Below are 72,089 nucleotides of genomic sequence, written 5' to 3'. Positions count from 1 at the left end.
TGTGTCCATACGTGTATAGAAGGCTTTCCCTAAGGGCAATTTCTTTTATTCTAACACCTCCTGCTCTCACCTTGATGGCAATCTCCCTTAAGTTCTCCCTTTTTGGAGCCTAGTGCACTTTCACGCTATACAATTAGAGCACTGCAGTTTCATTTAAAGTACTATAGTTTCATCCTATGAAAATTTTGGGTTTGTAGTTTAGATCCATTTCAAATTCTCAGGAATAGAGAATTCTGACCAAGCACTTCTGACCAAGCTACAAACCACAGGAAGTTTCCATAGGATGTTACTGTCACAGGTAAAGTTGCAGTGTGAACCATATTAGTTAGACCCATATAATGCAGTTCAATCCAGTTTCAACTGCATTATATGGGTCTATATGGGAGAGGAGGTGTGACTCTCCAAATGTTGGACTGCCATTCACAGCCACCTTAGCCAGCAATATCAATGGTCAGGCATAGATGTAGTCTAAGGATATCTGGAGAGCCACCTATTCCTCATCCCTGATAAATCTTATATAAACCCTTAGATAAAGGTAAAGGTTTTCCCCTGACATTAAGTCTAGTCATGTCCAAATCTTGGGGTTGGTGCTCATCTCCATTTCTAAGCCGAAGAGCCGGCGTTGTCCCCAGACACCTCCAAGGTTATGTGGCTGGCATGATTGCACGGAGTGGTACCTATTGATCTACTCAAATTTACATATTTTTGAACTGCTAGATTAGTAGAAGCTGGAGCTGACAGTGGGAGCTCACTCTGCTCCCCAGATTCGAACCGCCGATTTTTCGGTCAGCAAATTTAGCAGCTCAGCGGTTTAACCCACTGGACCACCAGGAGCTCCATACAAACCCTTACCAATAGGAAAATGGGATTGTACAGTGAAATATACCCTCCAGCATTCCCAATTTGACAGTGACAGTCCTGATTAATCCTCTGTTGTTCTGTTTTCCCCAGAAGTTTTCAAATGTATTGGTTTTTACCTTTTCTGTAAACCTTTTCCTTTTATTGTTGACTTACTTCAGTTTTTTTCAAATGGAATTCAAAGAGCAAAATTAGTTCACACTCCGTGAACTCAACAGAAGGGAGAGGAGAGAAAAGGAGGGAGCAGAATCTTTCTCTGTTGGATCTGGCGAAAGCAAATTGCTGCAGCCCAAAAATTTTGGAAAGTATGGGGAAAAGGCTGCCCAGTCTTAAAAGTCAGAGTCCCCTTCCACACAGCTGAATAAAATCCCACATTATCTGCTTTGAACTGGAATATATGGCAGTGTGGACTCAGATAACCCAGTTCAAGCAGATATTGTGGGATTTTCTACCTTCATATTCTGAGTTATATGGCTGTGTGGAAGGGCCCAGAGAAAGGGCGGCATAAGATGCCTTGGGTTGGAGGATGAAATATAATTTCCCTTCTGATCCTGCTGTTTCCTCAGCTTTCACCATGAACAACATAAGGAATTAGTATTGTAAGACCTTTCAAGATAGTACAAGAGGAGCACTTAAAATGCTAAATGCTGTTTTATTCTAGATTGCTCAACCTTGTATTCAAAAACTTGAATTTAAGATCTAGCAATTTCCTCACATTCCCTTTTAGCTTTGATGAGAGGTGAGTTTAGATCATCAAAGGACTAGTTGGGTTCTTCTGTTCCTGGTCTTTCTCTATCTGACAGGAAACTGGGCAGCTGTTCTCCTGTTAGCACAGGCAGGCAAAGCAGTGCTGAATGTTCTGTACCTGCCCCTAGCATCTTAAAGACGCACGGCTTTGCCAAAGCTTGTAATTTCATTTAATTAAAGGAGTGAAACATATTCCAGCTGCCTCCAATCAAAAAAGCATGGAAGGGTGGAGGAAAACCTGAAAGGGTGTGCATGTGTGTCTGAAAGAGCGAGAAAGAAAGAGATTGTCACAAGGTCAGATTGACATTTCCCTAAGCTTCCCTAAAATGTGCCCTGCCTCTCCATCTACTGCGGGAGGAATCACAAATATTCATAAGACAAGCTGGACACTTATCCCTTCTTATATGGCAGGATGGCAAGCTGTTGGGTGCCCTTTTCTGTTCTACAGGTGGTATCACTAAGCATTTTTGCCCATTTGGGAGAGAAAGCAGAACCATGTTTCAATTAAAAAACAAACTTTTGTCAATGATATAGCTTTACTGAATTAACAATGAATATTCTTGTGCATTATTATGACATTAACCACAAGAAGGCATTAGCCCTTCAGAGATTTGACCTGCCAATAGTTCCTTATTATTGGATGAGATATGTGAAGCTGATGGAAGGGCCAAATGTTCCAGGTCTTTGACATAAACTCTCGAGGACTGCTGTCCACTTTGTGAGAGTCATGGTATGTTATCTAGTATTTTAGGTATGCTGCTGCTCAGTTGTTTAGTCGTCTCCGACTCTTCGTGACCTCATGGACCAGTCCACGCCAGAGCTCCCTGTCGGCCGTCACCACCCCCAGTTCCTTCAAGGTCAACCCAGTCACTTCAAGGATACCGTCCATCCATCCCTGGCTCAAAGATCTTACATTCCAGGTTCCTATAGTATGTTGATCTCTAGAACATCAGATTCGTCCTTCACCTCCAGCACCGTCAGCCATCAGCCTTCCTTTCGGCTTTGAGCTAACTGCGTCATCACATCTGGGGCTACTTGGACTAGTCCTCCGCTCCTCCCCAGTAGCATTTTGACCATCTTCTGACCTGGGGGTCCTATCTTCAGATGGTATACTGACATTTCTCTGGTTGTACTAATCCATATAGTTTTCATGGCAAGAATACTGGGGTGGGTTGCCATTACCTTCCCCAGGGATTATGCTTGGTCTGACCTCTTTGCCATGACCTTTCCATCTTATATACAGGCATATTGGAGCCCCGGTGGTGAAGTGTGTTAAAGCACTGAGCTGCTGAACTTGCAGACCGAAAGGTCCCAGGTTCAAATCCTGGGAACGGCGTGAGCGGCTGCTGTTAGCTCCAGCTTCTGCCAACCTAGCAGTTCGAAAACATGCCGGTGTGAGTAGATCAATAGGTACCGCTCCAGCGGGAAGGTAACAGCGCTAAATGCAGTCATGCCAGCCACATGACCTTGGAGGTGTCTACGGACAATGCCGGCCCTTCAACTTAGAAATGGAGATGAGCACCAACCCCCAGAGTCAGACATGACTGGACTTGACTTCAGGGGAAACCTTTACCTTTACTTACAGGCATATATGATCACCCATGGCACTAGGGATCTTATCATACTGATTGCCCCTCTCTCTATTTTATTCCATTTCACCACAAAATGGAAGGTGTGTGTGACTTCACATGGTGACCCACGTGGTATCCTTCCTTCCCCCATCACATAGGGGCATCGAGACAAGGCGTGTGTGCCCTGCCCCCATCATTCAGGGGAAAGGGTGGTGGCACACATTGCTGCATTGACCTTTCCCCTATGAAATGGGGGGAAAGAGCCAAAAAAGCAGGTAGGTCCGCTGTAGTTACCCAAAATGTAATTCACTTACTGCTGTTGGTGAGGAAGCATCTTGTGATGCTCCCTTGTCACTTTAGCCATGAATGGGTTGAGGCTATGTCAGCATCATGTGCTAGTGCTCAGCAAGCCCTGTGGCCAAAGAGGAGCAAGGGGCCAAAAAACATTTGTGTGATGAGGTGGATGATACTGTGTACTTGTGTGTTTTGCAAATGTTGGGTAAAAGTATCCCCTTCAGGATTTGTTGGATTGCAGCTCCCATTAGCATCTCCTTACCCAAATATCCAGCAATGTCTGGTGGCTCATACTGTGTTCTTCTCTGTTGTAAACAATGAGTTCAATGTGAAATGAAATACAGAAATATAAATAGTGAAAATTTCCTTTTGAATAGTGGCCCTTCACAAATCCATGACTGCTGATAAGACAGACATCTTTGTACTGTAGCACATGAATCTGCATTCATTTTATTTGATTATATATAATCGGGTGGGCATAAGAGGATGTTTCAGCAGTTGTGGCTTCTCATGCAAGCAATACTTGAGAGAAGCTCTGGAAAATCCCACAATATCTGCTTTGAACTGGTTTATCTGAGTCCACACTCAGATAATGTGAGATTTTCTGCCTTGATATTCTGGGATATAGGGCTGTGTGGAAGGGCCTTGGGAAAGTTGGGCGGGTAACCTTGGCTGATGCTGCAGACTGTATGTCATGGGCAACTCTCATTCCTTTGCCTAGATTAAAGTCTAGGGGAAAGGTGGTGTGACAATGCTATAATAAAACCATATTGTTTTTGTTGTCCCCCCCCCCATGCCTAACAATCAAAAGATCTGAAGATAAAAGTATGGGGAGGAGTGATGGGGCAGTCCAAAATACTGCATGTAATCTATATATATAAAAGAGTGATGGCATCACGGCAGTGGACAAAACAACAAAAGTAAACACCCCACAACCTCGAAAATTGACAGCACCACCCCTTATCCATGCCTCTAGGTTGATACAACAAAAAGAAAAGAAAAATAAAGTCCTAATTAAAGGGAGAGGAATAATTGTTTTTATCCAATTGCTGCCACTTAGAAGGCTAAGCTCTGCCCACTTGGTCTCCTAGCAACCTACTCAGCCCAGTGTTAATAAAAGAATAAAACATAAAATAAATACAAATAATACAATAAAAATAATTAAAAACACTAAAAAATTAATACAATAAAATACTATAACAAAATAACTAAAAATAATACAACAAAATAATAAAATATAATAAATAAAAAAGATAAGTTACAATAAAATTAATTAAAAAAATACAAATAACGTCAAATAAAAATTCCACAACAACTTTTAACCAATACCACCACCACTTTGCCACAGCAACACGTGGCTGGGCACAACTAGTTCCATTCTAATAGAGTTTGACAGACAATACAATTTTAGTGCTGGTTTTCTCCAAAGGAGCATGGGAATGGAGAGAGTGCTGAGAATTTTGTCAGGGGTCCCATGCCCCTTTTTTTGTAAAGTTATACTCCCAGAGCACCAGGAAGAGTGAAGAGCTCTTGTACAAATCTGATTCAATATGGTAGATTTGTCCTTACGGCAGCAGGGGAAAAGAGAATAACTCTCCTGTTTTGCTTCCCTCCTCAACTTCAGTGGCTCCAAGAATACCTTTTCCTTAAACTATTCATATACATTCATATAATAATACAAATTACAGGGTGTTAGTGAAGTTCCTCTTGCACCCTTGGCTGCCTGCCATACCCTCCAAGTGTCTCAAGTTTGCAGAAAAAGTCCCGATAAATCCTTTGTCATTTGTTCTTAAAAAGCCCTAGCTAATCTCTTTCTCTCACTTTCCCCTTTTGTCCCCCTGTTTAAGTCAATCGTTGCAAACAGTTCAAAGTGCAAAAACAGTTTGCATTTAATTTACTCACAGCAGAGGAAAGAAAAAGGGGGATTAGAGGTTTGTTCTTTCTTGCCACAAGCAAACTGCAGCATCCTCTCCCAGATTGTATGCTCTTCCTCATTAATAGCCTTTGCCACCTCTTAACCTCTCTCTGATGTTGCATGTCCACAGTGTCCAAGAGAAGTCTACAAAATGTTGGAGAGGTTACGTCTTTGGCTACTCTTCTTTTACTACTGTGAGGAAACGTGTTAATTGACTATAGGGGTAGAAGAACCTGAAAAGGAGATTTCAACAGGTTTCAAGTATATTTCATGGAGGGCCTGCTCTGCCCTCCATAACTAGACACTGTTTTCATGGTAGCTATGTAGAAGTTTGAAAGAAATATTCAATTGGCTAGGCTCTTCAACATGAAGTTCAGTACTTGCAAGGAAGCAGCGGATAAGAAATAGAAATGATTGTGTTGGAGCAGTGAGGGTGGCCTACATTTTAGACACAGGGAATTAGAGGAATCAGCAACAACCCCCTGAGAATTTTTAGCAGGTATGCTCTCCAAATGGAAAGGTGTCAGAATGGATTTTGCTATCCCTGCCCAGTTAAGCTAAGGAAAACCTGGGGAGAAGGGCCTTTTTTTTTTGCTGAGCTTTTAAAAAACGTGCTGCCTTCTACAGCACAATTCAGCATTTCTGGCTTTCTTCCAGGCATCTGAGCCATTGGGCGAGGCATCTTTGCCTGAGCAGGCCTGAACAGAGAAAGAAGGGAATCCAATGGGTGATTATGAGTTCTCAAATAAGAATAGGGCTTTGTTGCCACAACTGGGTGGTGTCAGTTTCAATAGCAGGAGCACAAGAGCAGTGCAAGGGGAGGGGGACAAGAGTGAAAGGATTCGGGAGACATCTTAGCAATACAGAAGTGATTGGAAGTCAGTATCCCTATACTTCCAAATAGCTGGGAGAATTTTCTTCTTTTTCTTCTTCTCCCATGCTCTTGTCCTACATTTGAATCCTGAAGATCTACCTGTTATGAACTCTTAAAACCATTCATAGGCAGCAGTATATTGTAGGATCAAAGTCTAGGATATAATCTGCACCCATGTCATGCAAGCGTATTTTGGTTCTTTGTGATAGGGTCTTGAGCAATTCCAAAAAGGTCTAGAATAACTTCCAGGTCAGGAATATTCTTCTCCATGGTAGCTGGTAGTGCAGCAACCCTACAACATACATCACCACTTAAGAAGGGTGTAATTCTTCACGGAGTGTTTTTTGAAAGAAAGTCTATTTTAGGTGGTCTAGTCTCCCTTATTAAAATTCTTTGCTGTTTTGACTCTGCTCTGTTCTCGCTTGGCCATACCTATCTTAATTTTCGTCTGTGAAATTTTGAAGGGTATACGGTTGTACAGTAGAGTCTCACTTATCCAACATTCGCTTATCCAGCAGAATGTTGGATAAGCGAAAATGTTGTAATATAAGGAGGGATTAAGGAAAAGCTTATTAAATGTCAAATTACGTTATGATTTTACAAATTAAACACCAAAATATCATATTTTACAGCAAATCAACAGAAAGAGCAGTTCAATACATGGTAACATTATGTAGTAATTTACTGTATTTACGAATTTAGCACCAAAACATCACAATGTATTGAAAGCATTGACTGCAAAACATTGGCTACTAACAAATTGACTACAAATAAAGATTGGATAAAATGAATTTACAGTAACAACATTGTCGGAAATTAAATCCATAAAAAGTTCAGTCCTTGCTGCCTAGGGAAACAGCTGTAAATCCAAGCGGGAGGCAGACTGCGTTGGATAATCCAGAACGTTGGATAAATGAATGTTGCATAAGTGAGACTCTACTGTACTTTGGGATAAACATCTGTTGCCACACAGAGGCCCCATCTACATTGACCATTTAATACAGTTCAAAGCTAGGTTCAAACTGCCGTGACTAGAAATAAATTCCCACAAAAGTGTGCAAATAAAAGCCCTTAATACACAACCATCCTCTGTGTTTTGTGTCATCACAATCAAGGTCTCAAATTGGTTCCATGATTTTCTATATTAATTATCTACACAGTGAAGCCATTTTCTCCAATACCAGTTTGAAACTAACTTAAGTGGTCAGTGTAGACGTGCCCCAAGGAAAAGGAGATCCAAAGTTGTCAGTGTGAGGACAGTTTCTCATAAAATCAAATTCTAAGGCTTTACACTGAATATGATATTACCTAAGAACTTGCAATCTGTGGGATGAGTATGCAGGCCTTTGAATTACATAGAATTCCATGAAATCACTTCACACAATAGGAAAAGTAAACATTGGTCTCCAAATGAAGTCTAGGAATCCTAGGATTCTTTTCCGAGATTATAATTAATGGTGGGCCAGTTTAGCTGATGTTGGAACAACATGCCTGCCTTTTCCAGTCTTTAAAGGGAATTTTGGGCACATTCTAATTATTTACCAGCTTCAACCTGTGAACAACTGAAAGCAAAAGTTCCCTCTTTAGTGTGTATAAGGTCGAAAATTACAGAACACGAAAGTATAAGTTGAGTATCCCAAATCTGGAAATCTGAAATGCAATAAAATCCAAAAATTGTCCAATGGGTGGCTGAGATAGTGACATTTTTTGCTTCCCGGTAGTTCAGTGAATGCAAAACTTTGTTTCATGCACATAATTGTTTTAAAATATTGTGTCTCAATTTGTCTTCAGGCTATATATGTAAAACATAAATGAACTTCATGTTTGGACTTGGGCCCCATGTCATTGATAACTTATTATGTACCTTATAGACAGAGCAAATATTCCCAAATTAATAAAAGTTCAAAATCTGAAAGACTTCTGATCCCAAGCATTTCGGACAAGTGATACTCAGCCTATACAGATATAATGCTTAGAAGCCAATAGTGGGGTTTAGCCAGCTCTTTGGCTATGCATACTGAAATGGTGGTGCTGGTGGCAGAGGATCTTTGTGTCCTTTGTTTGGCCTGTGGCAAGGCCCTGTGGCTTGCATTTTCCGATCTTGCTGACAGTGGGCAACAGAGCGGGATCTTTCTAGCAGTGTGAGCAGGGTGGAGGCCTCTGAGTCAGAGCAAAGCTCCTGACTCAGCTTGTCCTTGTTGCGGAGAATGCTTTGGATGGGCAGGTAAAGTGGGAGGGCTATGGCTGCCTTCTGAGTCACAGTGAGATTCCACACAACGCCCAGTGGGCAAGGCTGGCGGTTGCTTTGGAGCCCCAACAGCCACCAAACAGCGCTCTGCGTTAAACCCACAGGGTGTGGCTCAGGTCCTCCATTTGTCAGGGTGTAGCTCAGATCCACCAATTAATGGATGCCAGGTTGCTTTTGGCTTAGAAGACTTTCTCAGGTTGGTGCTGAGCCACATATGCTGAGCCATGTTTGCATTAGGTTATAGTGTGCTCCACATTTTAGGCCACTGCAACCCCCCCCCCCCCAAATCCAGGACTTGCACTGACATTGTAAACCCACTAAAATTGCCACCTCTAGTGCTTAGTTTCCCAAGCTCTCCCCAAGAGTGTGTAGATCCAACATCCTAATTCTGGGATAAGGATTAGAGTAGGGGTGGGAAATACGCACCCTGAGCCAACGTAGCACAATGTTTTGAGTGAAGTACAAGGATTTGAACCTCCACTTAGCTTTAGCTAAGTCATACTGTCTCGGCTTCAAAGGAAGCCAATGGCTAATCTTGGAATAAATGTTGGATGCAGTTTCCTGTGTTCTTCATCATTGAAACCTAGGATGCAGTTCAATAACACCTGGAAAGCAATTTCAGTTTCTTTCATGAAATAGGGTATGCAGTCTAGACCAGAACAAGCCATTATGTAGAAAGCAGAAGCAATATATTACAGGGAGCCATTGTGATACAGACTAGAGAGATTTAGGACATCATCAGATGAGTAAAATTGCCCATCCTACAACAATTCACCCTCACTTCATGCATGGAGTCTGCCGGATCCCATCACATGATGTTAATCTACTTTCAATGGGGCTCTGTGCCTGAAGGGAGGGCAAACTTGAAAGAGGCGGCACAGGCAACATGGGAGGCTTACCGTGTTGCACAGAGAAGCCGGGTGGCGACGCTTCCCCTCTGGGATGAGGTAGGGGTGATGTGGGCGATGCAGGGCATGGGGAGATGGGTTCCCCTTGCCGGATTTCCCACAATCTATGGCAAATCCCCCACTATTGTCCCAATCAGTGACCTCAATGTGATGAGATCTCTAGGCCCAAACTCTCTTTTATCATGAAGCAAACTGTGTGACTTTGTGCTCAATTGTTCTCTTGGAGCATAATTCATCTCTCAGGCTTGCTGAAAAATGAGAGGCAACGTAACATATGTTGCTTTCAGCTTTCACAGGGAAATGTAATCTCTTGTTACATTGGCTGTTCTGTAGCACAAATAGTTATGTAATTCTCATTCTTTTTGATAGAGAGCTTGGCTGATGTGTGGCAACTGGCTGAGTGGGTTTTTTTTGTTTTCACTTAAAATGGGTGCTGAAGTAATAGAAAACATAAAATAGGGTGTTAGTGGGAAATGCAAGGAAAGGAAACAAAGTAAAAGATATTCCAAAACTAATGCTGATAAGTTAGAGGTGTGAATCATGTGATCATTCAGATGTTGTCAAAATACAACTTTTCCCTATCCAGGGTGGGAAATGCTGAGAGTTGCAGTCAAGAGGGCTGCATGATTCCCAGCCCATCCTAGAATCATAGAAATGCAGAAGTGGAAAAGACCACAAGTGTCATTCATTCCAGCCCCCTTAGGGCATGGTTTTAAGACCCTTTACCATTTTGCTCATCCTCTTCTGGCCATGTTCCAACTTGTCACTATCAACTTTAAATTGTGGTGCCCAGAACTGGACACAGCAGTCCGGGTGACATCTGACCAAAGCAGAATAGAGTAGGATTATGACTTCCCTCAATCTAGACACTATAATCCTATTGATGCAGCTGGGATCTCATTGGCTTTTTAAAGCTCCTGCATCACAGCCTAAAATAGATCTAAGGCTTGGTGCAGAATCAATCTAAAAATTCAACTATTTCAGATAGCCCTGCAATCTGAGCAGAGAGGTACTAGCTGTGAGACTATACCTGGATGATAATGATAATGATAATGATAATAATAATAATAATAATAATAATAATAATAATAATAATAATAATAGTTGGGATTACAAACCTGCAAAAGTATTGGAAAATGAGCATGCAAAGATACTGTGGGACTTCCGAATCCAGACTGACAAAGTTCTGGAACACAACACACCAGACATCACAGTTATGGTAAAGAAAAAGGTTTGGATCATTGATGTCGCCATCCCAGGTGACAGTCGCATTGACGAAAAATAACAGGAAAAACTCAGCCGCTATCAGGACCTCAAGATTGAACTTCAAAGACTCTGGCAGAAACCAGTGCAGGTGGTCCCGGTGGTGATCAGCACATTGGGTGCTGTGCCAAAAGATCTCAGCCGGCATTTGGAAACTGCAAAAGGCCACCTGACTGGGATCTGCACGCATCATCCGAAAATACATCACACAGTCCTAGACACTTGGGAAGTGTTCGACTTGTGATTTTGTGATACGAAATCCAGCATGTCTATCTTGTTTGTCATAATAAAATAATAACAACAACAATAATAATAATTATCTGGAACATGGCCACACAGCCCGAAAGACATACAACAACTCTGTGATCCTGGCCATGAAAGCCTTCGACAACACAATAATAATCTTTATTTATATCCTGCCTTTCTCCCTTACAAAGGGACCCCCAATATGTCAGTGAACGCTGTACCGTGTCTATGTATGTCATTTGAATGACCTGGAATTTCTAGGCCTGTTTGTCTATGTTTCCATAGTGATGTGGAATATATACAACCCAGCTGGTTGGGAAGCTAGGCGTTTTCTACCAGGCCATGCTCAGGGACATTTTCACACAATGAGAACTCTTTGTTCTCAGACTAATGAGACGAGGGAATACCTCTTTACAAGGAGCTATACCGATACCCTGGCACTGACACACCAAAGCTGACTCCCTGTGTATCACATCCAAATAAGGAAGGAGGCTCTGTGAACACTCTTCGATTGGTGAGGACAATGGCCAAACTCCTGGCCTGTTGTGAGAGCCCTGGCAGCATCTGGGTGTGGCATGAACCTTGCTCACTAGTTCCCACTCTCCTGATCTGAGGAGACGCTCGCTTAGGCATCCGCCCAGCCCACACCCAGTAGTAAATCTCTTTGAAAGAAAACACCGTGGAAGGAATTCACATCCCGCCCCTGGTTTGTCCCGCCTGCAAAAAGTCTCATTGAACCTTGCATAGTTTTTTTTTTTTGGTCAACAAAAAATAACTATGATGCTCCCCTTCCCCTTATAAATACTATTTTGCCTACTACCCGGAGGAGTAGCCAATAGATTGGTACTCTTTTCTCTACCAACTAAATCCAATGTTAGTTTATGAGTCATAAAAGCATGGAGTTAGAAGGGATTCCCTTTGGTTTTCTAGCCCAACCCACTACTCTCTGACAGGGCAGATTTGGACGCTTGTGAAGATGTTCTCACTTCTCAGTGGCTTCGGTGGGAAATAAAACCCTGCCAATTTACATTCCCACACTTCTGGATAGCAACACCTCTTGCCAGCTTGGCTGCATGTAGAGTAATGGGTTGGCATTCAGCTGGAGGGCAAAGTCCAGGAGATAATGGGCCCAGCCACTTGCAGATAATATTCACATGTAGTATCCATGTGTATCCATAGCAAGCAATGCTTTATGACATTTATGCCTATGGGATAGTCATAAACATACAAATAGTTATTTCCATGGAATCATATTGTGGGGAGGCTGGCGATTTTTTAAAAAAAAGAACTTCACTGTAATCTCAACACCGGCCAATGTTAATGGGCAAGAATATTGCTGCATGGCAGTAAGGCATATGTACTAGAATGACTCTTGAGCCATACGAGGCAGGGAAAGTGGTGGTGTAGATAAGTGATGTCTATAGAATAACCATGGGAGCCCTCAGTGACGCAGCGGGTTAAACCACTGAGCTGCTAAACTTGCTGACCAAAAGGTTGGTGGTTCAAATCCGGGGAGCGGGGTGAGTTCTCACTGTTAGCCCCAGCTTCTGCCAACCTAGCAGTTCAAGACCCTTGCTTCAGAATGAGTCCTGTTGAACCCAGTGGGATTGAAATTCATAGTAGAAAATACATATTCAGGGCTGCTCTCTTGCAATTCCTTGGTAATATGTTGCTGGAAAAATATGCAGGGGGATAATGTGCTGTTCTTGTGTTAGCCTTCCTCCCACACATGGTGGCCCCTGCATTCCCCTTCCACATTGTCCACTTCTTTTGGAAGGCAGGTGATTTCATATTCTCTTCATCTACACATCATTGAGGAAATATATAAATCTGTCTCTCAGCCAATCTATTTTCAAGATGGCTGGAGTGGAGGAAGTAGTCTTTTTAAAAGTTGGTAATTGTTCAGAGGCTTCAAAGTCTAGAACAGGTGTAGGCCATGTGTGAACCTCTAGAATTTGTTCGACTTTAGCTCCCCCAGCAGCCCTAGCCAGTATAGATGATGATGGAAACGACAGCAAAATAGAGTCCAATATCTTGAAGACCACATTTTGCCCACCTAGATGAGTTAGGAAAACTTAAAATATATATGCCACAACTAGTTTTCTTCAAGGAAAGCCTACCTACATGAGATCTAGAGCCTTTGAACTGACATATATTTCTAACTCAAATAATACAGTCTAAGGTAACCAGCTTCAGTCCTGTTTCGGGTGTCAACCTGTCCACCATGATACCAGTGTGTTTAAAAGAAATGTCATTTCAGGATTTTGCATGCCATGAAGAGCTTCAGTTGCTGATTTCTGCACATTCAATTCATACTAAAGACACAAGAAGAGGTCATGTAGGGTTATTCCCACCCTATGATAATCTGTAACCCTATGTATAGATTGTTTGAGTTCTGCAGTCATCAGAGAGTATGCTTTCTAAATCAAGGATCCATGTTCATAGTCTCATTTTTAAAGAATACTCACAGATTGATATATGGAAAATAGGATGTGAAATGCAGAGATCTAATGATCTGTTGTATTAGGTATATCCAAGACTTCTGAAACCAATAGGCAAAAGCACCTGTATGCCTGTGGGTGTATCTTCAGGTTGTCTACACCACCAACGTACTAACCAGGGCTGACTCTGATTAGCTTCAAAGATCAAATGGGGGGGGGGGGGGGCTTTATAGGTATTTAGTAGAGGTGACCTGTTAGTCATCGTACATTGTACCAAATTCGTTACATTCATAATTACAATGCGATATCTGACTTAGGAATGAAACTTTCCCAATACTTTTTCATTTTAATTTTTTTTAATCTTGGAAGCCTCCAAAAGTCAGTTTCATTTTCAGCGCAAGGAAGCAAAGGAAAGCCAAAAAGGCTGCCCTTTCTCTTTAAATTAATGGCATCTCACCATTAGGAGAGGGAAGCAGCAGGGAGAAAGCATAGTTTGCTGGGAAAGAGACTGAGAAAGCACAGTCTTACCATTGCAAGAAGGTTGTAGGTAGACTGGCCAGGATGCAGAGGAGAACATGTGTTCCCTGCATAATTGTGGAGAAGATGGAAGTTCAGCGATTGTACTTTGTACGTTTTACACATGGAAGGTACTGACCTGGGTTCATTGCCTGGCATCTCAAAGGAAAGCTATGTGACACTCCCAGAACCCTGTTCTCAGCAGGACTCTAGGGGAAAAAATAGTCTGACTAGATGTCTAGCAACTTTATGTGTTTTCTTGTATTTGTTTCCAGAAATCTTTCACTGGGTCAAACAGCCCTTTCTTGTCCTTCGCAGGATCTGTTTCACTTCTTTTTCCTTGCAAGTTTCAATATGGTATTTGATATCCCCTCCCGCCCACCCCTTTTTGATTTAAGCCCCTGAGGTTTTCACTTCTGTTCAGTTTTGGCTACTGTCAGGTACCTAAGAGGTGTGGTTGGGGCACTGATTCAAAAGCAAGAACTGGCTTGACCTGGATTGCAATTAAAGCTCATTCCTGACACACCTCAAACTTGTCTCTTCATATTTTCACACACACACCCCTTGGAGCCTTCCTGCTTCTCTAAGTCCATTTGCTGGCAGCTCAACAAGAGCTCTTTTGTACTTCCCTTGGTTTATTTTTAAGCACAAGACCGTACTTGGAAAACCATTGTTATTTCTAATTCACTCTTAACATTTAATTTCAGTCAAAGTGGGTTTGACATCTTTGTTTTCTGGCTCTTGTACATAAAGCTTTAGTACTGTTCATATATAATCTAAAAATCTCACACATTTTTAGGAATTCCCCTTAATCCTTACAGCAAAGGAAATTGTCTTTCACATGGCTTGGGTTGCCAGCTACTTAAACTGTCCCTGCTTCTGTACCGGTAACAACTGCACTGTTTAAAAATGCTGCAGATTACAGACTGGGAAAAGTTTTATCGGCTGTTTTTGGGGAAAAAATCAAGCTGTTAAAGGCACAAGAGGAGGGCGGTCAGATAAGCACTTTATATGCTAGGGAAAAGCTAGGATAGAAGAAGGAAACAGATAAAAACATACTGGATTCAGAGCCAAGCGCTTAACCAAAGAGTCACACTGAAGGCCCTAGAGAAAACATATTAATCAAATTGGCAAAAGTGAAACCCGAAAATGTGAAGAGCGCACTGTATTTGAGACATAAAATGCATGGTTGACTTATGAAATGTAAGTACATTAATGGCCAGTAAGGGGAGCTCAAACCCATGCAACCTTTCTCAGAGAGGGAAGGAAACTCCGGTGCTTACGGGCCCTTTAAATATTAGAGCAGTGAACCTTCCTTTAATGAATGTGGGAGGACCTGTTTGCTTGTCTTTGATTCATAAGAATTAGACTGTTCTGTTTTTTTAAACAGCAGAAGGCATCTTTTCTTTACAATTACTGCAGATCACTTTTCTTTTTGTGCTTATTTTAAATGAAGTTTTATGTATTTCCAACAATTTAGTGCAAAGTACCCCACTGAATTATTCACTGTTTCGTGTGTTTTTAAAAATGGAACTACAGATGTATGAGTGTGTATCTGTCTTTGAGTTCCCTGTTCATGTATGGTGATCATAGGGTTTTCTTAACCCAGTGCTGCTCAGCCTGTGGGTCCCCAGATGTTTTGGCCTTCAACTCCCAGAAATCCTAACAGCTGGTAAACTGGCTGGGATTTCTGGGAGTTGTAGGCCAAAACACATTGGGACCCACAGGTTGAAAGCCAATGCCTTAGGCAGAGATTATGTGCTATCTCTTTCCTTTGAAATACAGTCTATACTGCTTGGGATTGAACTAGAGACAAAGAGCGGTGCTTATTTGGAAAGCAAGAATATTTCAAATATTTTTAAATGGTCTAAAAATGTTTCTCCAGCATCAAGTAATTCTGAAGATAAGGATTCTGGACTGACAAGAATCCTTGACTTGAAGGGTTTCTGAACAGAAAATGATACAGAATACCCCCTGCTACTGATATAAATCCCAAACATCAAATTGTTTTCAAAAACCATGAAGACTTTGTTACAGCAAGACGTAAATAGCTAAAATTACTCATTGCTTCTTTCAAGCATGGAATTTGCTTGATATCAATTTCCTCAGGCCTGTAGCCTATATACTTCTCTGCCTACAAAGCCAATAGTAAACATTTTTCTAGGGAGATTTAAAATTATTCATACAACTACTTTATGAAGAAGGTGAAACAAATACATTTACCATTGCAGCAACCCACTTGTAATAACAGTCACATTTTTGCATGTCTTTGCAATTCTGTTCATGTGGGAAGCCCACTGAAATAAGTCATTGTCGTTTCCCTTCCCTTCTCATTATCATAACCAACTCCTAGGTCCCATCTACACTGCCATATAACGCAGTTCAATGCAGCTGAATTGCATAATATGAGTCTACACTGACTATATAATGCATTTCCAAACTGACCATATAATGCAGTTTCCAAGAGATAGTATTTTGTTTGGAGCTAAGTAGATAAAAGTACAGTTTACACTAGATAAGAATATTTGGCCATGCAGTTCTGTGATAGAAGCTGTCTATAGCCTTAGCCAGAGTGATGTGCTGTCCATCACTTTCTTCCTTGACCCATTTAATTGGCAATACTGGAGACTGATACTTTGATCTTTAAAAATGCATGGTTTTGGCCACTGAGCTATGGCTGTTCCATTGATAAAATTATCTGCTGGTGTGCTGCCTATGCATTTTGAATTTAGTGCATAGAAATTGAAATAATTTGAGGAGGAAAAAGGGGTAAAATGAGAGGAGAATACTACTCAAGACATTAAAGAGCTGGTGACATTCAAATAGACAGCATCAGGCTAGACAGATAAACCAGCAAAAATTGTATTAGTTTATTTTCAGTTAAGAATGAGAGAAAAATGGTTTTGTCAACACACTGTTTAATGTAAACCTCCTTGGGACTTTACCAGACAAAGCTGGCAAAGTGAAATTTCAGCAGGATAATTGTGTCTTTGGCTGTGCTTATCACATGATGCCATGTCTGTCTTGCTACTTTGTATTCCATTTGTTAGTGTAGCACACCTTTGCTATCTTCCCAGTTCCAATGTGCCATCAATCATGTGGCATCAGTGGGGTTGATTCTCCTCCTCTCCTGCTGTTCCTCATTACTATTCCCAAGCAGACTGATTTCACCCCTTCCGTTACCTTCTTTTTATTGTACTGATGCAATTGAGATACTGCAGTAAATTTGGGACCATAGTCCACTTTGTATCCAAATCACAATGAAATAATAATAATAATAATAATAATAATAATAATAATAATAATAATTATTATTATTATTATTCTGCCGCTTCTGTGACTGTTCATTTGTATTTTGATTCCGTAGCCCACTTGTCGATGGATGTCCAGAATCAGCAGCATACACCGCAGTCCTTTTTATCCTGGGCAACGACCGAGCCAGTATAGACTTCGTTTTGGTTTGATTCTCCATGATGCTAATGGGTTAGGTGCTCTTAGTTCTACTCCTCAGTTGAGACCTCTCTGGCTTCGTTGGACCTACCGGTAGTTACACTACTGCCAGCACAGCTCTCAGTCATCATTGTAGCAGCTAAGCCGCCCCACCACGACAAGGTGGCACCTACGGGGGGGCTCTGATCGAAAAATCAGCTGATGACCCAAAATGCAGACTGTGCAAGGAAACTGACTAATCCATTGATCATATCCTCAGTTGCTCTAAGAAAATCGCACAGACAGACTACAAACAGAGGCACAACTATGTGGCCCAAATGATTCATTGGAACGTATGCCTCAAGTACCACCTCCCAGCAGCAAAGAACTGGTGGGATCACAAACCTGCAAAAGTATTGGAAAATGAGCATGCAAAGATACTGTGGGACTTCCGAATCCAGATTGACAAAGTTCTGGATCACAACACACCAGACATCACAGTTGTGGAAAAGAAAAAGGTTTGGATCATTGATGTCGCTATCCCAGGTGACAGTTGCATTGACGAAAAACAACAGGAAAAACTCAGCCGCTATCAGGACCTCAAGATTGAACTTCAAAGACTCTGGCAGAAACCAGTGCAAGTGGTCCTGATGGTGATCAGCACATTGGGTGCCGTGCCAAAAGATCTCAGCCGGCATTTGGAAACAATAGGCATTGACAAAATTATGATCTGCCAATTGCATAAAGCCATGCTACTGGGATCTGCACGCATCATCCGAAAATACATCACACAGTCCTAGACACTTGGGAAGTGTTCGACTTGTGACTTTGTGATACGAAATCCAGCATATCTATTCTGTTTGCTGTGTCATACAACAACAACAACAACAATATAGCACACCAAAGCTGTGCTACACTAAAGCAGAGAAATGCAACAATGAATGTTCTAAACCGAATATGTTTCAATTCCTTACACTAATTTGATTGTGGCAAGACAGCATCTTGGCGCGGTAAAGTCCTTAATCTGAAAGAGAAAGCATGGTGCAATGGTTTGAGTGTTGGCCAGGACACTGTTCTACCAGAGTTCAGATTCTCTCTTTAACCATGGAAAGCCACTGGGTGATCTTGGACAAGACACATTCTCTCAGCTCCAGAGGAAGGCAATCAAAAGTCCCCTGAATAAATTTTGCCATGAAAATATTTTGATAAGTTTGCATCAGAAATGACTTGAAGGCACAAGTGTAATCTATGCAACTGAAACACTTTTAGACCTATCCTTTGAAATGTCTGAATTGTTCAAAGATGATTCACTACATTAATCAAAATAAGTATACAAAAATGCATTAGATGTGTATGTGGAAACATGAACACAGTTTTCTTAAAAATGCAGAAATAATAGCCCTCTCTTAAAGACTGAAAAATTGTTTTTTGCTACATAGCTCTCAATCATGGGGCAGTTTGTATAGTGTTCATCTACAGAGGCTGATGGTAGCAGAGAACAAGAACTGACTATTTTTATGTACTCCAGATATAACCATGTTTCTATTATACATAGCAATGTTGTTGTCTCCTGAGTTTGTGTCTTGTGTTAATGAAACGGAATATGTCCTCCAAATTTGAGCCTTTAAAATAATGAAATCCCACACTGGCTGGAATATTGAATGACTATTAAAATGTGTGGAAAACTGTTTTTAGTTCACTTCTGGCAAAGTTGCTTTGCCTCTGTAATGTTCACTTTCCTTGCAAATTACTTAAGGTTTATAAAGTACTCAGAGCTTCCCAGATGAAAGCAGTACAATTATGAAAGCAAGCTGGAAAGTATGAGTAAAAGAAAATGCCCAGGGATATTTAACCCTAGACACATGGGCTACTGATTTCAGTGAGGTAACTCCCAGCTCTTTTTCTCAATGGTTGAAAAGTTCATCAAATGCACACTTAGTTTAATGCCTCTGCATCCATGTGGCAGTGGCTTCTTTCCATGTGGGCTGGGCCACCAGACTAATAGGAGAGGGAGTTTCAGCAAGTGTTGCTTGTCAGGCAACCAGGTAAAAATTAATACCAGCTGAAATTTCCTCTCTTACATAATCTCCAAAGGTACCAGAGATCTCTCCTGTTTTCATTTACCAATGCTGGTAGTAGATCTGACCATTTTCTCCATTTACAATGAACAGATTGAAGCCACCACCCTCTGGATGTATGCCACTTTTCCTCAACCTGTATTCCCACAGATGTTTGTTTTGCAAATGTCAACATACTCAGACAGCATGGCCAATAGCTGTGCTGGTTTGTATAATGAGACCTATAAACACACAAAAGAGTCCTCAAACTTTTAAAACAGAGGATCAGTTCATGGTTTCAGGCTGTTGGGGGGCTGGACTATAGTTTGAAAAAATGAACTAATTCCTTTGCACACTGCACATAACTTACCGGTAGTTGTAGTTTGAAAAAACATGAAAGAACAATACAATATTTACAATGAAGAACAATTTTAACCAACATAAACTTACCAATATTTCAGTGGGAAGTGTGGCATGCTTTTGTTTGATGAGATGATCAAGTTAATTAGGATTGTTGTTGTCATGTGCCTTCAAATCATTTCAGACTTCAGACATCTGTAAGTCTAAAGTTTAGGGTTTGGGTTGGGTCAATGACCTTGGAGGGCCACATTCAGCTTTTGGGCCTTAGTTTGGGAATACCTGATCTAATATATCTGGGGCAGCAGCTTGAAGAAAGATCACTTCCTTAACCTTTCATTTATTTATATGGAGATTTTGCTAGAACATTGGTTGCTGGATATCCACCGGGCTTTAGTTCAGGGACCATCCATGTATACTCAAATCTGTGGATGTTCAGGTCCCCAATGCTGGAGGGAGCCTGAGAATCCGTGAAATGGCAGGAGGCTTCTGTAGGATATGCTTGCACATTATCATAGTGCTTAACATTTAGCAAAATCAATGTTTGTTTTTTGAAAAATTTCCCTCTGAATATTTTTTCAGTTATGATTGGTTGAATTTATGAATGCAGAACACATAGATACAGAAGATCAACTGTATCTCTAGTGGGACCATGGTTCAAAATTCTGTGCCCTCCTTGAATTATATTATTTCTGATTTCAGCTTGTAAGGACTAGGATAGGTCCATATTTAAAAAGAAGGTAAGTGCAAAACTAGCACTTCTGAGAACAAGAGTGAAATCTAACCTGATCTTTGTATAGCTGACTAAATAAAATTAATCCTGCAATATCTAGTTCACTTCTCACTTTGCCTCATGGGCCAACAATCAAAATGTCGTGAAACTTTAGGTGACAAAAATAGTATTATTTACATCCAGAACTAATATGGAAAGTATTTAATGCACTTTTAAAAAATTATTATGATATTTCATAAGCTTTCTAAGTTATTGAGGCAAGGAGCCCAGTGTAATCATATTAATCTAGTAATAACAGCTTGCTTGCTGAGTTACGATTTGCATGCACAGTACTTCATCTTTCTGAGACAGGTCAATGAGTGACATTCCTTGGCTGCCCAATTTCAGTGTGACTCAACCGCTTTAAGACAGGGCGAATGATAGGCCATCTTGAATGAGCTCCCCCTAGGGATGAGGCTAGACCAGGGAACACGTGCAAGGTCTTGGCATTCGTTCTAGCCATTTTGTTTGGGAACTGCCTTGTGGCTGCCTAGCAACAATCAGATGTGGTGCCAAACTCCAGACAAAATGGCACCACCAAATATGAAAGGCATAGTTAGCCTCTTCTGTGTTTAATGTCTTCCTGAGGTTTCTATGAAAAACCTGATGATCTTGGCTGCTCTTTGGCCATTCATTCCCCAAAACAAAGTACATCAGTAGTTATTGACGAATTCATCCCTCTCTTGCATGAAATGGCTTTTTTATTGGTCATCTTATTGTTCAACTGGTTATCTGATCACAGTTTCTATAAAAGCCTTCAACAATACATTGTAAAAGGATTGTTTGGAATAGTTAAATAAAATCTTGTAATTATGCATTTCTATTTCATTGAGCATTTATTCCCCAGAGTCAAAGATTTTGAAGCAAAATGCACATGCATTTTGAACATTCTGAACAATTCTTCCATATTTATGTTTTATGTCCCCTCAGTGTTAACATTTTAATACATTATTTTCACAAGAGATAGAAGCCGTGTTTGTCAAATTTGCAGATGACACCAAATTAGGGGGATAGCTAATGTTCCCAAGAATCAGCATCCAAAGTGACATTGGGAGCTTCCACACAGCCCAAAATGAAGAATAAATCGGCATTAAACATGTTTGTTCATGCTGCATTTTGCAGCCACACATAAAGGCAAAACACGGCCTCACTTGCCAATGCGGTCTCAGCATTGCGTCCCCTCTCTGCCCAGTGGTCTTCCCCTTTAAATTTAGAAGAACCCTGCTTCCCTTCACCGGAGGTCCTGTTGCTCAGCTTTATAGGAGGAGAGGGGTGCTTCCTGCTCTAAAGCTTTTCTTTTTTAGGGGGAGACACCGGGGTGGGTGGGGGGAAGTAGGGATACACTGCCATCCCACCTCCTCAGGCAACCTGAACCCGAGGAACACGAAATGACTGTGGAGGCTGCCAGTGAGAATCATGCATAGCGATCCCTGATAGTGGCCTCCACAGTCACAGCACTAATAAAGGTCTGGATCTTCCTGGAAGACACTGACCTTTGCTGATAGTGTTTTAACCTGTGATAATCCTGCATTAATACGTTTATTCTGGGTTAACTTGCCTTAGCCTGACTCATCGTTGAGTCAAGATTAGTAAAGTTAATTTCAGCAGGAAAAAAGGGCAGGAAAATGAAATGTATAAATATAGTACATGTGATCTGGGGATCTTAGTAGACCACAAATGAAATATGAGTCAGCAGTATGTTGCAACAATAAAAAAACCCCCAATGGAATTCTGGTCTGCAAGAACAGGATTATAGTTGACTGAGAGAAGTAGTAATGCCATTGTGCTGTACTTTAGTCAGATCTCATCAAAATGCTGTATCCAGAGTATATAGGCTAGCTATAATATGTGTGTGTATGGAACACTCCACTTCCATGAACTGTACATATGACACTACGTGGTCTCATTCTGTTGGTGGCTCTGGCTACAGCAATACTATTTGATCAATTAGATTTGCCTACATGTTGACTCACAATTCAAAAATTGCCCGAAGGAGTCTACTTTAACTGGAACTAACAGGATGTAAATCTCTATTGGTCGCATGTAAAGACACATATTTAGAATTTACAGGGAAACATTTTCTCAATTATCCTAATAAGTATCAATGGCAAACAGAGCCGGCCCTAGGTATTTTTCAAGTGTAGGCGAACAGAATTTTGGCGCCCTCCCCAAACCAATCACTGAAAAATAAAAGCACTGGATAAGCGAAAATGTTGGATAATAAGGAGGGATTAAGGAAAAGCCTATTAAACATCAAATTACATTAAGATTTTACAAATTAAGCACCAAAACATCATATTTTACAACAAATCAACAGGAAAAAGCAGTTCAATACATGGTAATGTTATGTAGGAATTACTATATTTGCGAATTTAGCACCAAACATTGAACAGGGATATAGGGCAGTGTGGACGTAGATAACCGAGATAAAAAAACCTCTAAAATCAGGACAATAAATAAAGAACAACACTCTGAAAACAAGAGAAATCCAGACATTCGTTCTCGCCAGGAAGGCCTCGACAGGAAGGCGTTCAGCGGCTTCTCTGCTCTGCAAAGCCCCGAATGCCTTCCTGCTCCCCAAAGCGGCGACCTTGGCTCCTTCCTTGCGGAGGGAGGCGCGGCAATGGAGGCAGGCTGCAGGAGACAGGAGTTGCCTCGATGGCGCCCCCAACAAGATGGCACCACAGGCAACTGCCTAGTTGGCCTGGTGGTTGAACCGCCTCTGATGGCAAGACATTTGTTGACATCATATATCCTCAATGGAAAGATCTATTTCACAAACCACTTACATTTGGCAATGGAAGTAGGCATATCTTGTATCTTCATGTAATACAGCATCTTGTCATATAGATCCCAATGTCAAAGATGTTAAGCAGTGTTAGAAAGGTTATAAATCACAGTAGAATCAGTTCTAATGTCTTTCCAACTCATCAGCGATATCTATCTTGCTTTATCTGTTCACCCACACTCTGAACATAATAATCAGAAAATATGTACTTTGCATGAACTTACAAAAGCATTTTTTAAAACATCAGAGTTGGCCAAATTTCAGGTTCTGCTTTCAAGTGTGGAATATTTGAGTTCCTACTGTTCTCTATTCCAAAGTCAAAAAAACCTATTTGCTGGGCATGGGAAGATCATGTATTTTCCCAGTATTTCTGTTAGAACTAAGAAAAGGATCCTTTAAAAATCCAGATGCCAGGAATGGGAAGGATCCAGTACTTGGGATCTCCACAGGCTCATCCAAATGCCTAGCATTCATCCAAATATATAGTTTTGATACCTCTCCCCGCCCCCAACCAGGCAATGCTTAGAAATATCGAAAAACACTGTTTTGGGGGCCCCATCCCACTCTTCAATAGTAAGAACCCCCTTCTAAGATAGCTGGAAGTTATGAGGCGTTGTTTATAATTCTAAAAATTGTGAGTTATGATGATATGGATATGGATCTCCAGAGTGCTGGAGGAGGCCAAATACATCTGTGACAGATTTCCAGGTTCTGTTGCATTCTCACCTTTGTTGAACATGTTTGGATCATTGATTATGAATATACCTGGATAGATTTTTTGGAGTATCTATTTTGTATCTATTTTGTGTTGCACATACAAGTGGCACCATCCTAGAACTGTCTTCTCCACATTTTTAATAATAGGTATGGCAGACATGGATCGATGTATCCATGATGGTGAAATAAGAAGCTGACTCAGATCCTTTCTAGTTAAAAAGGTGATATTTATTTATTTAAATGCTTATCCTACCCATTTTCCCAACATGGGATCCAAGGCAGCTTATACCAAGGTTTAAACAAGGTACAGCTAAAACCAGATGATAAAATGTATGTGCTTGCCCAACAGAATATGCTATCATGTTAAATTTGTAAAGTTCTAAAATACAAAATCATTTAATAACATAATCAGGACAATACTGCAACATTCTTCTCTCCACATATTCTATCTATATCTATAGACGATCATTCGTAGCCAAGTATGATTATTTTCCGAAAGTAGTGTCTTGGGTAGTGTCCTTAGATGGCCTTGGAAACCTATTCTGGATCCTCACAATGAGGACACAGATTTCCAGGTAGAAGGAGGTCTTTGCTCGACGTGTCTTCCTCTTGGCACATTTCTCCCTTTTGCCCTCTATTTGTGCCTCTTCAAAATTCATAGAATTGTTGATAATAGCTGACCTCTGTTTAGAGTGCTTGAAGACCAGGTCTTTAGAGCTTAGCTTTAAGCCCATATTTAAATCTCTTTTGTTGTCAATCGACATTCTGTTTTCCATTCTTGAACTGAGACTAAAGTAACTGCTTTGGGAGATGGTGATTGGGCATTTAGACAATGTGGCCAGTCCAGTGAAGTTGATGGTGGAGAATTGTCTTTACTTCTTCCAAAATGCTGATGTTTGTCCGCCTGTCTTCCCAAGCGATTTGCAGGGTTTTTCGAAGGCAACACTGACACTTTAAACCAGCCACAACCATGTAACCACCACATGCTTGTTTAAATAAAACAAGTCTTTGGATTTTTTTTTACTCTACACAATTATACTAAGATTTGACCACTTTAACTGCCAAGAAAACATCCTATTGAATTCTAGGCTTTCTAATTTGCTTTGAGGAGCTAGAGCAGTCTGGTTGAAAATTCTAAGTACCCTTTCCCTGATCTTCAAATCCTAGAGTTCCGTAGAATCAAACTATGACAATTAAGGTGAAATCAAATATTATCTTCTGGTGGAAGGAAAACAGAGGAGGGCTTAGACTAGTGGTTCTCAGCCCATGGGTCCCCAGGTGTTTTGCTCTACAACTCCCAGAAATCCCAGCCAGTTTACCAGCTGTTAGGATTTCTGGGAGTTGAAGGCCAAAACATCTGGGGACCCACAAGTTGAGAACCACTGGTATGAAATTAGGATGGGTCCCCTCCCCTATGATCTAGGGCTCCTTGGGCAACTGCGCTGAGATGGCACTGACCATACCTTCAGGAGGGCAACTTCATTCTCCAGGTTCCTGATGACAGCTCAGGATGTTTTGTGCATTATGCGATTTTGGCTGTGAACCATCCCTGACTGCTAGAGTATTAAAAAGCTTACCCTATGTAGGAACTGGACCGTGAAACATACTCTTTAGGGATTAATGGCTAAAGAGGCAAAAGAAACTGAATAACCTTCTAACAAAGGGAGAAATAGAGACCTGACAGTCCACTTGGGTGGAACCTTCAGGGATCACGCCCACTCTCTTATTTGGAGATGGTATTATGACATCCAGATCTGCTTTTGCAGCATTCCTATCTTGGAACTGACCCAATGAGAGGAAGGAACTGCAAAATGAAGTCAGACAGTTCATTCTCTAGAGAAAAAGGATTAGTTGTGATTAGTTGCGATAACCTAACAGCAGTTTTCAGAATGATCAAATCCTGTGAGCAGATAAAAATGGTTTCCTGGAAATCAACCAAAATGCTAGAAGACTTCAGGCAAACATAACTTTCAAAGATGATACACATTCTGGTTCCAGTTTAAAGCATGGACTCCAGGTGCTCAGAAATCAGCTTTCACATATGACATGAATTACATTTTATTATTACGGTCAGGCCAGGATTACAATAAGAGTTTTTTTTTAAAAAAAAATTAAAACCTGGAATTCAAAATATTAAAAGCAGAAAGTCCAGGATATGCAACCATCCTAATCGACTTCATATATGGCACTTAATTAAAATCTGTGGGTATTAAAATGAGTAGGTTAAAACATTGTCTGCTAAAATCACCCGCCATTTGCCACTTTATTTTTACAACTGCAGCACAAAGTGATTTATTTTTTAATCCCCTTTGAATATAATTTCAAATAGATTTCCAACAATGACACTAACTGCCAACCAAAAATCTAAAAAATCTGAACAGCATCTGCTTCAAAGAGGATATCCATCCTTTACTACATTATTATCGTATCAGCTCCCTTACTGCTTACTAATGAACATAACATTAAGTGGATTGTTATATTAACTAGGCAATGTCTGCTCCATTAAAAGGAGGCACAACTGTGTGGTTTTGTGGTTTATTTCCACCCATCATCTTTCAATTACCACTTGGCAATAAAAGACAGTTAACCCTTGATAGCTAATTTACCAAATGTTATTAAAAATATTAACAAGTCCTTTGTCATTAGCCTTTTATCAGCCATCTCTTGTAGTCTGAATAAGCTTCTAGTGAGAACTGCAATAAAAATATCAACTGGATCAGACCAGTATGTATTCAATATCTGGATGAAATTATAACTTTTGAAAGCAGAATCACTGGCAAAATGTATCACATTAAACAAAGCATACCTTGCAATTCCACCAATGTCATATATGTGATTGAATGCCAGTACCTCTGATGCAACATGGTATAAGAGGCTAAAACCAGAGCACAGCACAGTGATGCGAGTACTGGATTATGATTCTCCAGTCACCGTGAAAACCCACAGAGTGACCTTGGACAAGTCACATTCCCTCAGCCTCAAAGGAATGCAAAAGCAAACCCTTCTGTGTTCAAATCTTGCCGAGAAAACATATTTCAGTAATCCTTGACTTTGGTCTTAGGGGTCAGTAGCATTAACCATTGTTATATATCGGGGCATTGCCTGGATTTGTGGTTGAGGTGAGATTTCAACTGGGTATTTCCTTACTCATTTTTAAAATTACATCTCAATTAAATTTGCGTATCTAAAAACTTTAAAGGCACCAGACCACTTCTGGTCTTTGAAGTTAAGCAGGGTCAGCCCTGGTTATCACTCAGATCAGAGACCCCTAAGGAATCCCAGGTGCTAGTCTTTATTTCAGAAGAAAGGATTGGCAAAACCTTTCTGAATATTCCTTGCCTAAGAAAATCTATGGAATTTATACCACAAGTCAACAGGCAACTTGAAAGCACAGGCACATACACACATGAGTCAGTGTTGGGGAACTTTTTTCATCCAAGATGTTATTTGAGACCATATAATGCAATTTCAAATTACATTATACAGCAGTATTGATGAGGCTATAATCACCAATATATAAACATATGCACACGTACATTAAAATCACCCTAAAACATGCACACATTTACACCCCACTTTTTCTCCCCTTGCTCAACTGTCAATCTTATCCCATTCTCTTGCTCATATTAATGAATATGGTTCATGATTATATATTGCTGTATAAACCTGAAAATTCCAGCTTCATTCCTGTTCACATAAGCCAGGGTGTCAAGCTCATTTTCACCGAGGCCACATCAGACCCTTGAAGATCCGTTGGATGGAGAATCCATGGACACAGAAGGTCAGCTCTAATGTTTTTACATAGTGGTCGGTGCTCTTTAGTTTTTATCCAATTTAGGTCCTCAGAAGTTATTGAACGACAACTCCCATCACTTTTGGTTATCTGTAATGCAGACTAGAGGTAATGGGAATTACAACACAACAGCACTTGTGAGTCCGAGGCTGCGGAAAGATTAAAGGACATTTTAACATCAGAATCATATCCATAAGCCTCGTACCTACATTCAAGCTCCACTATTCTGACTAAACAGAACAAACTGCATGTTAATGTATCACAACTCCCATCAGCTCTAGTTATGATGTCTAGTGATAAGTAATACAGGAGTTCCTAATTATGAGGAATACAGGGGCTGTGGTTAGCACAATGGGTTAAACCCCCAGCTACAGAAAATCTTGCCAACCAAAAGGTCAATAGTTCAAGCTGTGGGTTGGGGTGAGCTCCCACTGTCAGCCTTAGCTTCTGCTTACCTAGCAGTTCGAAAACAGCAATGTGAGTAGATAAATTGGTACCGCTTCAGCGGGGAGGTAAAAGGCACCCCTGAAAACATGTTTGCAAAAATTCAATCAGGAAGGTTTCCAAGGATAACAGCCTCCTTGACATGGAAAATGAACAACAGCTTCTCCTCATGGTCGAGTCGAGCACAGCCTCCAGATGCCAGAGATGAAAAAAGAGGGAAGCCTTGCCTCTGTTTATGTACTTACTGTCTGTCTTTATTTTGAATTGTATAACGTCACTGAATGTTGGCCATATATGCATTCTGTAATCTGCTCTGAGTCTTCTCAGGGAGATAGAGTGGAATATAAATAAAGTAGATTATTATTATTATTATTATTATTATTATTATTATTATTATTATCCAGAATCTGGAAGGCCACATAAAATATCAGGCCAGGTTCAACCCATGGGCTTTGAGTTTAACACATACGTTCCAAGGAATTTCTGTAAAGCAATGTGGGGAATTTTTATGAAGCAATGCACAACTTCTCTTTCATGCTTGTCTGTTCCCCCTGCACCTGTTTACTCATGTTTACTCATTAAACTGCAATTTAATCTGTCAACTGCATCAGGACCAGCTGCACGCTTTCCTTTCGCTTCCAGATATAGACAACAGGTGGCATTGCTGGAGAATGAAGAATTATCATCGTGTCGGCACATGTCAGATCTTATATCACTTGGCAAGTAATCCTCTTTCCTGCTCCCTTTCCCTCAGCACCACAGAGAAATACATACACATGCTAAACCACATACAATTGGTCTCCAATTAGATGAACTCATCCATTCTTTGTTAGGAATACCACAGCAAATCCATTGAAGCTCATGAATATTTACTTGCTTAATTTCTTGTTCCTTCTTCCAGGAGGATTCCCAAGGTGGCTTGCATAAAATAATAATAAAAAGCAATTACACTATACAGACCATTAAAGTCATCGTGTGTGTTTGTGTAATATATTTGTTTCATCTTGTTAAATTAATAAAGAGACCTGAAAGCAAATTAAACCACTTACCCTTCCTTTCCTCTGAGTTCATGGACTTCTCTGTCTAATTAATATCAACATTTGGATTCTCCCTTCATCCCCTTCACTTTTTTTTTTTATCACATCTGTCTTCTGACATATATTCTTGGACATCTACTTCTCCAATTTTCCTATCAGAGAAACCCTTTTTCGTATCCATCAGGCTTAGCTTCTGGATGCTAGGCCCAGGATACACATTTTGACATCTCATATTAGAGTCTTATGTAGGTTTCTCTAAACCTTTGAAAAAAGCCAGTATGATACACCTTCTGTTGCTCCTTATATATTTATTCACTCAGACTATCAACTAACAGTTTTTACACATTGGAAGGGACCAAATGTTATTTAGTAAAATCAGTGGGGATTAAGTTCACCTTTAAATCAACGCATCAACTACAGAATTTCTCAGGGCCCTTCCACACAGCCATATAATCCAGACTATTAAGATAGAAAATCCCACAATATCTGCTTTGAACTGGGTTATCTGAGTCCACACTGCCATATATTCCAATTCAAAGCAGATAATGTGGGATTGTATTCGGCTGTGTGGACAGGGCCCCAGTTAGCTTAGGTGTAGCCACTTCCTCTCAAACACCTAAGTTGGGTTCAAGGAATATAAGCTATTCTAGTTCCCTTTCATCTCATCTACTTCTGAGGGCCCTTCCACACAGCCATATAAGCCAGAATATCAAGGCAGAAAATCCCACAATATCTGTTTTGAACTGGGTTATCTGAGTCCGCACTGCCATTTATTCCAGTTCAAGCAGAAAATGTGGAATTTTATTCAGCTGTGCGGAAGGTGCCTGAAATACAGTGTTAACTAAAGACAACAACAACATTGTAACATTCTTAAGACTTGCTGAGTTTACTACAACTTGAGAGGTATGTGAGTGTGGACATAAACCTCCAGTGACCCAAACAAGGATATCAATCAGCAGAAGGTTGTGGTCATGGTTAACTCAATGAGATTTGATTTGGGCGGTCCCCACTTTGAATGTCATTTCAAGGCACTTACTCTCTGGGTGGCCTTAGGCAAACCACTCTCCTTCCACCTCACTCCCCCACCTATGTTTCATTAATATATGGCAATTGAGCCATTATATTCTATGATTCAAGCAAGCCTTTACTGTGTCTTTAAATAGCAGCCATGGGTGGAGTGTGTCTCAAAAGCGAGACTTTTATTTAGGCAAGAGAAGGCTTTGCCTACCTCCCCCAATATGTTATAACTATCCTTCCCCACCTATTATTCCTTCTAGAAAGGAAGCATTTATTGTCATCAAGGAACGTGCCTTGGGGAGGAAAAGGGAGGGACATGAGGGGAAAGGATGACATCCCAGATTGGTCTTATTCTGTAATACAGAATCTATGTCACCAGGAAAAGGTAATCCTTGGGATTGTCAAATATTCAGTATGACCTAAAAAGCAACAATGAAGTATCTAGTGGCACCCTGAATAATGATGAGATCTATATGGCCTAAGCCTGTTTGGAATGCAACCCATTTGCTCCAATGAAGTTTTCATATTTGATTTACTCTGCTTCTGGTCAATATTTCTGCCTTCAGTTCTTTAAGGGTGTTCTATCAACCCCATCCCATGCCCTTTTTGCTTTTGCACTTTTTCACATCTGAAAAATTCTTTTGGGTGTGGTATTAAGGTGTCTGTATCTACTACACATGTGTAATGGTTGTATGCATGCAAATTTGAAGGAGGATGATCTGTATCATCAAAGGCTTGTTTGCAACTGCCATTAGCATGTCTTGGTTTGAGGTACACACCTCACTTGGCTTATCTGTAGATCTTTTCAGGTCTCAAAGTGTAACAAGGTTCTGCCAGGAAGATGTGCAATTTCTCTCCACAGATTTTGATGCTCTGATACATTGCTGCTGACATAGTTTTATTTGCCAGAAACCCGGAGCCAGCAAAGGTATCTGCAAATGTCAGGAGAAGGAGAAGAAATGTCATTTTTACAGAACCTTGGCTCTTCGTTTAAGGGTTTGTTTTAGACTTCCAGATCAGTGTTAAACAGCAATCATGATATTTCAATGCATAAAAAGAGGAGTGTCTTGAAATGTTTATATCTGAGGTGTTGTTCCAAATCTTCCACATGGATTGCTATGTTAACCACATTCTGAGCACATAGGAAATGACACCCTACACCTGCTGAGCTCCAGATACTTTGGAAAACCAAAGAACACACAACACCTGAAAGTTTACATGTGTCTTAGGGGTCACGCTCTAAATATCGTTGTTTACACCTCTTTACAATCGTGTTTTCCCAAAAATAAGACGTACCCATAAAATAAGCAGTAGCAGGATTTCTAAGCATTAGCGCAATATAAGCCATACCACAAAAATAAGACATAGTGATAGGCGTGGCTATGCAGCATACTGGCATGGAGTGGTAAAGAAGGCAGCCGCCCCTTCCCTCTGCCATGGCCTTGGCTGACTTACCAGCTCACACCAACGTGCCCTCCTCTCTACCCAAGCAAGAGAAGGGCGCAAGGCACTTCCAAAGTCTCCTAAACGGAGAGAGCAGGAGCAGTGGCAAGCTCCGGAAAGGGGAAACGCTGCAAGAAGGTGAAGGAGGCAGGACCCACTCGAGCCCCCACCCTGCCCACAGTTCAATTGCAGGGCTCCTCCCCGGCGCTCTTGCTGACAGAGGAGGATGCCAGAGTGCTACTTGCTGGGCCACCTCTCTCACTGTTGCAGGGCTTCACACCGAACAGCGTTCTCTCACTTGCAGGAGCAGCAGCCCTCTCTGGATGAAGGGAGACACCTGGCCATCACACCCTCTGAGCACCCGAGTACTGGCCATAGATATAAAAACAAGACATCCCTTGAAAATAAGCCATAGTGTGTCTTCTTGAGGAAAAATAAATATAAGACAGTGTCTTTGTGAAGGCACGCTGGGGGAAATGCCTATCTTTAGGTCTGGCTACCCAAGCGGCGTTCGGTTTACCCGTTAATTATATCTCAAACCCCAAAGTAAACACCCTTGAAGCTGGTTGAAGATAACCAAAAATATGTTTATTGAACACAGGAAATAGTCCTTTTACTGTATTAGAAATAATATGAGGTAAAATCATTGAAATTATAAAGAAATAAAACTATATTGATAGAGAATGAAGACTATAAAGACTATAAAGGATAAGCACACAAGCTATGAGGAAACTATAAGGTAAGGACTATAGGGTACGTACAAGGCTATGATAAGCACTATCTATAATGGCTATGAGGTGAACTATAAGGTAAGTACAAGGCTATGATAAGCACTATCTATAATGGTAGCTTTGCTATCTTTGAGGTAAGTACCTAAATTATGACTTAAGTGGTAAGTACCAGCTATGGTGAACTATCTATAATGACCATGAGGTAAAGTACATAAGCTATGAGGTAAACTATGAGGTATAATAACTATATGGTAAGTACGTGATTTATGTTGCCTGTATGAATTTGCCAGGTCAAAGAACCCAGACCAAATTCTAAGACCTATCTCTAAGAGGTTTTTCTCTGGAATGCCAAATGGAGGGAAAAAGGCCTCTAGAGATCAGTTCCCAGGCTCATCCAAACCTAAAGGGGAGTCCCAAGCTCCACCCCCAAAATGAGAGCCAATGGAACAGTCCTCCCAAGAACAGCAAACAGGAAATAAGCAAGAGAGGGAAAGCCAAGTAGGACAGCGCACTCTTATTTTCAGGGAAACACAGTAGTAATATTATTGGAACATGAATCTTGGCCAGTGTGCTTCTGATGACGTCTACCTCTGTATTTCCAAATGACCAATCTCTGTACTTGTACTCCACAAATTAAGAAGCAGCAATGGTTGTCAGAGACAGGCATAGAAGCTGCTTTGTCATTCATGAGAGTGCAAAAGCAACTGGACAAAACTCAGGCACCTTTATAGCCAATCAATGGCTGGGGAGAAAGTGTCGTTGTATAAGGATCTATAGCATACCTCATTCCACAAGTCATTAAAAAAAATATCTCCACTGGCATATCTGGGTAAATAGGATTCTGGCTGGAGTGTGTAAGTGCTGTTGGTTAATTAAGTGCTTTATGATGGTTCTTTTCTCATCTTAAGAGATCACAAGTCAATTGATCTCAAATATTGTGGGAGGGAGAATATCAATGCTGTTTGGCTGGAAAAAAAAGATCGTGAATGATAAAGATTCATTCAGGTATCTCAGCGAACCATTAGGCAAATACATTTAATGGCTGTTATTGCTATGAAGAAGATAACAATTACTGGTTGTATTTAAAAAATGGATAGCAATTCTAGAGTCCCACAGGTGATGATCATTTGCAAGAACAGGTGCAAATTAACACATATTAAGGGCATACATTTATTGCATCGCTTGATGCATGCAGCTGTTAATGAAGGAGCATTTTAGGTGTTGCCCTTCGTTTCTGCAACTTATCTCTTTGATCACTCTTGCAATCCACCTCTTCAGGCATCTTCACTTTTACGCCACCCTGCAGTTAATTGTCAAGTGGCAACCTTCAATTGCTGCCGAACCAGTAGGATGTAGTTCTCTTTTTGAAGAAAGGAAGTTCCTCTCCTTCTAAGTAACTTTGTAGGTTTCAGTTGGTGTAGATTTATGAACTGCTCACCTACCACACAGTATCTCACCAATGCTGTTGCTTTCATTTTTCTAATGCTTGTATTACACTTGCTCGATAAAGGACTCCACAATCCATGGCTTGAAACTATTTCCCCCACAAATCCAAAAGCAAGTCTTGATTTTGCCATTTTATATATAATTTTACTACCCTATTGTGTGTAATGAGATCTGAGTGTATGAATCGGCGAGTGGTAGATACTAAGCAGGTATCAAGGACCCACAGTGTAGGGTTGGGACAGGGAATTAAAACCGAAACAAACTTCAGGATGGGTTTGTGTGATTAGTGGAGTTATCAGATTGAATCTATGATGGATCATAACAAATCTGTGGACAGGATAAGTTACCATAAACTTCTGTCAAGAAGGATGAAGGCACCTGTTCTTCTTTACCTTCCGGACCACAACTGTCAACCACAGCCACCCCCTGCCAACACTGCTATTGCCTCATCAGTGAAGGTATAAAGAGGAGACTCAGAGGAGTTTTTTTTTCTACAGTTTTCACTACCAGTAGCCCAATGTGTGCTTCAAAATTCATGAGCTAGTAGCATCAGCCGGAAAAAATGTTGGTGGTATTGCTGTACCCCTGCCTGTCTGTAGCAACCTCTCAATCAGGTGTGAAATCTATACTGGATTTTCAACACAGTAAGAGGCAAAAGTATAGATATTTCTGCAAATCTGTAAGGTACACCTCTTTAGTACTACTACAAAAATGTTTTGAAAACATTTCACAAGGATCTTCCATAGTGTCTGTTTCAGAACTAGTTCAGTTGAGATACTCTTCTTATTCTGTGATGGTGGCAAAACAACCACTTATCTATGTCTTCATCCCACATGTTACTATAATGTTTGAAGACTTGGAACCACACAGGTGGGAACAGTCACACAACCCTCTCCTACACAGTTGTTACCTGGTTGAGATCAAGGTTGACAGTCATGGGAAGAATCCATATGTACTGCCGAGCTTTTGAATGTGATGACACCAGCATGAGATGAGGCCATGGATAAGCAGCTCTCAAGCTATTGTAAGCATATGGAGTACACCTGAAATTGTTCCTATGTCTGGTTTCAGCTTGCTGTTATCAGGCAGATTATAAACTTTACAAGTCAGTTTGTCATAACTATTTCTGTAGCACTGAGCCGAAGAGTGCTTTCCCAAGCTCCAATGTTATACCATGGGATGTGGAGGGAAGATCAAGCTGCTCACACTCTTCAGCCAGAGTTTGCTTCTCCTCCTTCCTGTAAGAAGGAATATTCTGTCCTAGGGCTTGTTTCCCCTTTCAATTACAGTACAGCCCCTATATCTCTGGGTGTGTATATTCCTGGAACTCCTGTGAATATGCAAAAGCACATATAATAGCAAATTCATTGAAATGAAGACTTCTGGTCCCAAAAGTATCAAAACTGTTTTGTTGTGGATAAATAAAGCATAGATATGGTCTCATGGACACTGGAGCCATATGTACTTCCCAGCTCCCATACTCTTTTGTGCCTTTTCTTTCAGGACTTCAGGAAAATGTATTCTCATAAGCAGGTATGATGACGACGACGATGATAATGACAATGGCAAAAATCTGCACATTTGTATCAAATAACTGAAATTGTCAGCAGAGGAAAAGGGAAGTAATTTTCTTACAATCCCCTTTTTCTTATGCCTCCTTCCTCTGAGTAAAGGTAAAGGTTTCCCCTGACATTAAGTCCAGTCGTGACCGACTCTGGGGGTTAATTCGCATCTCCATTTCTAAGTTGAAAAGCTGGCGTTATCCATAGACACCTCCAAGGTCATGTGGCCAGCATGACTGCATGGAGCGTCGTTACCTTCCCGCTGGAGCGGTACCTATTGATCTACTCACATTTGCATGTTTTCGAACTGCTAGGTTGGCAGGAGCTGGGGTTAACAGCGGGCGCTCATTTTGCTCCCGGGATTTGAACCTGGGACCTTTTGGTCCACAAGTTCAGCAGCTCAGCGCTTTAACACACTGTGCCCCCAGGGCTCCCTCCTTCCTCTGAGAGGGTCTCCCAAATCCCTAAGAGCCATACCCAGGAACAAAGAGTTTTCAAAAGATTTCCAAAAACCATTTTCTGCAGTGGGATGATGCCAAGATAACTCTGTTATCTGACCAGCTAACAGATTCCAAGAATAGAAGGCACAGTGCCCAAGGATGAATGACCTACACTGCACATGGATTAGGTCAGCACTTTCTAAACCGTGTGTCACGACACGATATTGTTTCAGCTATCAGTGTGGGTGTGTCATGTGAATGTACTCATAAATGACAAAAAACTTGGAAATGTATTTTATCTTAAAAATCACAGATTAAAAAAATATAAATGCAAGATTTTCATGAGATATGATAAGTCTCTACCCATTGCATTTTTACAATTCATGTCTGTGTCTGCATCTCTTATAAGGTTTAACCTCCAGTTTGCTTGTAAAATTTATTAATTGGGTCACAAAATGATGCATATCTAAGAAGTGTGTCACCAACATGAAATGTTTGGAAAGCACTGGATTAGACCTTTCTCTCTGTTTCTTTGCAGTACTCAATGTTTACTGACAGCATCCTCTCTCTCTATATATATACAGTTATCAAGTTCAGTCCATGGGACTATTGGACTAAGGACATGTAAGTGTTATTGGGTCTGAGCAATTTCATCTGGGAAGTATTGTGCAGAAATCCAAAAAGGTAGCAGTCCTTCTCCCAAGAACTTATTCATAAATTCTGCATCCACCGATTCAAACATCCATGGTTTCAAACCTTGATTTTTTCCCTATTTTATCTGAAGGACACCGATTTACTATACGACTGTATATAATGTGAGCTGAGCATCCATGGATTTTGATATCTACATCTTGGTGCCAAAGCCCAGCAGATAGCAAGGTCCCACTGTATGTCTAAAAACAGCTTTGTAAGCACTTCCTGAGTTCTGCCATGATAAATAGTTGCAAATGTTCCTAGAAACCAAAGGTTTTTGCATCTTTATTTATACAGGAAATCTTCTGGTCAGATTGAAAGCAACATTTATTTCAATCTATATTTATTTCTATTTATTGTTAATCAAACTATCCCAAATCAATCTTTCTGAATAAAATTCATTTCTGGTTAAAGCAAGATTAAATCATAATCATATACGGTAATTAGGACTGCCCCTTCCCCACAAATAAAAAATACCAAAACTACAGCTCTTGAGCTGTATAGAAAATGTCTCTCCAGCTCACTGCAGTTGTCTACTGTGATATTATATATATAATATATATATATAGGTCAGTGTTTCCCAAACTTTTGTCATCCAGGTATTTTGAACTTCAGCTTCCATAATCTCTGATCATTGGCTAAGACATCTGAAGCCCCATCTACATTACTACATAAAATCCAAATTATCTGCTTTAAAATGGATTGTATGACAGTGTAGATTCAAATAGTTCATTTCAAAGCAGATAATCTGGATTTTATCTAGCAGTGCACTTGAGGCACGAGAGCCCTTCCAGGCAGGTGCTATATCCCAGGATCTGATCCCTGGTTTTCTGTTTTCTGCTCCGGACCAATGGGGTCAACCACAGCAGTCATTCCCTATTTTAGTAATGAATGAAAGCTTTGTCACTTGCTAGATCTAAAATCATGTAGAATTAGGCAGCATTTTAGAATTTTCTTACAACAAACATCTATACTTAGAATGTATAGATTATGATTATCCAAGAGGAATGAGTAAGTCTAGGGTAGGCAGACTTACTCAAGGTTTTCTCATGAATGCAACCCCTAGAAATCACCCACCCACAGGCTAAAGGAGAAATCAGGTTAAAGAAGATGATGACTCTGCTGTTGAAGCTATATCTTGAAATCAGTCTCCACCCATATGAGTAACTGAATGGTAGTGGCATTTGTGGTAGAAGAGATAAATATTCTAATGAAGGTCATTGTCTGAGAGCTTGGTTTCTCTGTACTGAGACTTTTTGATGTGCCCGTAAAATATACTAGGTCTATTACCAGTTGCTAGGGGAGTGGCGGTATCTCTCAAACTGCACCAAGACAAAGCCCAAAGATAAGCTATTTCTTCATGATTGCTGCTTCTAAGGACCTCCTTCTTGCCACCAATGTGAACAAGTGGCAAGGTTGGTGCATCCCAAATAGCTGAAAGATTGCTAAATAATTATCCCCATCTCTACTATTTATTAGCGGGTCCTGGCCATTATTTAGGAATGATTTTCAGAATCAGATTGTTCACATGCAAGATGTTTGTTGGGATGGGCCAGTTAGTTTCTTGGTATTAGAAGTTTTCCTCCCAACCACTGTATCTTCCAGGAACTCAGGGATTTATAAGCACCCACTAACCAGCTGCTAGTACAAAAGGAGGATGTGGATGTTGCACTGACATGGGCCTCTTTTAGAAACCTCTGCACACTTGCCTCTTTTTGGCAGCAGCAATGGGAGTTTTTTACTTCAGTCACAGAGCCCGATGGCTCCAATCACACCCTGGAGAACTACTTCTGGGGTGGCTTCATGGCTGAACTGGAACAAACATCCTACCACGGCCACAAAATTGTTGCCGGCAGTCATTCAGCTGAGCTAGGTGTTTTAACAATTGTATCCCCACAGTATTAAATATGTTGTCTGGAGAACATGAACTTTCTTGATCTGTAGATGAAACACCTAGCTCAGCTGAATGACTGCCGGTGACAATTTTGTGGCTGCTGCAGGATGTTTGTTCGAGTTCAGTCATGGACTGCAAATCTCCAGCATTCAAAAGGCAAGGCAAATTGAGATCCAGAAATTTTCACCTTCTGAATTATGTCTAGGTCTTTTGCAACATGGACTTGAGTGTCATTGATGTGAGCAGTAGAAAGAATTTCTTTGGATCTGAGATTCTCAATGAAAGTAACCATTTTCAACATGGCGAGACAAAGCATCCCTTGCTTTGGACAGATGCAGGTTCATGAGGCTTGCAGTACGTTTCCAAGAAATGAACTAAACACGAAATAATGAATATATTTTAAAAATGTGAATACCTTAAATGGGCACAAGTAAAAACATGCCAAATATGTTTTGGTCAACAGGGAAAATGCACGAGAAAAATGTGAAAAGTAAACAATGCAGTGAAATTGTGACTGAGAACTAAAACAAAATGGATTTAAAACAGAATAGTGTCAATGGAGTGGTAAATCAGTTCCAAGTTGAACATCAAAGGGCTTCTCTGAAGTTAATTTTAGCTTCAAGATATTCTCAGCGGTGTAGTTAACAGCATCAGTATGGACTAAAACCTGAAGTAGAAGGAAAAAGTCACCACTGACTTGGAGATCAACAAGTGATAGTGCAAATCAATATGAGGAATCAAGCATATTTTATAGTGCTGCATTAAATGTGTGTTTTTAATTTTTGATGGCAGACATGAACATCTCACTGCAAGAATTTAATCCTCAGTTCTCGGCATTTATTTTGTACCCAACATTCACATTCACAACATTCATTTTTTCCCCTTCTGCTAAAATAATTTTCTCTCATTGATGGAAGTTTCAAGCTCTCCAAAGCACATACTTAGTTCCTTCTGGATGTTTGGGAATGAGCCAATATGTTGTGGGTGTAGCATGAATGTTGCTTCCTTAGTACTGAGATCAATCAAGAGGTGGGATTTCACCAATTATTCTTCTGCCACTCAGAAAGCAAGGCATGGAAGATTAAGTTCATGGAAATCCATTCAGAGACACAGATTGGGCTATGATTCCATAAAAATTGTGCTCTAAAAATTGCATAACTTATTGGTAAAAGCACTTAGGTAGTATGATTCCTTACCATTAGAAACTGCAGCTTGGATTTGTTGTACTAATTACTCTTGAGAAAATTTCCTTCCCAAATTTTGGAAGTGTTGGAACAATCTTAGTCTGGCAAAGAGGTTTCGATATGCTCAGGTCTAAATTTCCAGCACCTCCCTAAGAAGGTCACTTAAGGATTAAGGCAATCCGTAAATGGGAATAATTAGCTTTTCTAACCTCCACAGTCTGATAGCAGGCATGATAATTGCAATAAACATTATGAAGTGTTTCATTGTTAAAGATTTCACAACTATGGAGTAAAAATAGGAAGCTAATAAAAGGAAATACTACACAAACAGAGAGTAAACATGGCCAGGAGTTATGGGGGTGTGTGAACTACTTCTACATGAGAAAATGTTGTCTTGGAGTATTGTGGGGTTGGACCCAGAGAATAGAAAGTGTGGCACTGATGCTGGTATTGCCATTCTTTGGAGGTTTTTAACCAGAGGCTGGATGTCCATCTGTCAGAAATACTTTGTGTATTCCTGCATGGCAGAAAGGAATTGGATAGCACTTGGGGTTTCTCAAAACCCAAAGATTGTATAATTTAGTGAGGCTATTTTTTTCAGAATTTTCTTTCTTTTTTCAAAAAGGGAAGCAGTGAAGAACAGCTTACGGCAGGAGGCTCCTAAGATAATTCTATCTGGTCCTCAGTGTTCATCACACATTTTGATAAATGCATATCAACATCATGGAAATCGTATTAACTACTTCAGGACTCAAGCTAGCTTATAACAGATTGAATAAACATAATGACAAATTCACAAAATACAAAAGTTAAGTGATATAAAATTGTGATAGTTCATAACAGAAAAGAATTCAGCTGGTTATTATGTGAGGCTCCCTTGGTTGTGGTAGTTTCCTGAAAAGAGAAGATTAAATATTGGCTTTCCTATTTGCTAGTAATATATTTATCAGTTCATAGAAATGAAGCTTTAATAACACATCGGGAGAGTGACTATTACATAGAACACAACAGTGACCTGTGACAATAGCCATTGATTTGTTGTTTGTTGAAAAGTGCTCTTGGGAGAAGAGCATGGTGCAATTGGTCTTCATCCTGTTGACCCCTCCCCCTGCCCCCAAGCTAAATTTTGTCCACCCCATTGCAAGCACATGAGACACCCTTTTGGCCAGAATGTATTGTTTAGGTTGGTTCCACTCCATGGATTGACATATTGGAACCTAAGTGTGCTTCCAGGCAGCGTCAAAATGTGGGACAAATAAATGGGGCAAAAAATCGCAGGACCTAACAGCAAGTCCAAACACAGGCCTGTCAGTACCAGGAAATGCTCTCCTGCCTTCCTGACACCTTCATTTGTAGCAGATTTTATAAATCTGCAAGATGGACAGCGGACATCTGGCAGAAGTCTACTTTTTTTTTTTTTTTTTTTTTTTACAAAAATTGACTCTCCAAGATGCGTTGGACCTCATATGCGCTCATGCAGATATTAAATGTACACACAAGCAGATTTCTTATCTCTCCTCACCTTTTCTGTAAATTCAACATCTATTTAATTTCAAACAAGTCAAATGTGGGCTAGGAATGACTTCAGTTAGGTGGATCTGTAATTGGCTCAGTGAACAAACCCAAAGGTGCTCACCAATACTGCTTCTTCATCCTGGAAAGAAGTGATGAGTGGAGTGCCAAAAGCAGGTTCGGTCCTGGACTTAGTTCTGTTCAATATCTTTATTAATGACTTAGACAAAGGATTGGAAGGTGTGATACTCTACTTAGGCAGAAAAAATGAAATGCAAAGATACAGAATGAGGGACGCCTATCGTGACAGCAGTACATGTGGAAATGATCTTGGAGTCCTCGTGGACAACAAGTTAAATATGAGCCAACAATGTGCAGCTGCAAAAAAAGCCAACGGGATTTTGGCCTACATCAGTAGGAGTATATTGTGTAGATCCAAGGAAGTCATGCTACCCCTCTATTCTGCCTTGGTCAGACCACACCTGGAATACTGTGTCCAATTCTGGGCACAGAAATTGAACGGAGACTTTCACAAGGTGGAATGTGTCCAGAGGAAGGCGACTAAAATGATCAAGGGTCTGGAGAACAAGCCCTATGAGGAGAGGCTTAAAGAGCTGGGCATGTTTACCCTGCAGAAGAGAAGGCTGAGAGGAGACATGATAGCCATGTATCAATATGTGAGGGGAAGTCATAGGGAGGAGGGAGCAAGCTTGTTTTTTTGCTGTCCTAGAGACTAGGACACGGGCATGGATAGAAGGGCCCTAAGCAATGCATTATCTTCTTCCTAGGTTCTAATTTCTTATACTTTTTGATCTGAAGGACTAAGTGTGGAGATATTGGGGTGCTTCTACCTGACAGTTCTTGGTGCTACCCTCAGGCAGCTATTCCATTTTCTCTTCTTTAACAGATTTTTAGTATTCTGGCAGGATAAAAAATAGAAAAAATATGTAAACCCTCCACTTGAGAATTACACATGGATGGCAATGTCATCTGGACACTCCATGACATTTTGTGAATAAGTCAGCATGGCAGGGGGTTGGACTAGATGGCTCATGTGGTCTATTGCAGCTCTATTATTCTGTGTTTGAGCAATAGGATCCTTCCCTGGAAGCATTCTTGGTCCATTTTGTTTTTGGTCTCATGTGAATGTATTTATTAATATAGCCCCATCAAACTACAGCCCATTTTTGTTATATTTGCTCTAACCTTGTCAATTTGTGAGGGCAAATTGGGAATTTTATCTGCTGGAATCTGCTGAGGACAGTGCATTTTAATCCTATTCAAATTTGTCCTCCCAGATGTCCCATGAGATCTTACTACTAGCATTCTCCACCCTCCCATCTCTTGCTGCTGTAAACTAATGCAGATGGTATCTTACACAGTCACACCATAAAGATTTCTATGCCAAACCATCCAATAATTAAAGCAAAAATGGGTTGAGTAACTCAGCCTAAAAAATGTTTAAGGCAAACAATAAGTTGTAGTAATAAACTGTGTCTCTGGGAACTCGCACCAGCTATTAAAACTATATTGTCTCAGTAGAACCGAACAAGTTGACTCTGCTGTCTTTCTGACTTGGAAAGATAAACGATACTTCCTCCTTTCAATCTGAAAAAGGAATAGTTACTAGGAATCCAAAGGAGATTTCATTTCCTTTTCCACTGTCAAAAAAAGTTTTATTATTACCGCATTTCTATCCCGCCCATCTCTTGCTTTTTTTTTTTTGGTGATATAGTTGTAGACATTTTTTTCTCTTAGCGGTAATTGCAATTATGGATTACTGTCGATATGCTTTACCAAGCATTATTGTTTCTCCCAATGCAGTAGTTCTCAATCTGTGGGTCCCCAGTTTACCATAACAGTTATGATTTCTGGGAGTTGAAGGCCAAAATATCTGGGGACCCACAGGTTGAGAACCACTGTCCTAATGAGTCTTGACTTATTATGATATGCCCAAAGTAGGATAGTTTTCATCTTGGCTTCTAGGGAGAGTTCTGGCTTGATTTATTCTAGGACTTATTTAAAAATCACATCCCACCAGCCTGATTTAACAAAATCAGTCTCAATTAGTTGTCACCTTGCCTCTTCTAGTTTCTTCTACATAAATAACTTTTGCTTGCATGGTTGCATAATGATGTTGCACGGCCACATGAGTTCCAGTTTTCTTTAGTGAAATGCTGGAAGGTATAAAATTACCCAAAGAGAAGTTGGATTCCCATAAGCCCTCTTGTGAATTTCCACCCACCAACCAGAGAAAAGGGCAGCTTATCACAGGTCTCATTTCATAGTTCAACTGTGACTAGGTCACCTGCATTGAAGGAAATATAGGTATGTTCAGGGAGTGTGCATAATTTTATGGGAAGCTGTTTCAAGAGACTGAGGGCATGCTTGGCAAGTGGTAATTAAAGTGTAAGTTACAATGGAAACAAACAATTAGGTTTTCTGTTTCCCATTTATTTCTGCATCATGACACAGCTGTTCATGGCAGTTTGCAAACTCATATTTAAGGCTTGCTGCAGGAATGTACAGCTGCAGTTGAAAAGTGTTGACGGTTATATAGTGACTGGAGCCTAAAAGTTGTTACAGATGAGCAACCCACTCTACACACCCAAATGCAGGTGTAATCAAATTCTGATCAAGACCCTCCATTTCATTGTGAGAAGTGCTACAAATGCCAAGCCTTTCCCTCTTTAGAGCAAAGGTGGTCAACTTTGATAGGTATGAGAAGCAGTTTTATCTCCCAAATATCTTGCAAAGACTAGGGGCTCATCCAGACAGGCCCATATCTCAGGACTTGTCACAGTTTTACCAGAGGCATCAAAATGACTCCTCAGGTAAAACAAAATTAATTTGGAACAAAGTAGGGTTTCTCTGCTTTGTTCCAAATTAATTAAACACCTGGTAAGACCTGGATCTTAGGTAAGGTCTAGGTCTTACCAGGGTTGTACCTGGGGACTGCGTCACGCAATCCCCGAGTCCAATCCACACAGCCATCTTGGTTTTTCAGGCTCCAGGAGCCAAAGAAACCCAAGAGGGCACCCACCCCTTCCCCCCAAACCCCAAAAGACACTCTTAAAAGTAAAAAACAAAAACAAAAAACCAAAACTTATCTTGCCACCATTATGGTCCTCCTTGCATAGTTATCAGGATGGCATGTAGCCACCCTCCCCAGGAAAACTTAGGTTTTGGGTGGGTCATGGGGTCGTAAACCCATGCCGAAGTGAGTTTAAGAGATATTTGGAAGCACCCTATACCTCCATCACCAAAATATGACTACTTTCAACTCCACAGGTTTCCCCTAAAACAGTGGTTCTCAACCAGTGGGCTGCAGCCCTGCAGTGGGCCACGAGAACGAAAATCCGGTCCACATGTTATGCTTCAGGATTACATCCTTGAAAGGAGAACTAAATATATATCAGGCCGAATCAAAAAGAACTGGGATCTGAAATGGGGAAGATTGGTAGATAAAGTTAAAGGACAAAGAAAATATAAATAATTGAATCATTCTCTATTTACATTTGACCAATTGAAATGATATCTGAATGAAAGAAAGTACAATTCCCAGAGGGTGGGGGAAGGGGGAGGGGTGAAAAACCAATAGACATAAGTGGGAGATAAAGGTGGAATTAGCAAGTGTAATGTTACTAAGAATATATAATTTGATATGTATATTGAAATGCTGATGGATTTTGTTATTATCCTACCGGTGCTTACAATAAAAACATATTTAAAAAAAGAAAATCCAGTCCACGAACCTCCCTCCTCTTTATTTATTTATTTTATTTTGTTAATTTTTATTTCCAATCCTTTCTGCAGAGCTGACTATTGCATTGGATAGACCACATCAACTCTAGATTATTAAATATGGTTTTCTGTGGGCGAGCAGATGGTGACTATTGGATGGTATATGTTCTGTACCAGAAACTAGAGCTGATATGGTCTATTCAATGCAATATTCTGAATCAGCACCTTAAATAACCAAACCAAATCTAAAATTGACCAAAAACTGATTCGTAACCCTTTTGGTACCAATGTTGGAGAGTGGTCCCTGGTCAAAGTGATCCCTGGTTAAAGTGGTTCCGGGTCAAAGTGGGCCCTAGTCAAAGTGGGCCCTGGTCAAAAAAAGGTTGGGAACCACTGCCCTAAAAGAAACATATGCTTTTATTCATGGGAAATAATTCATTGGAGATTATGGGAGGACCAAATCAACATTACTGACCAAATAAATTGCAGTAGAGATAATCTGGCCCCTCAAAAATGGCCTTGTAGAACTTGTGATTCTTGCCTCTGTTTTCTTGATTTTCCATATCCAATTGCCTTTCACATGGTGAGGTTACCAGATATATGTTTCATTAGAAATTTAGAATGTAGTATGGGAGACAAATTTCAAAAGAGAGGCAGTGGATTAGAGGCAGAAGAATCTAGAAGTACTATACCTATTTCAATATGATTTACTTGTAAATAATCCCCTTTTGCAAGAACCAAGGCTCAATGTTACTTTGCTGTTTTAAAATAATGAGAAATACCTTCACTTTTTGTAGTATAACTAGAGCTACTTAAGTTACTTATTTATTTCATAATTACAGTAATATGATACTATGATTTAACTTTTCTTTAATTGCAAACTGTAACTCTTAGGGACATTGAATTTTAATCCCACCTCATTGCTTTTGAGGAAGAACTTCTTAAAGTCTTTGCACTGTTTAGCTTCAAATTGTTTTCAAATGAAATTATCTTTGCAGGAGGGTTAGCTCGCTTATTTACACTTGCAAATAACTCGTAGATGAATACTAAAAGTGAGTGGTAAATAAGGAATGTCTCCAGCACTCTAGCACCTTCTCACCCCAAACCAGAGTCTTATGGTGCCTTAAAGCCTAACAGATCTATGATTTCATAGGGTTTTGTGTCCACATCAACTCTGTCATCCTTCCAGGTGCTGCATGCCTGTTTGGTATCTAAGTTGGTTGTAGGTCTTGTCTTTGCATCTGTGTCGCTGCTGTGTAATCTACCATTGTTAGAACCTGAGAAAGATTTATATCCCTAATTTACAGATGAAAACAGGGACATACTGGCACAGAAAGAATGCACCTATTCTTGTGCCAAGAATTCCACCTTTCCCCCAGTCTTTTAGGTAACTGATATAATTTAATTATGTCTGCATATTACCACAACTTCAATACAACAGCCTCAATTTTTTGCAACACTGAAGGAAATGTAAGAGAGCCTAGGTAAAGGTTTCCCCTGACATTAAGTCCAGAGAGCCCACAACTAAATAAACAAAAGCTAGTAAAAGGAAAAGCCACCTATACTAGTTTAGTTTTTGGTTTGGATGACATGCTAGAACTATGAAAATATGGCTTTTTCCCAAAAAAGAAAGAATTGGGTTATTTGTTTAATGGATATCCATTTCCTCCTGTTTATTGCATTGAAAGATGAAGCACAGTCCCATCTGGATTTTGTTGTTATGAGCCTTCAGGTTGATGCTGATTTATCTCATTGGATTTATTGAGGTGTTTGCCATTGTTATGGTTTGAATGTGAGAGGCAGTGTGGACTCAGATAACCTGGTTCAAAGCAGATATTGTGGGATTTTCTGTCTTGACATTTTGGGTTATATGGCTGTGTGGAAGGGCCCTTAGATTTCTCGGCCAGAGAACCTTTAGACGTCACTAAACTGCGATACCCAGAACCCCCCAGAAAATTGTCATGACAGTTAATGTGCTATAGCATTAGAGTGATAAGTGTTAGATTGTAGCAATATGAAGAATACTCATCAAGTTTCTTGTTCTCAGTACAGCCATACATCCCATTAAAAACACGGTCAAAAGTTATGAGGTTCCTCCCCCTCGATTTGGGAATATTTATAGAGATACTACATTTCTACAAAAAACAAAACAAAAACAAAAACAAAAAAACCCCAAAAAACAAAAACAAAAACAATCCTTTATAGGATGCTGCTATGAAAAAACTAAGTGTGAAACCTCATCTAAAATGCACACAACTTTCCATAATCTCTCACAGGTCAAAGGAAAAATAGTCAGATTTTGGTATGCAAGGTTTAAATACGCAAAGACTAACTCTTCCCAATTTATATTGCACAACCATGGTCAGCTCCCTATATTTTCAGGCTTACATTTGGGAGGTTTGATTAATCATAGATTTGATTGTTTTCTCTTGGAATCTCTTGGTCCTCCAGTGTGATTCTGTTATCAGTTTCTGCTAGATGTTACCTGAAGAGTTATACTGGAGAACCTGGAGGTTTCCAGAGCAAATACTTACATTCCAGGTTTCCATTATCTGCCACTTTTTGCAATCAGCCAGCAGACAATAAGTCCTCTCAGCATCATCAAACTACAGTTGTTTGTTTGTGGATTCCTTCCCAAGGCTATTTCTTTGGGGAGGCAATCTTATGCATTTCTTTCAGAAGTTAAGCCTTGTTTTATTCACATTTACATATGTGCTTAAGACAGTTGCAGTTGCTTGAGGTATATTTCAGAATGCTCAAGGCTTACCTGCAAGTTGGTATACACATTATTGCGGTCATATGGATCTTGCAGAGCAGGGTGGCACATTGCTGGCCGCAAAATGCACATCATTCAGCTTTTCTTATATGTACTACAATCTGTTAATCCAAATGCACTCCTTTTCATCATCTTCTTGTGCAGCCTAGAAGCAGAGATGAGGGTAAAGTTAAACAGGTGAAAGGTTTCCTTTTCCATGGCTGGATTTTTATTAGAGCAAGGAAACAAGTTTAGCTCCAGTTGTATTTCAGATGCACTCCATGTAAGCAAATGGTTTCCTTATACCCCTTTGGAGAAAAGTCACTGGGATGAGGGCAATGTTTTTGAAACTGGATGGGGAAGGCCCCATTCACAGAGAGCTCCAGGTTATGTGTATTTATATACAAATATGTTTACTGTGCTGTTATGCATAGAGGGCATACGTTCAATCATAGTATAAGATGGGCATTGTGACATGTTGTACAATATTGGATTTGAACTAGGATGGATTGGGTATGACATTCACAAAGGTAATGTGGTTGGCAGAAGCTGGTCAGCCTCTACGCCAGGGGTTTTAAAATCCAGTTATTGCCAGATAAATTCAGCTTTTAATTTCTTTTCCCCTTAAAGCTCAACGGATATTGAATTCTTGATTGTATATCTCTTGTCTTCTGCATGCACATGGATATCTTGTAGAATTAAAAAGTAATAATGACAATGAAAGAAAGGTGAGATAAGTCATTTTAAAACAAATAGTTAATAAAGAAGGAATACTCCATGGAATCGGCTGCTCTGAAAAGAGGTGGACTCTCTTGTGTTATAAGTCTTCAAGTGCAGACTGAATAACCACGTATCAGGGATGCAATGGACTTCCTGTATAAGTAGAGGGTTTGGGGGGGGGGGGGTCAGTGATTCCCAAACTTCTGTTCTACTGGTGTTTTGGAATTTGGTTTCCAGAAGCTCTAGCCAGCTTGGACAACCATCAGGAATTCTGGAAGCTAAAGTCCAAAACATCTGGAGGGCCAAAGTTTGGGAATAACTGAATGAGATATTGAGAAACCTTTGATTTTTATATTATTATCATTAAAAATAGTTGTTAGCATGTATGTGTATGTTAGGGCCAGTGTGTGCCACCTCATGTTACTTGGAGGAAAAGCAGAATAAAAATGTACTGTAGCCCACTTTAATCCTTGAAGCATTCAAGCTTCACCCTTGATTGAATTTTGTCATTTTTACTAAGAACAGTGAAAGTGTCTTCCACACCTGCTGAGAAACACAATAAGCTGATATTGGATTTGTTTCTTTTACTTCAAATTATATATATGGGCTGAGATAATGCAGTGAAATCATAGGTGTGGATAAATAATGTATTCTCACTTGAAGTATGCGTGCCAGTAAGTTACTTTTTGGAACTCTTTGAAAAAAAACATCTGCCATCGGTTTTAAGAAAAAGGGAGTGATGGGGATATGTATCTTAGCCAGGGGATTATTTTCCCTGACGGGCCAATAAAAAAAAATGTCAAAGGGACATGTCATGCCCTGCTGCACAGGTAAAGCTCGCAGTGGAATCCAGAAGTTGATGGAAAGGTGATGTGGGTAATCTGGGGTTGTGAAGAGTTCACTGTCATTTTGTGGGTTTTTCAGCACTTTGGGGTGTGTTTCAGGGAAGGTCATTTTCTGGCATGGAGAAAGAGGGAGGATGCCAAGCACACCTAAGCTTAGGAATACAATAGAAAAAAAGAGGAACCCTTGCTTTTCCACTCCCCTGTCACCTAGCCAACTTTCTAAACAAATAAAAAGGTTGATTCTCGCCATGCTTTTAGAGGGGCTCAGTTTCATTCCTTGCTTGGAACTCTTCCTCGGACACTCCGTTGCCAACCACTGCCACCAAGACAGATCTCTCTGTAACAAATAGTCATCATGTCTCGCCAGTCGTATGGCTTAAGCATCGGAGGAGGAAACAAGGGATTCAGCTCCCATTCTGTCTCTCTTGGTGGTGGAAACAGAGTCAGCTTCAGCACTGCTTCTGTGGCTCGTGGATCTTCTCTCCGTGTTGGAAGTGGCGGTGGAGGTTTTGGCAGCAGAAGCCTCTATAATGTTGGGTGCAACAAGAGAATCTCCAGTGGGGGCCGTGGTGGGGGTTTTGGTGGCTGGGGCCAAGGAGGTGGAGGATTTGGAGTTGGTGCTTGCTATGGTGGAGGGCTTGGTGGAGGATATGGCTTTGGTGGTGACTTTAGTGGGGCAGGAGGCCCAAACTTTCCAGTATGCCCACCTGGAGGAATCAAGGAAGTGACCATTAACCAACACCTCCTGCAGCCCCTCCATCTGCAAATAGACCCAGAGATCCAGAAAGTGAGGACAGAAGAGAAAGAGCAGATGAAGACCCTCAACAACAAATTTGCCTCCTTCATCGACAAGGTAAGATGATTATGACATTGTGAACTTCCAAGTTAGTTTGAGGATCATTTTTCCTTCTATCTTTTCCTTTTTGTGACAAGGATATTTCAGGAGTATTATTTCTGATATTTAGTTGCATAATAATAGGTTTCAAAACTTGACAGTTCGGGAGTAATTGTTAAGCTATGATTTCCCATTGTAAATGCTATAGTTATTAAATTTAAGCCTACCAAATCATCTGCATGTTCTACAGTGGAGCAACTGTATCTGATTCTGCAGGGGATCTCAAATAGTTCCCAGGATATTCCATGAAATTAGAACAGGACTGAAATAAATAAAAATTTAGAAGGGTGAATTTACTGTGAAAAAAAACCCCTATTCAGATGTCATCCTCAAAGTATCCTGATGAAAAGTGCTAAACATTCTGAGTTTCTCTATGAAACTACCTGACTAATGATGTCCTGAGAGGATACTTGATTGTGACATCATTTTACATTTAGTGACATGCCCTTAGTTTGTCTCCAATAACACTGTGTTTTTCTATGCTGCTGCCAGTATGTTGTGAGAGATATGTTGGAAAAATGTATACACATCTTCCTTTTTCAGGATAGCCCTATGTCAATGGCCAGAAATCAGGCATGTTGGCCCTAAAACAGGCATGGGCAAACTTTGGCCCTCCAGGTGTTTTGACTTCAACTCCCACGATTCCTAACAGCCAGCTGGGATTTCTGGGAGTTGACATTCACCTGGAGGATCGAAGTTTGCCCATGCCTGCTCTAAAATGAAATAGCTCTTAGATATAGCTCTAAGAAGGCTGTGCATCTCACCTGGTGATAGATATTCCAGATGCTCAGTGGACAGCAACATCAATATTAGTCTGCAGTATTATTTCTCCCCAAGAGCTGGTGATACATAAAATGCTTCCCTTGCCAATTATCGTGCATTTCATTTCTCTTTTACATCTCTCAGCTACCTATTGGGATTCAGTGTTTTGTGTGAAGAGTAAGGAGTAAAAACTTTAATATGGACTTTGGAAGTTGCCCCTTCTTGTGAGCAATACTGAGGGATAGCTGGAGGGAATACATATGTCTTGAAAGAAGAAGAAGATAGCCAAGTGATGTTGTGTCAGAAGTTGCTCTCAGTGTGGACATGTGGCAAAGCAAAAGGAGTGGTCAACCCTAGATTGATAGTCTTGTTTTTTTGCATGATTTTTTACTTTAAACTTGTAATACACCCACTATATACAAACATATATGGTCTTGATAAACAGTCCACAGAAAAGGGACTCTAATGGTTATGGTTTCATGTGCCTTAAGGTTTAGTGATGTGAAGAGTGCCCCATTTCAAGGCCATCTTCTTTGAAATTTCCAGAAGAAGGAGTGGCTCATTTATCCATAGACAGGCAGGGGCCATCTACCCTAAATGAAGGATGTTGCATTATGCCTTCCATAATCTCTGATAGATGTGGTACCTTGAGCTAGATGTTACAGATGAACAAAATATAGAGGGCCACAGGATTTCTACCTTTGGTCTAAAGACAGAGTGCAGAAGGCTGAGAATGAAAAATGTAATGTATTGTCGAAGGCTTTCATGGCCAGAATCACTGGGTTGCTGTGAGTTTTTTTGGACTGTATGGCCATATTCCAGTCAGGAGAGAATGCCACTAGAACATGGCCATACAGCCCAAAAAACTCACAGCAACCCAATGAAAAATGTACACTAAAAATTTGAAATGCTCCTCAAAACTCTTCCTAGAGAGAATAGCAATATTTCAGGAACAGATACAAAAGCACATAAGGCCTGTATCTGACTAGTGAAGGCCATAGGAATACAGGTTAATGTGTATGTTTTCCACCTGTCCACCGTCCCTTTTCCTTTCCATCTAGGTCCGCTTCCTAGAACAGCAGAATAAAGTCTTAGAGACCAAGTATAAGCTCTTGCAAGAACAAGGCCCAGGAGCTATTCAGAAGCATCTTGATCCGATGTATGAAGCTTACATCAACAACCTGAGGAGACAGCTAGAGTGTCTTCAGAATGAAAAGAGAGGCCTGGATTCTGAGCTTAAGAACTTCCAAGACATGGTTGAGGATTATAAAACAAAGTAAGAGAATATTTTGGCCTAGCCCTGAATTTTGGGTTTTTTAATCCTCCGATTTGGTTTTGCTTAGTATGCAGACAGTGCTTCCAAACAAGAAATACCCTATGCCCTCATGTATAAGTTTGCCTCACAAATACATTGAGGGCAGGTTTTGAAGCCAATATGATTGATTGTGACCCATGGATAAATCACGAGTCATTCCATAGGTGATAAACCACCTGTGCCATGCAAGAAGGCTATTTGTCCCTGGCTATCACAGCCACCATTTTCTCTCCCAGCCATTCAAATCGGCCAGAAATGGTGCAACATCAGAGAGAGTAGAAGGGGCTGGTGCTTATTTTTAGATTCTCCTAGAATGGATTTAATTTTTTGAGGTCCATTTTTGTCTGAATTGTCTAGACTTATACATTAATATATTAAGTCAAGTGAGGATTGTCACACATGACAGCTTCTGAATATCATTGAGTGTGCTTGAGCTACTTCAAAATAATTGCCTTTAGATTATTATATAGATTAGATAGGTTCGAGCATAATCTATCATGGCATTTTATGACCCAGAAGCTGTCTCCACCATCTTTTTAAAGAAAGTAGAGATTTTCCATGTGAAGACTGGAATGAATGAAATGGGACCATTCCTTTTTGTCCACACAACTGTCCTTTGAAGTAGTCCATGGCGAGACTGCAATTCATTGAGTTGATGAGAATCTGTCCACAACATGAGACAGGATGACTTGTTTTTCTATTATGTTTGAAATGTATCAAGCAATGGTTTAGTTTGTCTGATGCACGATGTTTTCAATTGTATTTATTATACTGTTGGTGCAATCAGTAATTATATTTTTGCACTTTTCCTACCCATATAATTGGTGAAGCGCAGACAAATGGGTGCATCTCTCCTTGAATTTCAATACTCTATGATGCTATAATATGCACTACAATAGGCCCTATACTTTTGTGTGTTTAGGGGTATAGAATTCCCACAAAAGTAGAAAAATGAAGTTTTAAAAATATTTTTTATGTGAGAGAAAATCTCTCTGGAAACCTCTAGCATGATTCTGTGGTAAAATTTTGTCAGATTCGTTCCACTCCATGTTAATTAATTTGGCTGCATATATGAAACCTCCATGATCAAAACCTTTGTCTTGACATTCAGTGTATTCAGACAAAGACACTAACAATATCCTTTGTAGATCTTCTTGGTCATGCCCTGAAGGTCTAAAAGGTTTGTGGTGTAGCTGGGGAATGGGGTTGATGTGTGCATCCACATCCTCCTCCCCACTTTAGGTCTACCTATGAGCAGGTAAGGGGCCCCTGGTGGCACAGTGTGTTAAAGCGCTGAGCTGCTGAACTTGCGGGCCCAGGTTCAAATCCCAGGAGCGGCGTGAAAGCCCGCTGTTAGCCCCAGCTCCTGCCAACCTAGCAGTTTGAAAACATGCCAATGTGAGTAGATCAATAGGTACTGCTCCGGCGGGAAGGTAACGGCACTCCATGCAGTCATGCCAGCCACATGACCTTGGACATGTCTATGGACAACGCTGGCTCTTTGGCCTAGAAATGGAGATGAGCACCAACCCCCAGAGTCGGTCACGACTGGACTTAACGTCAGGGGAAACCTTTACCTTTATGAGCAGGTAAATATCTGTGTAGGCCTTGTGACATGATATCTGATACCCTGCCAGCTCAAAGAGATCTGTTTGATAGATATGGACATTGCTGGCCCTATGATGCATAAAAATGGGCATTGTTATTTAATAAACAAATACACATTGAAACTATGTTGTTAAACAGGATGGTATTAAACAATATCTTTGTCTGATGCCAAAGGATGTGGAATGCATCCTGGCAGAGAAGAGAGAATGGAGCATGAAGAATGGAGCATGAATCATAAACTAAAGGATGTCAATTACCCATAAAATAATTAGGCACGCCAAACAATTTCAGAAGGATTCTGAACATTAGGGAAAGAAGAGAGGCAGGGCCACATTACATCACTCACCCCCTACTCCTGATCCAAATTTTGAAAAAAAAATCAGCACCATGAGTTATAAACTCATGGGCCTGATTTATTTCAAAATATATGATGGAAAAATAAAACTCTGCTCTGATTTCATAGTAGTATTATCTTGCATCCAAGAACCTTGTTCTTAAAAAAATGATATGGTTTGATCCAAGCTGAGAGCAGTAGATCAGATAAATTGAACTTGATGGTTAAAGAATACACAAAATGTTCCTCCATAAGAGGAAAAGTGCAGGTAAAGAGGCAAACTAAGTGTCCTTTCTTTGCAATTGCCAGATATGAAGAAGAGATTAATAAGCGTACTCAAGCAGAGAATGATTTTGTCATCTTGAAAAAGGTAAGTGCTTCTATGGCTTTTTCTTTTCTTTTACAAAAGGAAACACAATATTTAATGTTGCATAACACACCAATTATATTTCTGTATATAGTTGGCTCTTCATCTCTCTGGATTCTGCCTCCACAAAAGAATTTATTTTTAAAAATTCCTGAAAGCAAGCCTTGATTTACGTTTTTTAATATAAGGGACATCATTTAACTATGCCATTGAATAATGGGACTTGAATGTTTGCAGATTTCTATATTTATTTATTTATATTTATTTTTTATTACAACATTTCTATTCCGCCCTTCTCACTCCCAAGGGGGGACTCAGGGCAGCTAACAAATATAAAACACATGTATAAAACAATTACAGTTACAATCAACAATGGTAATTGCAAGGCTCACTTCCAAAAAGGCACAAGAGTGGCTTCACAAACAGGCGGGGGTAAATCTCTCTTTCAAGATCCCAATCACTACCACCATTAAATGTGGGATACCCTGCCCAAAGCCCTTTTCATTTAGGCTAAGGGAATCTTCTTCTTAATATCCCACACCTTTTAAATATGGGATCTCTCTAAGCCCAGTATGGCAGGGGGCAATCCTTCTTTCAGGATCCCAGCCACTGCCAGCTATAAACACTTGAGTCTGTGCGTGTGCATGTATGAGATGATGTGACACTGAGGAGAAGTATGTGAGAGAAATCTTCCGCTGACTCTAGGTAGAGCAATTCACCACTCAGGAACACTGTCTTCATTAAAAACAAAGAATTATTTATGGTTTCTTTAGTCCAAAAAGCGTAACTTGTTGCAAAGGTTTACTTCTTCACTTTCATTTGTACATAATATAGATAATATCTTTCATTCTTTAACATCAACCACTTGACTGAAACTTTGTCTCAACAGTATTCCTTTTCCTCAGCTCTATCTCACTGGAAGCCTAAACCTAACTGACTTCAGACATCTTCTTTCTAGCTCACCGGCTAGAGAACTTCACTCACTAACTCTTTTTAAAACATTCCCTCCTTTTTCATCCAGCTAGCTCCGCCCCTTTCATGCTAGCTTCGAAATGGTTACATTTCTACAGAAGCAGCTACGTTACCATGGTGACACATAACCAATCAGCAGTAGCTAACTCCTGCCCACCTTTAACACTGAATCAATATTAAATAACATAGACAAAAATCCCCAATAAAATAAGGCTTTCCATTACAATAATACTTAAATTAATTAGGTTAAAACATTCATATAAATATACATTCAAGGTACATTCCAAATCCAATCCAGGTCTATCACTATATAATAAGTACATTATAATTGTAATTGATGTGTCTTCTATCTTTCAAAAGTCTGGTCCCACAACCAAGTTTTTACTTTTTTTCGAAAAGATAGGAGAGAGGGAGTCTGATCTCATTTGGAAGGGCATTCCATAGATGGGGGGGGGGGGCACTGAAAAGGCCCTGTCTCTTGTCTCCACCACCAACACTTGTGAGAACCAAGGCCCAGTGTACAGCATGGATAAATAAAGTGCTTTTTATACCACCACTATTTTCTCCTATTATTTCTTGGGATATTAGTACTTGAATATTGATTGGGCTAACACAATATTTTACAATAAGGATGGCATGGGAAAGTATGGACCTCCACATTTTTGAAGGTTCACATTCCCCTCTCCAGCATTCTTAACCATTTGTTCTGCTCACTAAGGCTGATGGGACGTAGTCAACAATGCACCATGGTATACCAGAAGAACAGAATCCTTGTGCTGGTGTTTTGAAAACTGAGCATGTTAAATATGTGAGAAAGGGAGGATTATTGTTCCATCCCTTTCTGTTATCTCTTCAGGAGGCGAGTGATTCTTCGACATAGAGAGCCTCTATATGTGGGAACTCTCCATGACCCAGAACATGTTTTCCAGTGTTGTGGATTGTGTAGAGGGCATACACATAGACCACCACTTCTCATGATCATACAAAACAGTTAGTAAAGAAAGAAAATGGTGGAAACATTCAGTCAGTAGGCCTACTCCTCTCTTCATGTTCTCAGTTTTTCAAAACTTCTGAAGAAGTTTGCTGCCATGTCAGGACTGTATATTGATGTTCTTGATGTGTAACAAAAATAATATGCTTCCAGAAATATAGGTAAATTCTCAGTTTCCATCCTATTACACCCTTTCGGGTCCTTTTGTGTAGAAAAAAGGATGATGAAGGGGGAAGATACTCAGCACACCCAAAATTCAGTTAGAAGATGGAGATAAAGCCCCAAAAGACAAACTCAATAATTTAGGACTCTTCTTCAACCATTAGTAGGAGAAGTGAAATGGTGTTGTCTGACTCTAATGAAATGTGGGACTGCTACTTGCATCTGAGAAGGAGATATAGGGGAGGAGAGCTGAATCTTAGTAGAAAAGAAAGCATCAGCATCTAATATGGCTATGCATGTTTAGTGACATTTAGATACTTCGTAACAACAGCCCATGATGCTTGGTGGCTTCCATGTCAATAGATCAATGGATCCACTCAAGGCTTTCCTTTGAACTTCAAAGGATGTGAGCTGTAATATTTGGGGATGGATTCTGCACATTGGATAGCTCCCACAAAATTCAGCTAAAACCACCAGAATGGATTCAGATTCAGAATGGCAGGAAAGCCACCAGTTGGCAAAATATTTTTCTTTACTCCTTTGTGATGGTTTCAAGATGCAAAATGACATTCACATTGGAATTTACAACAGAGCTTTACCACACTTCAAATCCCCCAGCTGCAGAGGGGATTCTTGTCGTAGTGGTCTCTAATAGTAGTGTTTCCAAGCTCTGATTTAGAATTGATAGAATCCTTTAAAGGGATTAAATCAATCAATCACTGTGAAGTTGAGTGATCCTTGCTCTGGTCTTTCTTTCAGGATGTGGATGCGGCTTACATGAACAAAGTTGAACTGCAGGCGAAATGTGATGCCTTGATAGATGAAATCAACTTCATGAAATGTTTGTATGAAGCTGTAAGTTGTGTTGCCGTTTTCTGTGAAAACCTATGATAGAACTGGGGGGAAATGAACTTCTGCTGTATGGTGTAGTGGGCTGAGGAGATCCTTAAGCAAATTCTTTGTAAATGTGAATGAATGGTTTGAAATCATATAATGGCACTTTTCAATCACAAGTTATTTTAACAGTTTTAAACATTTTAAGAATAGCAAGGAATAATGTTGGTTGTATATATATGGGTGTCATTTGCCCTATTCAATCATCTAAATACTGTTTTGGCAGATGCAATCCCTATGTCTGTGGGATTCATTTAACCACATCTGACAAATATGTCCTCTCTAAGCATTTTCTAGGTCCTCCAGGTGAATGTATGATATATGCTTCTTCCCTAAGTTGACTATACTTGTGCTCTTTGTGTGAGGCAAAGTGAACCCTCGCACTTGTGTACAGGTGATAGTGAATGCTAACAGGAGACAGGGAAGAGGCAGAACTGCTTAATACGTTTTCTGTCTTAATCTATTTTGACCTGGGCATCTGGGCATCGCAATTCAGGAAGAATACTGACAAACTGGAATTTGTTCAGAGAAGGGTGATCAAAATGATTAAAGGTTTTGAAACCAAGTCCTACAAGGAGCAGCTGAGGGAACTGGGCATGGTTGGCCTGGGGAAAAGAAAGCCGAGAGTAGACATGAGAGCCATGTTTAAATATCTGAAATGATGTCATATTGAAAAGAGGGCAAGCTTATCTTCTGCTGCTCTAGAGACTCAGAAATGGAGCAATGGATTAAAACCGCAAGAAAAGAAATGCTACCTAAACATTAAGAAGAACTTGGTAAGAGTTGTTTGGCAGTGAAATATACTGCCTTGAAACATGGTGGAGTCTCCTTCTCTGGAGAATTTTAAGCAGAGTCTGGATGGTTATCTGCCAGGAGTGCTTTGATTGTATTTTCCTGCATGCCATAAGATGGACTGGATGGCCCTTGGGGTCTCTTCCAACTCTATGATTCCATGATTTTGTGTATATGTGAAAGGAATGGTAGTTATTTTATGGAAATGGTTGCATTTCATTTACAGGAACTGAGCCAGATGCAGCAGACTGTGTCTGACACCTCTGTCATTCTTCAAATGGACAACAACCGGTGCCTGGATATGGACAGCATCATTGCTGAAGTCAAGGCAAGGTATGAAGAAATTGCCCAGATGGGCCGGATAGACGCAGAGTCCTTTTACCAATCTAAGGTGAGTTGTCTCATTTCCTATCCAATATTGGTAGTTAGAAACATTGCCCAGATTTCTAGACCTTCAATTTTTTTCATAATTATATTTCAGTGTTTCTTATGTTATGGTGTCCAATGGCTATCCAAATTCAAATGTGCATGCCCCATATTGGTGGGATGTAAACTGAATAATTTAAATTGTGGGTGAACCTTAGGCTTTGGTAGTCTCTTTTATTATAAACTGAACCCTCACAGCCAATCAATGTGATTTTTAAAAATATGGAAAAAAAGTTCCTTTTTTGGACTGCAGTTCAAAGAATTCATTGGCAAGCATGGCATTTAAGGGTGCTAATTTATTCCCACCCACAAAACCCTGACTTTTCAAAACTATTTTCAGTTTACAAATTGAAGATGCATGCTTATATCTAACTGTCATGCATAACAATCAAGTGTGAAGTAAACCTAGAGTTAGTATGTGCACTTCAGGTTAGAGTAAACAGGTTGCTGCTGGACTCAAGGGGAAGCAAAACAAAAAATATTCCCAACATAGGAAGCTGCTCTAAACTGAATCAGGCCTTTAACTCAGTGTTTCCTACACCAATGGGAAGTATGCCTCTTGGGTTCACACTAGAATCTTTCTCAACCCTACTTGAAGTTGTGGGGGAATGAACCTGAAACTGTCTGTGTGCAAAGTCCATTCTTTACCATTGAAAGGTGACTGTTCTGGAAGACGTGATGTAGTTCTGAGAAGGGCAGCAGGGAGTGATATAGTATCACCCCTAGTTTACATTTTTAGAGCGAGTGCAGAGAAAAACAGATGTGCTGGGGATAGTGCAGGGTCAGGGGGTGCTTATGAGGATGGGGTAGGGGATTTCAGGGGCCACAAAGTGGGAAACAGAACTCCATGGGGCTTGTGTGCCGCCCTTTCCCCAAACTTTTCCGCGTTTCCAGAGGATTTAATAGACATAGTAATTACTTAACTGGGTTTTCCTACTATGGACACTCTTGTCGACCTAACAAAATATCATACTTCTTTTTTCTGAATACTAGTATGAAGAGCTACAGGCATCAGTTGGGAAACATGGAGATAATCTACAAAAAACCAAAGCTGAGATCTCTGAACATAACCGGATGATTCAGAGGATACGAGCCGAAATTGATAATGTAAAGAAGCAGGTAAGGTGGAGGGATTGTTGCAGGATCAATCAAATGAGTGGAATTCTCTTCCAAAATTTTCTTGTGAGTAAATCTCCCAGGGCGGGCCCAGACAGTGGAAGAGTCATTACCGACCTTCTGGGGTGGACTGTAGTCCACACACCAGCCCCAAAAGCCCATGCTTTTCACGGGTGTGTGTGTGTCTAGATGTCCTCCCAATACTCCTAGAGAATACCGAGACATCCAAGCCAGCCCCCCAAAAGCCTTTAAATAGTAAAATAACTTACCAGGTTGGCATTTCCCTGCTGTTGGCCCTCTCCTGGAGCATAGTAATGATGTGCCAGAAGAAGGGGGGAAGGGCAGGACCGAATTTCCTCCCCCTTAAATGCCAGCCTGGTAAGTTATTTTAATTTTTAAAGACTGTTTTGGGGTGGGGAGGGGGTTGGTGCCCTTGTAGTTTTCCAGCCTGGAAAACACGAGATGGCTGTCTAGACTGCCCCCTCAGAAGTCCTGGACTTCTGAGGGGGCAGTCAAGACAGCCATCTCATTTTTTCCAGGCTGGAAATCTACAAGAGTACCAACCCCCTCCCCACCCCAAAACAGCCTTTTGAGGGGGCAGTCCAGATAGTGGCCATAGTGGGTTCAACCTGCACCTTTCAAGAAGGCACGGATCAAACCCACTATCAAATTAATTTGCTACAAAGCAGAGTTTTCCTGCTTTGTGGCAAATGAATTCATTTTTACGTGGGTGTCATTTGGATGCCCCACTTGAATATATGGGAGCTCCTGCTTTTAAAGGGTTGTATGGATGTGTCCTCAGTCTTCCATGGCTGAATGATTTAGGGAGTTGTGCTCAAAACATGTTTTTTTTAGCTCTGAAAAACTTCCTGTTGTTCAAATATAAAGCTGCTGGTGAAAGGTTTTACTGTCATACTGGCTGGTGCCAGTCATTAAGAGATATCGAGACCAAAAGCATGTTTCTTGTGAGTCAGAAAAGCCTGATGAAGAGAAGTCCTGAATTAGTGAGGATCTCTGCAGTTCAGAAGTTATTTTCTGCACAAGGAAATATTTTTCATAGAAAACATCATTTTCTGTAACAAAATAACATTCTTTCTGAAGAATTGTTTTCACAGAAATAATATTTTTCTTCTTGAAAATCTAGTTTTGAGTGCAAAAATGTACCAATTTTATGCAGGATAAATTTCTACCTGGACCATTCTGTGTGCAGAAAAAATATTTCTGCACAGTATTATTTTCGGCACAGAAAATACCAGGGTTTTTCTTTTGCAGAATATGTCTTAGATTGCAAACAGTTGTTAAAGCCTGTGAAGTTTTCGAGGAACAAAATAACAAAATACATTTCTAGATGGGAATAATGAGTATACCTCACATGTTTTTACAATAAAAGCTTTAGCAGAAACTTTTCCATTAATTATATTAATGTACTTCATTTGTGAATGCGCCAATCTGCATATTTATAAGTGTATTTTTATGAATGTATAATGTAATTAATTTTAATTGAATTGCAATGCATTGTATTATTTTTATATATGTGCTTTTATTGTAAGCTGCCTTAAGTCCCCTCTTGGGTGAGAAGGGCGGGATACAAATGCTGTAATAAATAAATAAATAAATGTGCCTTTTGTGGAATTGTGGGCTTTGTAGTTTAATGAGAGCTCTCTGGCTGAAATTTCTGAATGCCCTTTTCTAAAGGGCAAAGCACAATATCCCATAGGAGGCAGCCAAAGCAGATGAAGTGGAATAATACTGCCATAACAAAGAAAAATTATGGTGATGTTGGTGGTGGAGATGATGATATTATTTACTTATGTCTCTCTTGTGTTTCAGTGTGAAAAGCTGAAGTCTTCTATCGCAGAAGCTGAGGAACGGGGTGAGCTGGCACTCAAGGATGCAAGAAACAAGCTGACAGAACTGGAAGAGGCTCTGCAGAAGGCCAAGGAAGAAATGACCCGTCTCCTGAAGGAGTATCAGGAGCTGATGAGTTGCAAGTTGGCCCTTGATGTAGAAATTGCCACCTACAAGAAATTGCTGGAAGGAGAGGAAAGCAGGTTGGTGACATGAAGTGGATGAAGAGAATGTCCTGATTCTGCACAACAGTGACCGTACATAAGGAGAGATGTCTATTGACAAAAGTCAATATCCAAATCCCCTCTCCTGTCCTACCAAACTGTTGTGAAAGGTTTGATTTAGTCTGTCAGTTAAATGTTAAGATTAACACCATGGGGTCTGTAATTATAACCATAGAAAATTTATTTAAAACTAAACTTTGAAAGATTTTGTGAAGGTTTTCTACCCCACGCATTATGGTGTCTTGGAGTTTAGTGGAGGTTATAGCAATTTAGAATATTTTGCCTGTGTAAACTGTAAGGATCAGAAAATCAGAAAAGAGTGTCCAATATTCCCAAAACTGGCACCACTGGAGTCTGGCCAAAGAACACAAGCTCCCAAGGAACTTCTTGGTCAAAGAAAAAGCTTAACCTTGACTCCCTTGCATCCATTACTATTTCCTTTTCCCACTCTATAACTGTGGTGGCAGCAAAGTCTGACCACGGAAACAAAACATTTTCAAATTGACTGGAATATTGTAAGGCTTTTGTATGTCAAAACCTATTTGGATTTGATCCATTCCTAAATCCCCTTTTCTTTCTTTCCCAGGATGTCTGGAGAGTGCCAAAGTACTGTGAACATCTGTAAGTAGCAACTCTTTTCTTTTCCCTATCTAAATGTTTTTTTTTTCCGTGTCAGGAGCAACTTGAGAAACTGCAAGTTGCTTCTGGTGTGAGAGAATTGGCCGTCTGCAAGGACGTTGCCCAGGGGACGCCAGGATGGTTTGATGTTTTTACCATCCTTGTGGGAGGCTTCTCATGTTCCCGTATGGGGAGTGGAGCTGACAGAGGGAGCTCATCCACTCTCCCTGGATTTGAGCCACCAACCTGTCAGTCAGCAGTCCTGCCAGGACAAGGGTTTAATCTATTGCGCCACTGGGGGCTCCAGTTCTAAATGAGTAGCACCTACCTATGAGCCATTGCTCTGGCAATTTACTGTGCCAAACTGCTATGTCAGTGGAACACTGTGCTCTTGAGCATAATAAGCTTCCCAAGCAGCAAAGCTGATTTTATTTCTACTCCATTTCCAGAGATGAGAGGTTTGGTGCATGGCTACTGCAAGCTTGGTGTCTTGTAGCAATATGTCTAAGCTGCTAAGCATGTTAAAAATGGGCACAGAAGGAATGTGGCAGAGACAAAAGCTGGTCAAAGGGTCATATCCAGAAAAAGACTTCTTCATGCATCATCGTGAGACACTTTAGATTACCACAGTCAACTGTGTTGATGCAACTTTGTTGTGTGTTCTAGTATCATGCACAGAGAGTGAGCTTTATTAAAAGTTACAAAAAGGCTACAGGGAAGCCAATGCAAGCAACTTTTGCAAGTAAAGTCCTGGCTGGCATCCATTACTCAGGGAGCTGTTGACATTAACAACTTGCCCAAACCAATCCAGTTGAACTTCCTGATTAAACAAGGTTCTTATTTCAAGTCCTGCTCTTAAACTACAATGTTATGTTTATTCTCTGATGAACCTCATCATACAAATAATTTTTATTCCTTTGAGGTTGCTGTACATTATTGCAATCTGTCACCTTGAGTGATGCTCTGCTGTGGTATGGATGTTCCTCAATATGAAATAAGAAAGCAATAACATGGTGATGACAACATTGATAAAAAAGATCAATTTAGATAAGTGGTACATAATAAAAAATTGATTAAATAACTAAAAAGAGATTGTAGCTGCTTTTGGTTTTATGACGGATTCTACTGGAAAGGCCAGCCCAGCCACAACTCATCTCTCTTTCCCTCCCTCTTTATCTATTTAATCAATTTTATACCACTTATTCTATCTAAAGGTATCTCAAAATAGTGATATTTAAATTTGAAATAATGCAGACCCAATGAATCTTACAGAATATAAACAGTGTGTTTATGGGCATTCCCTGTGCTTATCAACCCCTCTACTCACTCATATATTTTTGCAGGGCTTGCTATTCCACAGAAGGTTTTTTTTTGGAGGGAGGAAAGTTTTTAGTGTAGTGTAGGGTGCCAAGTTGAGTCTAAAATAAGGGGCAAGACACTGAAATGCAGCTTATCTGTTCTTTTTTCTTGTTTTTTATTTTCCTTTTTACAATATAGAAAATGTATTTTGCAGCCAACCTAAGCAGCAACTTGGCTGTCTCTCCTGTGTGTTTTTGGGGCAGAATGCCATAGGATATAACTGATTCAGAATGTAACCATGTGGGTATATCCTATGGAATCCTGGGATATGAGTTTAGGAAAGGATGTTTAGAATTATCTTAACTAGTAACTACAATACTCTAGTTATAAACTCCAGAATTCTGTTGGGTGGAGGCCATTGCAATGAAACTGATATTGAACTGTGCCCCATGTTGTACAGATACCCTCATAAGTGTCCTTCCTATATATGTTATTGGGGGGAAAGGGAATGGCTGCTGTCACTGTTGCTCAGCACTGATAAGGCTGAGTTCAAGGAATTATCTGTTGGTACCAGATGACAACAAACATGTAACCACCTTGAACATTTTCTTTTCCAGCTGTGATCGGTGCTACCTCACACATCTCTGGTGGTGGCTATGGTGGTGGCTATGGTGGTGGCTATGGAGGAGGGATGTCCTTTGGAAGTAGTTCTGGTGGCCATGGTGGTTTCAGCAGCATTGGTGGTGGTGGTGGAGGACACGCTTCTGGAAGCACCATCGTGAAGAAAACTACTACGTCATCCACCATCAGGTCTACATCTACATCTAGGAAACAATAAGCAACCGAGGCAATGGTAACATAACCCACAGTGAAACATTCTTCTGAAGACCTCCATCAAGCTGCATCGAACTGAACCTCTTGGAGAAATGAATGGTGTCCATTTTATAACCACTATTCCTCTTCTCCCTGAATATTTTTTGGTATAGCATTCTGTTTCTTTGACTAATAGTGAACACATTTCATGCCCCCTTGTATAAATCAGGTACCAGTCAAATAAACTGACACCACCCCTACTATGGCTGTATGTTCATAACCAAAGGCAATCAGCATTTGATAGATCTACTTGTTCAGGAGAGTATATTGCTCTACTACTGTGCTTTTCATACACTCTTTGTCTGAAGGAGTTCAATTCCCATATTGCCCTAGGTGTACCTCAGAACTCATTGGCTCTACTTTCACATAAAGAATGGATATGGCAGACTGAAAGATATGGAATAGACTTTGCTCTGATTAAGTAGGATTCTTAAAAAGAAGCAATTCCAGAAGTTAGGTTGGTTAATTGTTATAATATTGGAAACATGGTTTGCATTTTTGTTCTATGCAGGTAATCTCTCTGCAGGTCAATACACACAAGACATGGTTCACAGGGACATGGTCCTAGTGTTTGCCTTTTCATAAAATAGAAATCATATATGTTATTATTTTGTGATTGCCTGTCTGAGATTTTGCTGATTGATCATTGTCTTCAATGGAATATGGAGTCTATCAGCAGCTTGGGGTACACCATCTGGTCAAAATTAACATCTTGTAATTTCCACTGATTTCAACAAAGAGGTTTAAAAACTTGTTTCAGCTATTTTTGTTAAAAAAAATGCAAATTAGTTAACATTGACTGAATTGTACCTCATGTAGTCCCTCTCTTTCGCATGCTTTCTGTTTTTGTAATAGCTTGCAAATCTTTGCATCTCATTAAAGTTTAAAATGCAGAGACAATTGGTGATTTTGGTCTTTTTTGCTAAGAACTTTATTTCTATGACAATAATGCTGCAAAACTGAACTGTTTCATTTCTACTCCATGAGAGATCTAGTGGATGTAGTTGCAGTAGAGATATCAGCAGAGATAATACAGGAAATTTTTATTGTTTTAATCTTTTCTTCTAGCTTTGTCCTGGGATGGGAAAGGTTATACAGAATACACAGAGTTTGCCTACACTGGACAGTAAAACTGAATCCGTGAATTCACTGCCATCTGTCTCTATGACACACAAAGATTTCTGATGGCTATTCAAGATTTTCTGGGTTTAATCTGACTTTGTCCCACTTCGGGTGAAGTTTGCTGTATTTTCTGGAAAACCCAAAGTATATCCTGGCATTTCATGGCAGCCTGGACAGCTGAATTAGATCCATTTTGACATTTTCCCCCTACCTAGATAGACACCACCACCATCTTCCTTTCCCTGTGCTGATCAACACAGAGGAAAGGAATGGCTTATCCTCAATGTTATTACTGCTGCCAATCACCACTGGCTGCAGAGCTCTGTCCAAGCACCTAACCATGTCTGCCGATGTCGGAATGGGTACCCCTGCGGTCAGCAAGAAGGAGAGGGTCTATCTACCAATGTTCTTGCTAATTGTGTGGGTGCCCTATTCTGTCAGAAGATGTAACAGCCAGATGGAACTCCGTATTTCATGTGGAGTGGCGGCGGTAACAAAAAAGATGAGATGAGAGCCTAGCGGGATCAGTGCGGTTCCATATGTCTGGACACTGGCTCCAGATTTAGCATATATGCTCTGGATCCAGGGATGTTCTGGGTCAACTTTACACCAGAGTAATCTACATAGTGCAGCCTCAGCCACAATCAGTCTAAAACTGAAAACTATGTTTTTTTTTTAAAAAAAAACACACACTGTTTTTGTGTTTGTATAAAAGAGGGTTTTTTTTACAAATGGGAAAAGGGACAGGGAACCAATACACCCTGTTCCATCCTTATTATTTGGTGGAGGGATGAGGGGCGGGGGAGGATGAACAGGCACCACGAGCCACCCTGTGTGCCTTCCCTTTTGCAGCACAATGGTACAGCCCAAAAAGGCCATGTGAAAGATGTCCATACTCAGTATGGGCAATTATGAGGGGTGCTAGAGGTTGTGGGCCACCAGCATCTAAAAGTCCCACATATCTGATGTAGCAACTGGGGTTGCTGCAATGTGAAAGGTAGATGGGAACTCAGTGTATCTAAGCACATAGCAAGGATGTGGGATGATGACACTGCTACCTTCCTACATATTCACCTTCTGCTGAGACTGCTTAAAATGGGGGTTAATCATTTGCTTACTTTTGTAATCTGATGCTAGCAGGTGCTTAACCACCCACAAGGAGCAATTCAAAACATGTTGCTTTAATTCTCCCTCTGCATTGGCTTTGAAAATCTGGGTTTCAATTCTAGTTACTGTAGCTAAAGAACCAAATCCATCTTTGCTAGAGAATTTAATATAGGGAGGGGCATACCAGTAGGGCCATTGTTCCCTAGAGAGATTTGGGAATTATTCAGTTTTGACAGTGGTCCGCTTCCATGAGGGTCCCTTTTACCCTACACAATTATCGAGATTTGAGTCCATTTTAATCCCAATGGATACCTCCTGTGGAACCCTGGGTGTTGTAGTCTGGTCAGAGGCACCAGAGGAGCTCCCAGGCTGAGATGTATAAATGCCGCACCCTCCACTGCCAGTTCCATGATTCTATAGGGTGGAACCATAGCAATCAAAGTAGAAATAGTGTTATAACTGTGTGGTGTAAAAGAGCCCCAGGTCTAGTTTGATTAACTTTAGAGGATGGTTTTCATTAGTGAAAGCTTTGGACATTGGCAAATATAAGTTGGATGAGACCTGTGAAAAGCTAATTATCACATTGAGGAATTTATTAAAGAAATATTGCTGCCAAACACTTGTCTCCTATCCTGACACAAGTTGTTTGCTTGTGTGTCTATTAGATTGCAGATTCTACTGAGAAAGAGCACTTCCTTGTTTACCTTTTTGGGTTTAATTCCATGTGAAGAACATGTTCTAAGTTCAAAATCATAGTATATCCCTAGCACTGAATGCAATTGCCAAGGCTCAAGAGACAGCACAAAGACCATCTCTCTTAATTTTTCTGTCTCTATAGTTCTTCACTTTTTGTGGATACTAGATTCCTTTGAAAATCTGATAAATGCTATGCAACCTCTTTCCTGAAAAAATATGCTTGAACACTAATTTATTAAGGGAATATTAAGGGTGGAAATTTGTTTTGCATCTGGCTCAGAGATCTACTGAAGTTAATCCATGGATCCAGAGAGTCCATGGACCCCAGATTAAGTACCCTGCTCCCATTTGAAGCTGCACAAATCTCCAGACATGTGAAAAAAGCTAGAAAGGAGCAGGGGTCAGAATTAGCAAATTGTCATGTTCCTCAGTGGGCAAGATTTTACTCTGAAGAGTCCGAATATTGGCCAGCTAAAGCTTAAATGGGTTAAAGGGGTAGAACATGTGAACTTGGCTATGGGCAACCAAGTGTGATGAGCTTAGCTGTAGCCCTATCGAACCATTAACTGTTGCATTTAGGTTCCACAGAGAGGTGTTACTGAATTAATTGATTTATTTAACTGGAATCTCACACCACACTATGTTAAAATAAGACTACTGACACTATGGTTCCTGAGTACTCTCTCCAACACTGAAGCACTTTTATCCAGGGTATTTTGATCAACGAAACATGCCAGAGCACATAAGATCCAATACAGAGTTAGCCATATTTATCAAACAACAGCAAAGCAAAAAAGAAAAAAAAAGAAAAGAAAAGAAAAGAAAAAAGAAAAAAGCTTTTATTTCAATTCTGGTCAAATAGCTAATGATCCATGTGGATCAAACATATCCGATCCAGATAGCATCCCTAGCTATGACTCTAATTCTATGGCTGTCTCCTTCAAATTCCTAAGTAGTCAGCTACTTAGTGTAACTATTGGAATAGTAAACTCTTGACATCTACTATATTGAATAATACATTAGAACCTCAAGAGACTTACAGTGACCATTTCACTAGGCATTTAAACATAAAATCTACCTCCAAGTCTACCTCCAAGAGTGAAACTAAATGGAGAGGAGTGAAAGCCATAATACACGATTTAAGATTAGTAAGAAATAAGACTTTATTCCATCAAATTGCTGATTTAGAGCCCTGATTGCTGTATTCTATTACTTGAGTGAGGGGGCATCAGCACCCCCAGAGAAACTTAAGAGATAACTAAAGATCAGAGGCTTGGAAAAGATTTGCTAAAGAGACCTGCAGGGAGGCTGAGCAGGCAAGAAACAAAGGAGAGAAAAAGAGCAGCGCAAAAGCCCTGGCTACCTTCGGTGCACATTTTCGGTGCACGGTGACACATCAAGGGGGCCAAAGGAGGAGGAGGAGGGGAGACTTCTGGGGACTCGGCACACATTGTCGGTGTGCGGCGGTGTGCGACAGCAGGGAGAATCTCAGCACACATTGCCGGTGTGCGGAGGCAGCGACGAGCAACGGCGGGGAGAGTCTCGGCACACATTGCCGGTGTGCGGTGGTGTGCAACGGCAGGGAGAGGTGTGGCAAGGCGCAGACAACAGGAGACTTGGCGTGCTCAGCGGTACGCGGGGACAGGAGACAGGAGGAGAGCAGAAGGGGATCTAGAAGGAGCAGTGGGAGGACAGAAGAGAATGACACCTGTAGAAATACAACGCCAGAAAATGACACCAAGAGAAGAAAATGAGAAAATGAATGAAAGCCGACCTATGCACATGCAGCATAAAGAGAGACAGGATTTTACATTAGCAACAGCAAATATGGCGACTCTGAATATATCTGAATAAAACAACCATGGCAGACTTAAAAATATTATCTTGGAATATAAAAGGTATGTCTACACCAGAAAAAAGGAGGAAAATATACCACTTCTTGATATCATCTGCCTTGAAGAAGTGAGAGTCAAGAAAGGGAAAAATTATCTGATGCAGAATAAAAGACTAGGTAAACATTTTTACTCGCTAGCAGATGAAAAGAAAAGAGGTGTAACAATCTACATAAGAGATAATATACCAGCACAAGAAATCTTTAAAGACGAATCTGGACACCAATTGGCAGTAGAAATCACCTGGCAAAATTAAAAAATCTTACTGGTTGGAGTGTATGGACCACACAAAGCCAAAGAAAAATTATATAAGAGATTGGAAAAATCAATATTAGACATGGACTATGAAGAAATTATCTTGTTGGGAGATTGGAATGGAGTCCTGAACCCACAAATAGACAGACAATCTGGAAGGAAGATCAAACAAGATCAAGGGAAATTGCCCATAGCCTTTAATACTTTAATGAAAACAACAGGAGTGGTCGATGTCTGGAGACACTTATATGGGAATCAGAAGGGATTCACATTTTACTCAGAAGCACACTCATCCCTGTCAAGAATAGATATGTTTCTAACATCAAAAACCCTTATCCCACAGATAAAGAAAATGGAAATCTTGCCAAGAACCCTCTCTGACCATAATGCGATTTTGCTAGTTTTCAAAAAAAAGAGAACTGACTTTTCCTGGAAACTTAATGAAAACATGTTACAAGACCCAGAAATAGTCAAGAAAGCAAAAGACATTTTAACACTTTACTTTGCTGAAAATAAACCAGGAGAAGTAAAAATGGAGACTGTCTGGGATGCAAGCAAAGCTGTCATAAGAGGGTTCTTTATACAACAAAATGCAATTAGAAACAAAATAAAAAGGGAAAAATTGGATAAAATAAATGAAGCAATTAAAGAAAAGGAAAGAGAACTTCACAAAAACCCATCCAACAAAAAAACAATGGAAGAAATAAAGTTTCTACAAAAACAGCTAGATTTGATTTTATCAGAGGAGATAGCAAAGAAACTAACGAGATGGAAACAGAAAAATTTTGAATGGGCGAATAAAGCCGGAAAGTGGCTAGCATTACGGTTAAGAAAGCAACAATGCTATACACCCATCACGAAAATAACAGACGGTAATCATATACACCATGAAACTACTAAAATCAAGAAAATATTTGAACAATACTACACAAATTTATACCAAAACAAAACAACTAACAAGGAAGAAATCCAAAAATATCTAGATGGATTAAAGATAAATAGATTCACAGAAGAAGATAGAAGAAGTTTAAACCGAGCAATCAGCATCGAGGAAATAGAAGAGGCAATACAATCTGCCAAAATAAACAAAGCTCCGGGACCCGATGGCCTCACAGCAAAATATTATAAAGTATTTCAGGAGAACTTAACTAAACCGCTACAAGCTATTATGAATTCGCTAAAAGAAGGGAAAATACCCGAATCATGGAAAGATGCATACATAACATTAATACCGAAGGAAGATAGAGACCCTCTACAACCAAAGAATTACAGACCTATATCACTTCTGAATGCAGACTACAAACTCTTTATGTCTATCCTGGCAAACAGATTGAAAAATATCCTAAAAAGAATAATCTCAAAAGCCCAAGCCGGCTTTTTGCCGAATAGACAAATCAAACAGAATACAAGATGCCTCATCGATATAATTGAATTATTTGATAAACATCCCAGCAGGAAATTAGCGATACTCTTTTTAGACATAGAAAAAGCATTCGACAGCTTAAGCTGGGATTTTATGATGGAAGCTCTGCAAGCACATGATATGGGAGACCAATATATAAAAACAATAAGAACTATATACAAAGATCAATATGCGCAGTTAATAATCAATGGGGAGAAAACACAAAGAATCAGAATAAGACGTGGCACCAGGCAAGGTTGTCCACTATCGCCACTCCTGTTTATTATGTGCATAGAGAGGCTTATAAAACAAATAAATGAAAACAAGGAGATAAAAGGTGTTCGGGCAGCAGGAAAAGAATATAAGATTCGCGCCTTCGCCGATGATATTGTTCTGACTCTGGAAAACCCCAATGATTCAAAGGAAAAATTAATTAATACCCTAACAAACTTCTCAGAATTAGCTGGGTTAAAAGTAAACAAAGAGAAAAGTCAATTTTTAACAAAGAACCTCACAGAATCGGAAAAACAAGAACTAAAAGAAAACACAGAATATAATATTGTACAGAAAGCCAAATACTTAGGAATATACATCACAAAGAAAAATTCAGAACTATTAAAAAATAATTATGAAAAGGTGTGGAGAGAGATAAAGAAAGAACTAACGGAATGGGACAAACGAGGGCTCTCCCTATTAGGGAGGATATCATCTATCAAAATGACAACACAGCCAAAAATGTTGTTTTTGTTTCAAAACATACCAATTATTAACAACGAAAAAATCTTCAAAATTTGGCAAAAAGACATCTCAAAATTTATTTGGGCTGGGAAAAAACCAAGAGTAAAAATGAAAATACTT

The 72,089-nt window shown here is 40.2% G+C and overlaps 1 protein-coding gene and 1 long non-coding RNA gene across 2 annotated transcripts; one reads left to right on the top strand and one right to left on the bottom strand.

The window, feature by feature from the left end:
* Positions 1–31,169: 31,169 nt before the first annotated feature.
* Positions 31,170–50,758, bottom strand: LOC134296308 (uncharacterized). The gene is made up of 3 exons (XR_010003006.1): positions 50,324–50,758; positions 47,709–47,862; positions 31,170–31,224 (listed from the first exon to the last, which is right to left on the bottom strand). It is a non-coding gene; the product is annotated as an uncharacterized LOC134296308 (long non-coding RNA).
* Positions 47,923–65,657, top strand: LOC100565886 (keratin, type II cytoskeletal 4). Its single transcript, XM_003216969.4, has 9 exons — positions 47,923–50,114; positions 51,980–52,194; positions 54,485–54,545; positions 57,427–57,522; positions 58,580–58,744; positions 59,773–59,898; positions 61,726–61,946; positions 62,554–62,588; positions 64,502–65,657. Exons 1-9 carry the CDS (start codon positions 49,617–49,619, stop codon positions 64,720–64,722), a joined length of 1,638 nt encoding a protein of 545 aa, XP_003217017.1. The 5' UTR covers positions 47,923–49,616; the 3' UTR covers positions 64,723–65,657.
* The last annotated feature ends 6,432 nt before the right edge of the window (positions 65,658–72,089 follow it).

The sequence above is a fragment of the Anolis carolinensis genome, chromosome 2 (assembly GCF_035594765.1).
Source record: "Anolis carolinensis isolate JA03-04 chromosome 2, rAnoCar3.1.pri, whole genome shotgun sequence".
Lineage (NCBI taxonomy): Eukaryota > Metazoa > Chordata > Lepidosauria > Squamata > Dactyloidae > Anolis > Anolis carolinensis.
This window is presented reverse-complemented; position numbering and strand designations above follow the sequence as displayed.

Bases quoted from the DNA above. Each gene is read 5' to 3' on its own strand.
- LOC100565886 (XM_003216969.4), top strand. From the start codon at position 49,617: ATGTCTCGCCAGTCGTATGGCTTAAGCATCGGAGGAGGAAACAAGGGA. The intron at 54,546-57,426 runs GTAAGTGCTTCT...TCTTTCTTTCAG, and splicing joins ATTTTGTCATCTTGAAAAAG to GATGTGGATGCGGCTTACAT. The intron at 62,589-64,501 runs GTAAGTAGCAAC...TTTCTTTTCCAG, and splicing joins CCAAAGTACTGTGAACATCT to CTGTGATCGGTGCTACCTCA.